The 71,489-nt window shown below is 41.4% G+C and overlaps 2 protein-coding genes and 1 long non-coding RNA gene across 7 annotated transcripts; 1 reads left to right on the top strand and 2 right to left on the bottom strand.

The window, feature by feature from the left end:
* Window positions 1-1,243: 1,243 nt before the first annotated feature.
* On the bottom strand, window positions 1,244-24,090 carry MCM10 (minichromosome maintenance 10 replication initiation factor). 2 transcript variants are annotated; one of them, XM_045533553.1, is made up of 20 exons: window positions 24,056-24,090; window positions 22,225-22,311; window positions 20,846-21,172; window positions 19,917-20,021; window positions 19,633-19,773; window positions 17,743-17,914; window positions 17,130-17,295; window positions 15,355-15,522; window positions 13,988-14,104; window positions 11,504-11,703; window positions 10,353-10,453; window positions 9,424-9,534; window positions 9,213-9,330; window positions 7,366-7,594; window positions 5,445-5,589; window positions 4,676-4,794; window positions 2,859-2,972; window positions 2,241-2,386; window positions 1,523-1,565; window positions 1,244-1,429 (listed from the first exon to the last, which is right to left on the bottom strand). In XM_045533553.1, the coding sequence occupies exons 2-20, from the start codon at window positions 22,229-22,231 to the stop codon at window positions 1,346-1,348; spliced, it is 2,613 nt and encodes an 870-aa protein (XP_045389509.1). In that variant the 5' UTR covers window positions 22,232-22,311; window positions 24,056-24,090; the 3' UTR covers window positions 1,244-1,345. The 2 variants fall into 2 exon arrangements, with proteins under 2 accessions (XP_045389509.1, XP_045389518.1); XM_045533562.1 differs by having other exon boundaries at window positions 19,633-19,770.
* A 9,277-nt stretch (window positions 24,091-33,367) lies between these two features.
* On the bottom strand, window positions 33,368-66,389 carry OPTN (optineurin). 3 transcript variants are annotated; one of them, XM_045533510.1, is made up of 14 exons: window positions 66,173-66,389; window positions 59,562-59,738; window positions 58,687-58,889; window positions 54,042-54,224; window positions 51,899-51,972; window positions 49,630-49,764; window positions 45,177-45,279; window positions 43,876-43,991; window positions 42,108-42,257; window positions 41,650-41,743; window positions 40,630-40,788; window positions 36,428-36,555; window positions 35,114-35,196; window positions 33,368-33,551 (listed from the first exon to the last, which is right to left on the bottom strand). In XM_045533510.1, exons 2-14 carry the CDS (start codon window positions 59,725-59,727, stop codon window positions 33,424-33,426), a joined length of 1,722 nt encoding a protein of 573 aa, XP_045389466.1. In that variant the 5' UTR covers window positions 59,728-59,738; window positions 66,173-66,389; the 3' UTR covers window positions 33,368-33,423. The 3 variants fall into 3 exon arrangements, with proteins under 3 accessions (XP_045389466.1, XP_045389474.1, XP_045389484.1); XM_045533518.1 differs by having other exon boundaries at window positions 35,114-35,193; window positions 66,173-66,356; XM_045533528.1 differs by lacking the exon at window positions 33,368-33,551 and having other exon boundaries at window positions 35,150-35,236; window positions 66,173-66,356.
* Window positions 55,047-61,727, top strand: LOC123625221. 2 transcript variants are annotated; one of them, XR_006730431.1, is made up of 4 exons: window positions 55,047-55,232; window positions 58,509-58,649; window positions 59,464-59,905; window positions 60,275-61,727. It is a non-coding gene; the product is annotated as an uncharacterized LOC123625221 (long non-coding RNA). The 2 variants fall into 2 exon arrangements; XR_006730429.1 differs by having other exon boundaries at window positions 59,464-61,727.
* Window positions 66,390-71,489: the final 5,100 nt, after the last annotated feature.

The following is a 71,489-nucleotide window of genomic DNA, read 5'->3' as shown; positions in this document are numbered from 1 at the left end:
CTGAGGCGGGTGGATCGTTTGAGCTCAAGAGTTCAAGACCAGCCTGACAAAGAGCGAGACCCCGTCTCTACTAAATATAGAAAGAAATTATACGGATAGCTAAAAATATATATAGAAAAATTAGCCGGGCATGGTGGCACATGCCTGTAGTCCCAGCTACTCGGGAGGCTGAGGCAGGAGGATTGCTTGAGCCCAGGAGTTTGAGGTTGCTGTGAGCTAGGCTGACACCACGGCACTCTAGCCTGGGCAACAGAGTAAGACTGTCTCAAAAAAAAAAAAAAAAAAAGTAAATGTTACTAGACAATATTTCACGTGTTGTAAACATCAAACTTAACTCCTATCATCATCAGAAACCCAATGCGCGCAACCTCTCCGTCGACTTTGCTATACGTCAGTCAACCTGAAGCTTCTAATGTTTCCAGTTCCTTCTCCGGAACATTCCACACCACTTATCAGAAGCTTCTTATTTGCTATTCTGGATGATTCTCATTTAAAACACTCCAGTTTTCCTTTTGTTGTTTGGAGAAGGAAACTATATTTTATTTTAACAAAACTCAAAAGAATGGTGATTTTCTCTAAAAAGCCATTTCCTCTAAACAGAAAAAGGCACGGCAAACAGAAAAATCTGCTGTGAAGATTATAACATTCAGATCAACTGGGTTCAGGGCAAAGTGGTTCGGCGACTTGATCACTCTCAAAGAGCAAAACAGAGGTGACAGTAGAACAGAAAGAAGGAACCTGGCTTAAAATATCAGTTCATCAAAACTACACTAAGGGCAATGATCATGATTATTTAGATGGAAAAAAGTTACATTATTTGTAGAATATGAGTACGGAAAAACACGTTTCAAGATCATTTAGTCCAATCTTCTTCATCCAGATAAGGAAACTGAAGCCCAGAAATTAGGCCACTTACCTGGGGTGAGAGTTAAGCCAAATGAATGTTGTTGCCTGTGTTTTTGTCCATATAAACATTGCTGTCCATATAAACATTAGAATTTCATTGAGATCAAGGAGTGTGCACTCTATAACCAAGAGATACAGACACACACCTCTTGGTTTACCTTCCAGTTTCTGGGCAAAAAATTTGTGTGAATGCAGTAATGTAGTCATTGGAGTGAGAACAGGAAGGACAGCAATATTTTGGTTTTCCACATTCCATAAATGTCCATGTTAAATGTGATGTCAAACCCATACAACGGAGCAAAGTAGACACAGGTTATGGGCTTCACAAGCATTTGTTTTTGATGGTGTTGGTCAGGAACATGGGTGATGCAGAGCCAGTCCCTGTCTCTTCCAGAGCCACAGGAGAAGAGAAGATCGTGGGAAATGTCTGATGTTAGGGTTATTTAAGGCTATTCAGAAATTTGGCATGTTCTTCTCCTCTTGGTAACAAAGTTTCTCCTCCTATCTTTGGACCAGTCTTTTCCTGCAAAGATGAAAATATTTTGGTAAGAAATGGTTCCGCATTATTTGCATGGGTCACTAAAATGAGTCACAGATTAGGATGCACATGACATACCTTTAGCATCCCGTCCCGCTCCCATTTGTAGAGGCCACAGTTACTGAAATAGAAAAGAGGGATTTGTTCAGGGGAGAGGTGCAGGCCCACACACATGAAGACGATGGCGATCACTGCAGTCAGGGGGACAGTGATTTGTGTGGCATTTCCATTGTATTAGGTATTATAAGTAATCTGGACGATGATTTAGAGCATCTAAGAGGATACACGTAGGTTATGTGCAAACACTACACTATTTTATGTTAATATCAGGGACTTAAGCTCCATGGATTTTGGCATCCTGAGGTAGAGGGGGGTGGTCCTGGAGCCAATTCCTTGTGAATACTGAGGGACAACTGTCCTCACATGTTAAAGACATTTTAAATGAACAAATGACTCCTTGGAGTGGAGGAAAAAATACTACATCCTAGCCCCCAACAAACACACATGCTCACAATACCACTCTACTCCTACTTCATTTATTTATTCAACAAATATTTTTTTGGGCGTCCTATGGGGCAGGCACTATATTAAGTGTTGGAGACACTTAAAGTGAAGAGGGCAGGGTCCTTTCCTTCCAGGGATTTTGGTTAAACATTCAAGTCTCAGGGATGCCTGGGAGCTATAAGAAGGCACAAGGATGATCACCCAGCATTCCAGGCAAACAGAATCATGCAGGAACTGGAAAAAGAGCTAAAGAAGCCTACATGGGACAAAGAGCCCTAAGCAATTCTTGAACCTGCAGTGCTTGTTGGGGAGTCTGTCCAGGGAGATGCTTCTGTTCCCGCAGGGACATTTGAAGAACCGTTTCAGGCCGTCGTGCCAGTGTAAATTGTGCTGCTCACTGACACAGGTCTCCAAAGGCTTCAGATGGGTGTAGGCGCACTGCAAAAACCAACACGAAACCAGCACGGCAGGTCAGGAGTGTTTAGAGACAAACTGATCAGCTCCCCTCAGGGCAATCTGCTACATGGCTCTCTTGTCACCACCCAGGTCACTGCTAGGAGACCAGACCACCTTTTCTTCTAGCTGCAGTGACCCTGACACTGCGATCCCCTGACATTCCCTCACACTGATACCACTATTCTCATGGTCGCCCCAATTTCTGGTCAGGCACGAAGTACATAATAACCATATGTGACATGGAGATAATAGTTAGGACAGAAGAAAATTATTAGCTCGGCGGCTGGGTCAGGCAGAAAGCCAGGTCCTTGGCCACCCTACAGCGTTTGCTTTCTAGCCCGATCAACTGACAGGTCACCAGATACGGCCCCACCCCCCACAGGTTCTTGACGTGCTGCTGAGACCCCCCAGTACCCAGCAGGGCCCCCGGGCTCGAGCCCCCGCCTTCACCCACCGTCTTGCACGTCACGACCCGACACTTCACTTCTCTGATGTTTCTCATCTTTTCTTCCATTTGCTCTTTTTTCACCAGTGGCTCAAAATAGCGTTCCTGCAGCTCAGCCTCGGCCTGGAACGACAAAGCATACGGGAGACCTGGTACCGAATCCCACATATACCCAGGCAGCTCAGTAAGAATAATTCAACGATTATTCAAATGACTCCATCCGATAATAACCAAAACAGAGCAGAAGAGCCAGGCTCAACGCTCGAGGACACTGGATGGTATCCCGAGGAGCGGCAAACCCAGAGATGATGTTAAGTGGAAACAAGCCCTAAATATGCCAGAAAAGGGGGCGCAAAGGCGTTTGGTGATTTTTAAAACACTAAATATAAATGAACACTACTAACATTATTAACAGCATCCTTGTGTCCTGTGCATGCGTGAGGCAGTTGTTTCCACTGCTCCAGCACAGACTCCACGTACAGAGTACCCAAGGCCTCCCCAGGAGCACCCGGCAGAACTTCCTGGAAGTGTGGAATAACAGGGAGTGGGCGCTGCGCTGGGGTTAGCGTGGCCACACAAGGCAAGAGGGCCCAGGGCCTGGGTGCCACAAGAGGCGAGGAGCTCCCAGGCTTCAGGGTCAGCTCTGGCCTCTCTGAGTTTCAAGTCCAGTGAAAAGATAAGATCTACAACTGTCTTGTTAGTTATTTGATATTCAAAACAAGAGCAGACCATTTGGAGTCATGGTATCAAATGGAGACATTTTGGACATTTGTGGGAACACTTTTTGTGTTATCTCAATGATTGCCACCTCCACTGTCGGCGGGGACCAGGGATGCTACAATTCTGCAATGCACGGGACAGTCCCCCACATAACAAAGGGTTTTCTCTTGTCCCGCATGGCTTCTGTGTGTTCTGTGGGACATCCGTGTGGACAAGAAACCTGATTATAACCCTAGGACCTAACTGCTTTCTACAAAACCCTGTAATACCTGTGCATGTTTTTAACATACATTGAATATCCCAAGCGTATACCGTAATATTGTATATTGAGGGAAAATTGTGCTTTGGTTTCTCAGGATCATTCACTGTTTTGTAAATAAACCAAATTATCTAATTCCAGCTCCTTGGGAGGCTGAGAAACAGCTATTTAAGGTACCAAGAAAACATACCTATATGAGACTTCATTTCTAGCTGTCTCATTTACGCTTACAAATCCAAGCCTCTACTTCATTATTTCTTCTAAGGTAGTTGTGCCTGATCATTTCCATAATGAAATACATATTTTATCATAAATATTTTCCTTTTTTCTTCTTTATATCAGTTAGGAATGTTATATTGATATTTTTGAAATTACTAGTATTGGTAATTTATGTTACCCATGATTTTATTTCAAGATAATAAGGAAGCAATACAAAATACTCGTTATTAACAAGGGCCTTGGAAGTGATGGGTTAACCACTAATTTGGAGCATTCAAAATGCCAATATAAAAGACTGGAATGGAAAAAAGTCCCTTTCCATATTGCAAGGCAGAAAATAGCAACAGTGTTGAACCATTTAAACATAATTTCACAGCCACAACTACGTGCAAACATTTTCATAATATTGAAATCTATTTAAGTCATATTTAGTCAAATGATATGCGTCAGTGCAAGGACAAGGGCACAGCTAAAATGTGTTAGAAATTTTCCTGCTCTTCAAAGCAAATTCCAACTGACATGTAGCTACTGCTTGGTTTATGTAAAAGGAACAGATTCTTGGTCCTACAACCAGCACACCTTGGCTTTGATGGCCACTGACATAGTCCTTGCCCTTTTGGGCTCTTACCTCTTTTAGGACACTTGTGTGCTTGGATTTTGCTTTTAGAATTTTCTGAAATTCCTCAGATTCCAGGTAGGCAAGCTGCTCTCTCCTTTTTTTCCTGGCAGGCTCCAGTTCATCCTCAGCTGGGGCGGAAAGAATGAGCTTTAGTTGCTATAGAGAAATTTCAGAAAGCATTGTGCCTTGTCGACTGGCCTCCTTCCTATCTCTCTCTTTCTCTCTCTCTCTCTCTCTGCCCACAACGCCCTTCAAACTTGACCCACCCCAGCTGGTTCCAGCAGGAAAAAGCTCTCAAGAGGTGGGCCGAGAGCAGAGCTTAGAATATGGGGTGGTGACAGATGTGACCACCAAATTAGAATCTCTTCTTCACCTTCAAATAGGGAGCTGATTATGATAACAGATAAGCAAAAATCCTATTGACAAACTTGAGCTCCAAATGACACTGCCAACTTCGGAGTTTTGAAAATAAAAACAGGGCAATTTAAAACAAAGGAATTCTATTTCTTTCAGAGTAAATCTTTATGCTAATATATACACACAACGATTCAATGAGTACCCTTTTCCTAAGCGTTCCAATTGAGCATGATTTCATTGCAATTTAATGTGTTTATGAAAACACAATGACAAGCAGTTCCAGCTGCAGAATTCTATTTAGGTATTGTGCATAGAGGGAGACGGAAGTGATGACTTGGTATCAGGGGTGCTGGTTACGGTTTAGAACATTCCCCTTATAAACTGTTTCTCTTTCCCACTACTAACTCTGAAACCGTAGTACCTTGGGGAGAAAACGTGGTGTTGTTTTCAACACGCAACTTCACTTGGAGGACGTCCTGGGAGTCCTTTTGCTTCTTTTTAATACTGTTCGGGTTTGTTTTTGTAAGAATCTGGCCTTTTGCCCTTAATTTGGTGATAGCAGCTAACTAGAAAAAAAGAGAAGACCGGGAGGTAAAGATCTAGAAGATTAGATAGGCACTTATAACCCTGGGCCCACTTCTGGTTATTAACCAGTGAATTCTGGCTGTACTCTAGGAGAAACTGGCAGAATTTTATTAGCATGCAAGACAGGTCTATAAGCTGATGAATACAGTTGTGGTTTATTTAAATATAACTAGTTTTACATCAGCAAGGCTGCAGGCTTCCAGATCCATAAAGAGACCACATCACCATTCTGGAAGTTTTAGAATCAGACAGAATTAGGACAGGATTCCATCCAGTTCCGCCACTGATAAGCTTGTCATCTGAGACAAATTACTTAATTTTTCAGCCTCGGTTTCTACATTTATAAAATGGGGATGGTGATAGCATTGACCTACCTTCTAAGGTCATGGTTGTGTGGCCGGAATGAGATACTGTACGTAAAACATGTGCCTGTACACAGTAAACAGCATGACGTGCACATATCACAGAGTAATATTAATAAATATGTGCAATGGTTATTATTATTGGTATTACTATCCTTATTAATATTACTGTAGGTAAGGCTTCTGCTAATAGCTAGCCTTGGCCCTTAATCTGGTTATAGCTGCTAACTAGAGGAAAGAGAGAGAGGCTGTCAGGGGACTCAGGAGTAGACAGGTAGGGTTCGGGGTATCCCCCACCCCTACTTCAGAGCAACTTAGCTTTCATCTGTTAATGGACTGTGCGTCTGTGTAAGATTTCTTTTTTTTGAGACAGAGTCTCACTCTGTTGCCCAGGCTAGAGTGAGTGCCGTGTCATCAGCCTAGCTCACAGCAACCTCAAACTCCTGGGCTTAAGCGATCCTCCTGCCTCAGCCTCCCGGGTAGCTGGAACTACAGGCATGCACCACCATACTCAGCTAATTTTTTTACACATATTTTAGTTGGCCAGATAATTTCTTTCTATTTTTTAGTAGAGACGGGGTCTCGCTCTTGCTCAGGCTGGTGTCCAACTCCTGACCTCGAGCGATCCTCCTGCCTCGGCCTCCCAGAGTGCTAGGGTTACAGGTGTGAGCCACCACGCCCGGCCCAAGATTTCTTTTAAAGAAGGATTCTTAGGCTGGGCTCGGTGGCTCACGCCTGTAATCCTAGCCCTCTGGGAGGCCGAGGCGGGTGGATCGCTCCAGGTCACAAGTTCGAGACCAGCCTGAGCGAGACCCCGTCTCTACTAAAAATAGAAATAAAAATTATCTGGACAACTAAAAATATATACAGAAAAAGTTAGCCGAGCATGGTGGCGCATGCCTGTAGTCCCAGCTACTAGGGAGGCTGAGGCAGTAGGATCACTTGAGGCCAGGAGTCTGAGGTTGCTGTGAGCTAGGCTGACGCCACGGCACTCACTCTAGCGCGGGCAACAAAGTGAGCACTCTGTCTCAAAAAAAAAAATAAAATAAAATAAAGAAGGATTCTTTGAACCACTGTTTTACAGTCTCACCTCAACAATTCCAAGAATTGTTTTCCTCATGCCAGCATCTCCTGCTGTAAACGTTACCTTCCGCTAGGCTATCTCCCACAGCCTGGCAGTCTAGAGATAAGGGCTCTAACTTTGTTGCCTTAAATTAATGGTATTATGTTGCTGCCGCTATCATTTAAAATTACTTTCACTCTGATTATCATGATCAATAAATAGCTACTAAGTGTCTGTCTTTCCTGGCTGTAAGTAAGTACATAGAGTTTGAAACTCAAGCCCTGTCTTACAGAATGTAAATTCAAGTGTACAAGAGAAGAGATGCCAGTTACCTTTTTGGCTTCTGCCAAAGCACTCAATTTTGGTCTTGGTGGTGGTGACTCATCGAAAAAGAGAACATCATCTCCTTCTGAGATGCCTCGCCCAAGCTTGGGCGTCCATGTGGCTGGGCTTCCTTCCAGCCTGGGGAACTCGGCCCCCGTCTGGGGAGATTGAGCAGGGGGATGCTGAGATGAGGATGGCACAGCCGGGCTCTTAACGTCACTGGAGCTTTGGAGAAATCTTTAAAGAAGATGCAGTGACAAAATATGCAAACAGAACTTTACAAAGACGAAAACTCCAGAACTCAAGGTGGCGTGGGAGGCTGTAGGCAGGCCACCAGCTGGGCACTGGTTGTTAGTAAAATAATTTCCCCTCCTCGGTGCATAATCTAAGTTAGCAAACAATAGAACAATACTAGCTTCACTAACTCTTTTGTTACTTGGTTTTTCACTGAATAAGCCATAACTGTCCTACTGCTTTAGAATGATTGCTGTTTTTATCCATCGGCTGTCCAGTGGGTATTACCTACACAGCACAGACCTGAATTGAGCTGGGGACCATATTCTCAGCCCTACGGTTAGCTCCAGGGCCTTTAGGAACTTATTGCATCTCTCTGCATTTTAGTTTAGGCTCCTGGGAAGAGGTAACACCTACGAGACATTTGGAAGTCCTTAACAGAAAAGCACTGCGACTTGCACAGTGATTACTTTACATATAGTTTTAAGAGCTATTTTAAAACAACAAGTCTCAGAAATCATCTAAGCCAAACCTCTCATTTGACAGATGAAGAAATTTCGGCCCATGTGCACGCTACTGACAAGTGCCACACTGGAGACTAGTGCCAGACGCTCCAGGGCTGTATGTTTTCCGCCACCACACAACCACTCCTGCCAGCTCTTGGCTGAGTTTGGAAACTACCCATCAAACCCTGCCCAAAGATATGTTTTCTTTGGCCAGCAGAGTTCTGACAATTTTCAGATTGTAATGCTTCAAACTGACAGGTGCTTCCTGCACGGCCCCAAACTCCATATATAACATATTTCTATGTTCATATATATATACTTATGTCACCTGTAGGCCCATGATGAGTACCGCTACAGATATCCCATCAGCTCCTCAAGCTAACATGCCCGAGACCAAACCCACTCTCCTATTTCCCCAAAGACTCTCCTCCTGACGTATCATTGACTTTGGTTTTCATGGAACCATCTGCCTTTCAGCAGCCCAGATTGGGGACAGCAAGTAGTTAAACAATGCAAGAGTCCCGGCGTGAGCCGGAAACTCGGCTCTCCCACGGACTAGCTCTCCGAGCTCCCGTTACATTATTGGGAAAACCAGGATAATAACACTGCCCAGAGTTCCTGTGAGGATGGAGCAAGATGCTGTGTTTATGGAGTGTACAGCACAGTGCGTGTTCAGAGCCTGTGAACAGTAGCTCTTTTCATTATTGGGATGATGGGAGTTTAGGAATCTTCGATTTGTCCACCTTCTACCTGCATTTTGCCGTTAAAATGACTCTCCATTTTTAGTACCTTATTCTTAGCATTCACCTGAACAGCTACAACAATCTACCCACCAGCAGGTGAGCAGGTGCTTGGCCCTATTACAAAAACCCTACACACTTCACTCCTAAGGTGACATAATGACTCTAACCTGTAGTACCCATTGGTCTCAGGAGTCCCTAGTGTAAGTCAGAAGTATATACCCTTAAATGCTATTTAGGTTATGAGAGTGTTACTTTAAGCGATCAGAATTAAAATGTAGCCAACCACAATCTGTGGTGACATGGACAGAGGGCGATGTGAAGGTGCCTGAGATGAATGATGTCATCGGGGAATATGGAATCCGCCAGTCTTACCGTCTCTGGGCGTCTTCCGATTTCCTTTTCCTCATCTCCAACATATGCTGCTTCTGCTGCTTCAAGAGGGCTGACGCCGAGATAGACTGGATAGCAGGTTTCGGGCTTCCCCTGATCCCTAAAACACAAGCCCAGAGACTGAGGAGTGCTGGGGGAATTGGGGGCAGAGGGGACCGGGCACACACGTGGCAGCTGCACAAGCCAACCGTACCTGAAGCCGTGGCTTTGGCTAAATGTTGTTTCAAGTTTCTGGCTCCACATGTTGGCAGCTCCATCAGTTCCCTGAACTCCTCAGAGCAAGACAAGCTCTTCTGGGCTATTCCTGTGACATGTAGACATCAGCTTTAGAGGGTTCCAAATTCAGCTTGAGGTCCTCTGACATATCACTTTTGAAATTCTGCCCTCATAATTCAGTCATTTGCAAATGAAGTAGATGCAATACCCAGAGAAAAAAGAATCCTTAACCTCTAGCAACAGACTATCAGGGCTGTGAGAGTATCCTAAGTGTATCTTACTTCTAGTAATGATCAGAATACTAAGCACGTAAATCTGTGGGGTCATTTTGTACCCTATTTCTGGGATATGCACGAGTGATAAGGGTCCCTGCTGGGCCCTGACCACTGTGTATGACCATAAGCACAGGGTGGAGGCTGCATCCTCTGGCCAATTTTTTTGTTTTTTGGGTTTCCCCCCCCACTAATTTTTATTTTTCTTATTTCTTAAGAGATGGGGTCTTGCTGTGTTCCCCAGGCTGGACTTGAATTCCTGGGCTCAAGAGATCCTCCTGCCTCTGCCTCCCAAGTAGCTGGGACTACAGGCACCCCCCACCACGCCCGGCTTACTAAGACCTGTTTTCACAAAAGATAACCGATAGGCTTGACCAGGAACCTAATAGTACTGATTCCAATGCTGGACATTAAGAGTTGGACCCAGATACATCATGGAATTTTAAAAAGAATCCCAAGCTAAGACGCAGCTGAGATTAACATGCTGTTTTCTTCCAAATGTCCTGCCACCCAGGCTTGATTCCTTTAGCTCAGCTACTCACTACCCGGAGGCGAAGAGGGGATATTTATTACCTATGGTATGCACGCACATTTGAACTGGAGAAAGAAATTGACTATGGAGAAACAAAGTTACCCAGTTTTTGTTTTGTTTCCTGAATGACCAAGTCTGCACCCTTGATAACCAGGTTGGTCAGTGTGGTTTGAATCTTCTTCTTAGGAGCAGCAGCCGCTGCACTGAAATGATAAGAGCCCCCCGCCCCCCCCAACAAATGAAAATCACTGAATCCCAATGCTCTGAAGAGGTAAAGAAGACACAGAAATACTCATTTATTACAAACTGTCAAAGCTTCTCAAAACACCACCTAAGTAATTCTTTTTTTTTTTGGAGACAGGGTCTCACCCTGTTGGCCAGGCTACACTGCTGTGGCATTATCATAGCTCACAGCAACCTCCAAATCCTGGGCTCAAGCGATCCTCCTGCCTCAGCCTCCAGAGTAGCTGGGACTACAGGTGCACACCACCATACCCAGCTAATTTTTTTCTCTTTTTTGTAGAGATGGGGTCTTGCTATGTTGCCCAGGCTGGTCTCAAACTCTTGGCCTCAAGTGATCCTCCTATGTGGGGCTCACAAAGTGCTGGGATTATAGGTATGAGCCACTGGGCCTGGCTTGTATACATTCTTTTTAAAAAATAATGTATATGTATTGTTTTTAGCAGTTCGAAAAATTCAGAAATCCTTTTAAATCTTAAAAATGTGTTTGATGCTACAAAATAAATAGGAAGTGTGAGTCCTCTTACCCCTTCCTGTTGGATTGGGAACTAAATCTGTTTTGTTCTTGGACCCCCTATAGCCACCTCATGCCTAGTCCCCACCTGCCATGTCCTCAGATGTGCTTTCTATAATACGATGACAAGCTGTCGATCACCTGTAACAGGGACCTATGGAGAGTCTGAGACCCCCCAGAAGGGGGGCCAGGAGTGTCTGCTCTGCCCCATCCCACTCCCTGCGTGAAGTTTCACTGCAGTCGTTCAGTGACTATTCACGTTAGGAGTCAAAGAGGACCCGTCACAACAGGACTCACTCAATCTCTCTCCCTTCCGTATTATTTCCTCTTGACCTGGGAATAAATGAGGTCCTAATCTATGTTGTTACAGGCAGCGAGTTATTTAAGATAAAACCTCTGTAAGTATCCCATGCCAGTTACAGAAAAGTACAACCGCTGGGTTTAGTCTTATAAGATAAGCAACACCCTTGTCCCCAAAGCAGCCCCGAGAATGTCTTACATCGAGGCTGCATACGATGAAGAAGAAACTCCTCCGTAGTAAAAACCGTCCTGACACAGCCGTTCTTTTAAGCTGACGCCTTTGCGGGCGAACTTCTTTGGAATTCGTCCTCCGGAGAAGGTGGACTGCAGGTCGGCTCGCCTGGCGCTGAGCTTCCTGTACTGGGCCTGGACGTGATACTGACAGTACTCGCAGTCGCGCTGCAGGGAGGAAGAGCAGCTGCGTCAGGATTAGGGACAGGCCCGGGACTGAGGCGAACAGACACAGTTCCTTTCTCCCTGCTTCCCACAGGACTACTCTGCATGCAGAATCCTCCCTGCTGACTTCCAAGTGGAAGAGCTCTGCAGCACTGAGGGGCAGAGAAAGACAAGGTGACATAAGTCACTCCTTTGCCTTCTCTTTACAATGGAAATAAAATCAGCTTCTAAGACGAACCTTGGAAACATATTAAGTGAAAGAAGTCAGACACAAAAGGTCATGTGCTGTATGGCTTCTTTTATGTGACATACCGAGCACAGGCAAATCCACAGGGACAGAAATAGATTAGAAGTCACCAGGAGACAGAGGCAGCAGGAGATGGGAGCCATTACTTACTGGGTGCAGGTGTCTCTACAGGGTGATGAAAAGCTTTGAAACTAGAGCACGGGTGGTCACCACTAATTGTACACTTTAAAAATGGTTAATTGTATGTTATGTGAATTGTCCCTCAAAAAATAATTTAAAAATAAAACAAAATCAGCTTCTAGTGAGGTTTTTCTGGCTACTTCTGTGGTTGATCCTTGGGCAAGTGCTGGCCTTTCAGTGGAAGAAGCAAAGAGAGATGAGTTAGTAGCGTCCTCCTGGCTGAACCTTCGCTATGGGGACAATGGATTTTGAATGATCTAGCTCTTATTTGGAGGTCTGTCAGGCACTTTACTTGGAGACCTCATTTTCCAACTGTCCCGTCCGCTAGTTTATCAATTAGGATGGAATGAAGGAAATAAAAAGAGATGACACCAAAACCTGTCACTTAATCCTTCCTAAGAAGCGCCTCTTCACATCCACTACACTGGCTGTAATCAAAAAGGAACACAAGTAGTGGTGAGGACATGGAGAGACTAGAACCCTCACATATTGCTGGCAGGGATGTAAAATGGTGCAGCTACTTTGGACACCAGTTTGGCAGTTCCTCCAAAGTCTAAGCACAGTTATCATGTGACTTGTAATTCCACCCCCAGGTATATGTTTAAGGGAACTGAAACATACACCCACGTGAAAACTTGTCTGTGGCTGGGCACAGTGGCTTGTCCCTATAATCCCAGCACTTTGGAGGCTGAGGTAGGAGGACCGCTTGAGGCCAGGAATTCAAGCCCAGCCTGCGCAACAGAGTGAGACCCTATCTCTACAAAAAAATTAAAAAATTAGCCAGGTATGGTCACACACGCCTGTAGTCTCAGCTGTTCAGAAGGCCGAGGTCGGGGGATCTCTTGAGCACAGGACTTCAAGGTTGCAGTGAGCTATGATGATGCCACTGCCCTCTAGCCTGGGCAACAGAGCAAGACCCTTTCTCAAAAAAAAAAAAAAAAAACAAAAAAAAAAAACCTAAAAAACAAAAAAACCCCAAAAAACAAACTGGTTTGTGAATGCTACGGCAGCATTATTTGTAATAGCCAAATGTGGAAGCAACCCAAATTTCTATCAACTGATGAATGAATAAACAAAATGTGGTATATTCATACAATGGAATAGTATTTAACCATAAAAAGGAATATAACGTTGATAAATGCTACAACATGGATGAATCTTGAGAACATTATGCTAAGTGAAAGAAACCGGTCATAAAAGGTCACAGATTGTGATTCCATTATATGAAATGTCTAGAACAGGCAAATCCATAGAGACAGAAGGTAGATTCATGCATATCCGGGGCAGGGGAGGGGAGACTGGGGTGTGATTACTAATGAGTACGGGTTTCTTTTTGGGGTAATGAAAGGGCTCTGAAATTACACAGTGGTAATGGGTCCACAACTCTGTGAATGTACTAAAAATTACTGAATTGTACACTTAAAAAGGGTAAATTGTACGGTATGTGAATTATATCTCAATGAAACCACTATTTGTTTTTTTTTTTAAAAAAAAGCCCTAAGAAAAGGTTTAGTGGAGTTAAAAATATAGACTAAAATGAGATTTTCAGTGTATTTCATCATGAGTGTTTGATCTCTGGAACTACAAAGAATTGAGAACACACTAAAATTCTGTCTTTCTTATCCCTCCTGGGCAGCAATAACAGATCACTTTCCTAAGAGGTTAGATCTCCCTGCCCTTTCCTTGCCTGAACTATTAAAACCGGCAATTATTACCCACACATTCAATTTTCTCATTTGGACTCTTCCTGTTAAGTAGGAAACTCGGTTCCAAATTGGTCATTGCAGCTAAAGGACCTACAGTTTATTCCTAATAGTTTTTTTCTTTAGCAGAAACCATCCTAACAAGGTTGAAACCAACCAAATTAACAATCTGTGTACACGGTTCTCCATTCTTCTTCTTAGCTTTGCAGGTTCCCAGGTCAAAAGCTTCACCCATAATTAAGACCTTCTGGGGATGATCAATAGATAAGCACACCTGGAAAAAACAGGAAGGGTAGGAGTTAAAGGCAGACAAAGTTATGGCCTTTTATTTGCAAGAATGGATAAAAGAATGGCTCGTGCTGATTTATGAAGGCTTTCTGGTTCTAATGGAATTGGAAGCCAGTGCTGCTAGTTTTAGAAGTGGGGGTGCAGAAGACACATTCAATTCTCTGCCCAGCACCCACTTCATCTTCACTATCAGAATCCTGATTTTGTCTGTGCTGGCCAAGTGCTCAGCCTCAGGCCATGACCCTGCTGCTCCTTATCTTCCCAGCATTCCTTAGAGCTAGCAATGGTTATGTGACTGGTCTAGCCAATGACAGTTAATTAGATATAAGTAGGAGTCCATAGGGAAGCTTTTGCTTTCCTGATAAAATAATTGAATTACAATCGAGTAAAGCTTCTTGCTGGGTCAGCGTAGTGAAACTGCCTGTTGCTATTCACGTCGTGTCTAGATGGGCAATTTACTAGAGAAGCGGTGGGTAGTAGCAAAACTCTAATGTTGTTTGAGATGATGAAAATTCACTTTGATTTTAAATTGCAGCTATGGTTAATAATTATGGAGCAAAATTCCCTCCACTATAAAACACTGCTGTCTTGATGCTACCATAAAAATTTATGTAAGGAATCTGAGGAAACTGCAGCATAATAGTTCAAAAAACTGTAGGAACCTTGGAACTAATTTGAAAAGATAGAATAAAAGTAGTTGTTACAAACACTTCGGAGCAGGTTGAAATTCTGACTATTGTGGTGACGAATGAATAAACAATGGAGACTCAATAATATGAAAGTGTGACTCATTTTCTGGAGGTGGACTAATACAGATGTGTTTTTTTTTTTTTTTTTCCTGAGACAGTCTCACTTTGTTGCCCAGGCTAGAGTGAGTGCCGTGGCGTCAGCCTAGCTCACAGCAACCTCAAACTCCTGGGCTCAAACAATCCTCCTGCCTCAGCCTCCCGAGTAGCTGGAACTACAGGCATGCGCCACCATGCCTGGTTATTTTTTTTTTTTCTATATATATTTTTTTAGTTGACCAGATAATTTCTTTCTATTTTTAGTAGAGACGAGGTCTCGCTCTTGCTCAGGCTGGTGTCGAACTCCTGACCTCGAGCAATCCACCCGCCTCGGCCTCCCAGAGTGCTAGGATTACAGGCGTGAGCCACCGCGCCTGGCCTAATACAGATGTCTTTGATAAGACTCAGTTACCGTAAAAACAATCAATCAGACACAGAAACAGACTGTTACCTCCTCTGAGCCATCCTTGGGTTTCATGGGGTTAGCGTTGAGCAACCCGATGACGGTGCCTTGTTCTGTCTTCCAGAGATCTTTGTGAACTTCTCCAAACAAGAACAAGGATACATGCTGGGTCAGGTCACGAAGATCATTTAGTCGCCAGATGCTGAATGTTTTCCCCTGGAACAAATATTTATTCTTATTTTTAACAATTTTTGAACCATGAGTTACACTGTCTCCACCATTGTTCAAGTGTTTTACTGTGTAAAAATATACAAATATAATCTACCCTGCATATACAATCATCAGAATGTCTGATAATTATAAACTAGTCTTTTCTCTAGGTTGTAGTATTATATTAATATTACCCTTTTCACTTTAGAGATAAAGGTGAAAAAAGGCAGGCCAGTAGCAAGCTTGTTAGTAGAGTCTCTAGTCTCAGGTCTAAATGGGCAGTGGGGTGGCACTACCTTTCCAAGTGACACTGAGACACACACACACCCTATTAAAAGGACAAGAGGAAGCTATGACACCACCATTTAATAACTTACTGATATGAACAGATACTGGGTAAATAATTTAGTAAATAAATCTATTATTTATCACTAATTAATATTATTAATATTAACAGAGGTTTTCGCTCTATGATACTAAATCTTCATTCAGCTTAGAAGAAAAACAAAAGCATCACTTGAAGAAAAGCGGTTGAGGTTAACTGTAACATTTCAGAGATGTTTTAAATACATGAAGAAATATAACTCAAAATGCTGGCTGCTTAAAAGATGAAAAATCTCCATTTTTACGGATTTTTTTAAAAAAAGGAATAATTTGAATAATATTGACTCAAGCTACTGGCCAGGGGTATCCCAGAATGGGTTATAGGTTATGGTGAGCTACTGCCTGGCCTCTGAGTGTTGTAACTATTCTTCCACGGATTTGTACGAGGGCTTTTGTGGAAGAGTATGGATAAAAGCTCACCCCTATTATTTTAATATCATAAGAGCCACTTGTAAAGCAATTAAGACTGTAATCAAATGAAAATCAGATTAGTCCACATTTACTTCGACAGTAATAGAGCTAGAGCAGGACCCAGCAAACTAAAACTCAGCCCCTGGTGCCAGAGCTCATGAAAAAGATTATTCATGGTATTTTAGAGTGGGAAAAATTTTCAATATAATCAAAGCCAGTTTCTTCATTTTATAGATGAGGAAATGGAGAACCTTAAAAGAAAGATTAAGGGTCATCCTAATGCCACATAACTATAGGTAAAGGGAGAACAAGATTTAGAATCCAGGTTTTCTGACTCGCCAGGCCACTATACTCCAGTCAACTGTGATTTCAAAACTCGCTAGATTTTTGGTAATAGCCATGGAATTCGATGTACCGTACCACCCTGGTACAGGACAGCAAGTGCAGCTCTTTTGCAGTTGATGTCTTGCATCTCTAGGGATCTCAAAAGGAGATCAGACACTCCAATTATCTGCTCCGATTATCTGCTCTTCTGCTCCACAGGAGGGATTGCAGTATCACAGGGACCACCACACGTGCCAACAAAAACAGTGACAGCACAAAGCCCAAGAAACTTGCACAACTAGGCCTTCTTTAAGTAGGGAGCTCTTTACGTAATCCCCTTAGATAACGACTCAATGATGGTGTGGCAACTCTGGAACTTACGAGTAATTACTTCAAAATGAAATACCAGCAGGCTCCAGGTAACAAATTAAGGATATTGAGACCCCGTTGTTAGTTTGCAATAAAGCAGCTGAGAAACCAATCAAATGGCTTACACTGTTCATACTCTGTGGAGTCACTTTCTTCAATATAACCCCAAATGTCACCCAGTCGATTTCTTCTAGCTTCTCATGTGCCATCTTTTCCTTGATCTGAGACAGTCGGATCAGTTTTCGGCCAGTCATTTTCTTGTTCATTTCTGTAGAGGATACTCGAGGCCGCCTGGGTTAAGAAACCGGCCATTAGTAGATTATTATTCTAATAAGAAATTATCTGGCACCTTACCAAGTGGTAAGGAGAGGTGTTATGTGCAGAAACTGCAACAGTGCCTGTTGTCAGGGGGCTCGGTTATATAGTACAGCCAAGGCACACATTTTTACAGCAGATAAATAAAAATAAGAAAAAATTTTAAAGCTAGGTTTGTTATTCCTTGCATATAGATTTGGGGCTTATATAGCACACAAGAAAGATCATACATTCTTTAAGCTCTTATAAATTATAAGTTATAATATTATTAATCTTTCTGGACATTATTATAAGACCATTAACTGATATTAATAAATGAGACATTTAAATTTCATCAATTCTGCAAGGATTTCACATTTTCTGAGAGGAGGAAGAGCCATCTAGTGGCACATGTGACCCGAGAGGGCTGTCCTAGCCACTGACCTGAGCCGCAGGCCAGAGAAGGCTTCCACAGAGACCGTCTGAGCCGTCTCTCCAGAACTCCCCGGGGTTCCTGCACTCTTATCTCGAGTCACTCCACTAGGTTTGTTCCCAGGAATAGTTTGCAGTGGTTGGGAGGGGGCACTTGTCATCCTTGAAGATGAGCTTTTGAGGTCTAGAAAATTAACATAAGAATTAACTGAAAAGAAAGCTGCACTGGTAACCACAAAATTTGTTTGTACAGAATTGTTCCTTTTTTCAAGTGACATATGCAATAACCAAATCTTGAGAGTATAAAAAGGAAGACCACAAGACCATTTCTGTCCTACTCTCAAAATCTCGGCAGTACGGTCCAACAGAACTTTCTTTGATGATGGAAATGTTTTGTATTGGTGCTGTTGGATATAGTGGCGGTTACCAGCCACGTGGCCACTGTTCACTTAAATGTGACCAGTACTTTTGAGGAAATAAATTTCTAACTAAATTTAATCTAACTTAAATTTAAATAGCCACATGGGGCTAGTGGCTTCTGTGTTAGGCAGTGCAGCGCTAAGCAATGACATTTACTGAGTATTCACCAAATATTAATATGAAGTACTGGGGTAGGTTCCAGAAAAGAGTAAAAGTCCTCCTTCAGGAGTGAATAGTTAGTAGAGATTTGTGCACAGATAAAATTCTATATAAGAAAATCCAAAGCCTGTGCCCTTTCTATTCTTTTTTTCTTTCTTGTTTCATTTCATTTCATCCCATTCATTTTATTTATGGGGCGGGGGAGAGTTAGGGGTCCAGGGTATTTTACTGCCAATTGCTTGCATTAAATATCCCTGGATGTGGTTACTTTTCTTATTTTGGAAGTGCTCGCTCCTGGAGGTCAGCAGGCTTGGGTATTTTCCTTACTAAAATATCACTCTCTCTTACAAAAGATTGTGCTATTTACCCTCAAAGGGACCTTGGATCATTGCTCTCAAACTGGGGGCCTGGGCAATGTTAGAACTTCAGAACCTAGAAGCTATGCCCATCCAACCCTCTCAGAACCAAACTTTGGACACTGTCTGATGAAACACTCTCGTAATGCCAAAGGTCTTATGGGTTGGATGCTATTCATAAACAGACACACTGAACGCATGAAATGTTGTCAAGTTAAAATGAACACACAGGTTGCAGCTGTTCTCTAATATTATGGCATAAACCAAAGCTATTCAAAAGGGCCTTTTTGAACACAAGCTGCCAGTAAAATGCTGCTTCCTCTAAGCTATGTTATCTCAGGATTGTTTTGCCTTATGTCTGACAAAGAATAATCACCCTGGGTGCACTGGGGCAATATAACAAAACCAATACACAGGGCTTATCAATCTTTTTCATTTCTGTTTTGTGCATATATATGTGTACGCTGACATAGGATTTTCTTTGAGTACCATTCTATATACTGGCAAAGAAGTCTTTTCTAAAAAATGGACTGTTTGGTTTAATACAGCCTGGATTCAAATAAAATCTGACCACTTCACAAGGAAATACATGCTTTAACCTTACAAGCTTAAAGATCAAATCTCTCGATTTCCAGCATAAGAACTCAATCCAGTGGTTATACTTATTATAGTCCCAGTAAAACTATAAGACTATAGAATTTAAAAATTCAACTTGTTCAGGATTTAGTAAATACTTACTCTGGACCTAAGGATTTTCTAAGCACTTTGAGATGTAGCAGAAGAGCACAAAATATACCACTCCCAAGAAGCTTACTTTTCTCAATGGGGAAATAAGACAGACCCAAAGACAGACAGACAGACACATGCACACACACACTAAAAGACAAACACATGTGCACGATAGTGCCAGAATGTATTGTAAACAGAGGCAGGGCGGTGAGAACCAACGAGACCCCACGCACCACACCTGTAGCTGAAGCTTTTGGCATCCGAGCCACCCGCTTGATTCTTGGTTGAACAGGGACATCAAGCTCTGCAGAAAAGCATGTTGATTCCTGAATTCTTTGAACTTTCTTCTCCTTAAGGGGAGGCCGTGGAGACTTATCTACTTTATTAAAAGTAAAAGAAATTAGTAGAACCAATTTAGAAAGGAACTCAAAGACTGTCTTGCTAGAAGTTGGGTGCAGAAGTAGTGTTATAATTTCTTAATCACAGAAATGCATGCTATTGCCAGAATGACAGTCTTCTTACCATGGGAGTTACACGGAAGGGCTGGACTTGCAGCCTGTTTAATTGTTGCTACTTTGAGCTGTTCTTGCAAGGACTTCATTTGCTCTTGCAACTTCCTTAATTCATCTGGAAAACAAAAATACATTGATTTAGAAACCAGGAAGAAGAAAATGTTATACATGACCAAAATACTGGCAATATTTTTGTTTTCCACTCCTCACCCCAAAACCTTCAGATCCATAATATAATCACATACCTAAACTTCATGATTAACTTTTACACTTCAAAGAGGTCCCCTAGAGAGACAAACTTTTATTTCCAGTGATCAAACCCCTAACCCTCAAAGTTATTTATAAATTTGTACCACGAGACAGATATTATAGACGCATAGCCACAGTTAACTACTACGTTTTTAGGAGTCAAGAAATAATGATACTTATTTCATAAACTGAGTATCAAAACTAATATAATAAATGATGGCTCCTAAACTAGAAGAAACAGCCAATTGCTGCATTTTATTATAACTTAAAAAAATATATATATATATGAGAAGATGCCAGGAATAAAAAAAGGACACACCACATGCCTCAAAGATTCTGTTCAGGACTGGTCTCCTGCTCAAATAGAGTATGTCACAGTTTTGTAGCCTTGTCCCTGGCTCCACATGTACACAAACCCCAAAGTACTATTATTCTGTAAGAAGCATGAAAAGTGTTGGGGCCATCCTGCAGAGAATCAGTGACAGCCAGCTGACACTGATACAGTCTGTGGCCTGTGCTGAAATGCTGGCCTTAAATGTTTCATCTACCAACTCACACAATTTTCTTTCCTTTTTTTGAAGCCATTTATCCCCACCCTTGCAACAGCAGCTATTGTGATGCAAACCGTCAGAGTGGTGGTCTCCATCTAGTTTATCATGAAGAGATTAGAGAAGAGATTATTTAGGGTACCTTGCAACTCCTGATTCGTTTTCTCTTTTTGGGGGGCAGGAGCAAGTGGCAATGCAGGGGTTTCTTCATCTGTTAAGTCTCCGGTATCTCCAAAGAGAGTGGCCAGATTTTCCTTCTGGTCATCCTGGTCCTCAGTCTTCCCCACTTTTCCGTCATCAGCCTCTTCTGTGTAGGATTCGCCATCGCCATCAGCATCAAAGAGCTCATCAAAGGCGTCAGGTTCTGCATCTTCCTGGCTCAAGGAATTAATCTCTTCTGAGTTAGAATCCAAGGCGGATTCGTTCTCCTCCAGCAGTGTGGTCAGCAGAGACAGATCATCTTCCTCCCCTGGGGGGAAAAAGAGAAAAGATAGCTGATTCCAAAAATTCAACATTTAAAATATAATATAATTTTCTTACTAGACTTTGTGATTTCTTAGAGAACACACACATCTGTTCACCTCTTATTTTCATGTCTATCTCGTAGAGAAAAGTTACAGTTTGTATTACATACACTGCCCTATAGGCAATGTGGTGATTCTAGGAAACAGGAAACTGTCATTATACCACAGGGCAATGAGTTTCACATAAGCGGTCCCCCCTTACCTGTGGTTTTGCTTTATGAGGTTTCAGTTACCCACTATCCTCAGTTTCAAGCATCCACTGGGGGTCTTGGAATGTATCCCCCAGGAATAAGGGGGGACTACTGTCCCTTCACAGTGTGATGAATTTCAACTTTTTAAAGGGCAAAATGTAATAAGCTTGGATTAAAAAAAAATCTAGTTTCAGACAACGAGCTCAATTATGCAACTAGAAAAATAATGCATTTTATTTGTCAGGGTCTCTTCACAACCAGCACAATCATTTTTGTGCTGCTTCATTCTAAGGTTTGCTAATATTTCTTTACTAGTTAAATATTTTGCACACACTACTTAGAAAGGACTATAAGAATTTAAGTCGGAGCTAGACTAAAACCATTTCAACAGATTTCAATAACAAATGTGAACTCCAATGTCAGACTGCCTGGGTTCAAATCCCTGCTATGCCAGCTTGACCAGTGACAAATCACTCAACATCCCTGCTGTTTTCTTATCTACAAAATACAGTTGCCTCAGGACTGAATCAGTTAACATTCATGAGCATATTATTAACTTAGAGCAGTGCTTGGAACATTGTAAACCTGCCAGCTATTATGAGACACAATCACTGTTGCCAGCAGAAATCTCACCTGATTAAAACAAATGACAGTTAGTTGAAGTAGCATCTCTTTTGAACCACTGGGACAATACCTCAGGGTAGGGGAGCATTTTCATGGTTTTTCAAACAAAATAAATAACAAGTCCATGGACAAAAGGGTGGCTTTCCTTGAAACAGAGAATTGAGAAACCTTCCAGGCCTTACCATCCATGCTGTCCAGAGGACACTTGTGACAGGAAACTTCGAAGGAGGCTCCAGTGCCCTGGAGATAAGTAATGTCGAAAATCTTGGCTGTGTGAAATCAACATTAGAAGAGTCATCCTCAATTCTTCTCTTTCTCTCACAATACATATCCAACAAACCCAGAATCCACCAATCCTATGGGCTCTAACCTCAGAATTCATCCAGAATCTGACCATTTCTTACCCTCCTGCCCCATCACCAACACCATCTCCCTCCTAGTATATAAGCAGTCCTCTTTTACTTGTCTTCAAACTACAGTTGCAGAAACTCAGTTGAGGTGCATAGTAGTTTGTATGATACTAAATTACTTGGATGAGATGAATTGTGAGTAAGAATTATTGAGGTTTGTCTAAATATTAGGGCTGTTATTCTACTTTATTTATTGCAACATACCTGACGTCTACATTATGCATAGTAGCTTAGTGTGTGATTCTACTTAAGTGCAGCCTTAGACACATCAGGATTTTTTTTTTTTGACACAGTCTCGCTCTGTCACCTGGGCTAGAGTGCAGTAGTGTCATCATAGCTCACTGCAACCTCTAACTCCTAGGCTCAAACAATTCTCCTGCCTCAGCCTTCTGAATAGCTGGGACTACAAATTTGCACCACTACACTCAGCTAATTTTTCTGTTTTTTTTTTTTTTGTGTAGAGATGGGGTCTCATTCTTGCTCAGGTTGGTCTTAAACTCGTGGCTTCAAACAATCCTCCTGCCTTGGCCTTCCAGAGTGCTAGGATTACAGCCATAAGCCACTGTGCCAGGACAGGATTTTGATTTAATAGTATCAGCAAAGCTCAGAGACATAGTTAACATAGCTAATTAAGATAAAGTTGTATCATTCTGTGCACTTTCCTTTTTTGCATTTAAAATGATCTTTAAAACTGCAAGTAAAAAAAGGCAAATTTTTCTAGGCTATTATTTAACTTGCATGTGCTCTATAATATATGTGACTTTGGCAAGTTCAGCGTCAAGGTATTCATTATGGTGCTTCCTTATTAATTCAACAAACATTGCTGTGGACCCCATCGTGTGCTACATTGTGTCATCCACAGGGAAATCTGCTGGACTGTAAGCTTCTGGAAGGTTAGGGGCAAACTGTCTCATTCGTTTCTCTAAGCAGCCCCATTTCCCCCCCAGAACAAATGTATGCACTCTTCCCCGCCCTCAAATCCAGGGCTATTCAACAAGTACTATGGGTTCTATCTCCAAAATATTCCTTGAATTTCCCGCTTCTCTCCAACTTCACCACCAAAACCCTGGTCCAAGCCACCATCAACCTTTGGCCTGCATGACTGTTTGCTTCCTGTGTTGGTCTCTTTGTCCCTCTGCAATCTCTTGTCCATACAACAGTCACAGTAATCTTTCCTTTCCTTAGTAGTCTTTTAGGAGCATAAATCAGATCATGGAATTACCTTAAGTGAAATTCTTTAATGATTTTCCATCGCCCTTAGAACAAAATCTACAAAGCTTGGGAGGCAATGGATTCTTTTTCTCTCTCCCTCCTGCTTCTACTTCATCTTTTCTACGGCATGCGTTTGGCAAGCATTTTTAAAGGTTTACTTTTAAAAAGAAAAAAACTGGCTCCTTATGGGGACGATCGGGCAATTCCCAGCCCCCCGCCCCGGCCGCCCGCGCTGTCCGGAGCTTGCCCCCGCGGCCGCCGGGCTCCAGATCGCGCCCTCCCGAGCCCCCGGGGCTCGGCGCCTCTCGCAGACCCTCCCCCAAACACGCGAGGCGGTCCCCTGCCCCGTTGCCCGAGGGCCACCAGCGCGCCTGGAACCCGCGATTCTCACCCGGCGCCGGCACCTCTTCCCGGTCTACAATCAAACCCGCCAAAATTCCAACTGGACTCCGCCCCCGGCCCTGACGTCAGACGCACGCGGCTGTGGGGCCGTACTGATTGGCTGCGTCCGAACTCTCGATATAGGGAGAGAGCGAAACACGGCCCGGCAGCAGAGCAATCTGATTGGTTTACGTCATCGGGCGCCCTCTTCGGTAGGGGCAAGGGAACTTCCGGTCGGTGACGCCTCGGGCTCCCTGAGGTAAAGTAGGGTGTTTGGCCCCTCCCAGCGCGCGCGAAGTTTAAGTCTTCCCTTGCAATATTTTTCCCTGTGTTCTGAACTCAATTCCTGACACTTTTCCGGGGCTGTCTGAGCCTCATTTTCTGCCTCTGTGAGGTGAAGGGGACGACGAATTCAGAGAAGTCCGGACATTTACCCTAACCCGCCGTGCACATCGCACACGCCGCCGCGGCCCTCACCCCTTTCCTGTGGCTCTTAAATCGGACGCTGTGGTCTCAAAAGATTGACCGAGGTATGTTGGGAAGTATTGTGCTACTTTGTAATGCCAGCTTTGATGGCATCTTATCAGTTTCCTAAGTAAATTTGAGATAGGTGAAAAGGAGCATTTTTGTTTTCAACTAAGGAGTCTTTAGCAAGTTGTCTACCTAATCTGAGCCTCCCCTGAACCATACGGAGTGGTCGTATATAGATGTCTGGACAAGCTGGTTGATTATTCATTCCGCTTGGCTTTGCCAGGCTTGTGTGCAGTTGAGATGTCTGGACTCGAAAACAGATCCGGTACACTTTCACTGCGTCTGACCTTGGGGATCTAACTTGTCTTTGCGCCTCACCATCTGTGCAACGAGGGAAAGGCCAGATGACATTCTTTGACACAGAAACCGCCGTTTTCAGCGTCATTGGTGGTCCGTAGATTTCGAGAATTATAACTGGTGTCAGAGCTGAAAGTAACCTCCCAGGAGACCACATCATTCACAGAATATTTTTTTCAGTAAAATTCAGACCTCTTCATCTATTTACATTTTTAAAATAGTGTTTGTATATGACACTAAGAACAACGGTTTTTAAGTGCAGAATGATATTTAGCTTGTACGTAATTTCAAAGAATTCAAAGAAGAAGAGTTTTTGATGGGCCAAATGACCTTTTAAGTTTTTCCCCTCCTCGCAGACAGTATTCCGGCACTGCAGTCCGCTACTAATAGGGTATTTCATATGAGACTTTATTTCTATCTGCTGTGTCTACCTTCATTTTCAAAACAATTAAAATCAGCTTTAGGACGACTGGAAAATAAACAGTCCTGATGCCAACCATCTACATTGATTTTTTTTTTCTGTGTCCTAATGGAATATTAATGCTCCATTTATGAGCTCAGTCCCCTTATTTGAGCCTATTATATTGACCCAGGAATGGGAACAATACTACTTTTATTTTTAATTTTTTTAGAGATAGGGTCTCACTCTGTTACCCAGGCTGGAGTGCAGTGGCACTATCATAGCTCACTGCAGCCTCAAACTCCTGGGCTCAAGTGATTCTCCCACCCCAGCCTCCCAACTAGCTGGGACTACAGATGTCTGCCACAATGCCCAGATAATTTTTAATTTTTTTGTAGAGACTGGGTCTCTCTACGTTGCCCAGGTTGGTCTCAAACTTCTGGGTTCAAGCGATCCTCCCACCTTGGCTTCCCAAAGTGCTGGGATTACAGCCATGAGCCACTGTGCCCAGCCCAGTACCACTTTTGAGAATTGCTAGTGTTGACAGATTCACAGTAATGGAGGCACTCTAGTAATCAAATTGAAGAAATGTGCTTAAATGCATTACTGCATTTAGTTATAAAAAGATTCAACACAGATTTACTCTTAGCCATTGTGCAGGAATTCCTTGACCAATTTTAGTATTCCAAAGTTCTTTTCTTCACCTTGACTTTCCAGGTCCTTTTTGCATCTAATTCCATGCAAGGAGTAAGAAATAGTACCAGTGTAAGCCCTCAAACTTTTGAGTGAAGGCTTAAGGAATTCTTATTGGAATTAGCATAGCAGTGATTTTGAGAAAAAGGTGGAGGTGATTTTGAGAAAGAATGAGGAGAGCAGGTTCAAAACCCATTAAATGGGGGATATTAGGGAGAGAGAAGGAAGGGGCAGGGGAGACAGGTTTATCATGATTGTTAGGTTTCTGATTTATGCAACTGGATGGTTTTTGAGACAATGCACTGAAGTAGGGAACAGAAAAAGAACAGAACAGGTTTAGTGTTCTATTTCAGAATGAGCTGTATGAGGCATATTGATTAAGAAAGCCCAGTAGCCATCTTGATCCCCAGATCTGGAGTTCTAAGGAGAGGTCTGTGCTCCCCTGAGAATACAAATGGAGGTCCACAAAGAATAGCTCTGAGAGTCATCAACATATATCTAAAATAAAATCTAAAACAAGAGTCTATATTGCAGTGGTTCTTAACCTTTTAGGGGAGGAATTTGATCACAAACCCCTTTAAGAATATAATGAAAGGCCAGGTGTGGTGGCTCACACCTGTAATCCTAGCATTCTGGGAGGCAGGAGGATTGCTTGAGGCCAAGAGTTTGAGACCAGCCTGAGCAAAAGCAAGACCCTGTCTCTACAAAAAATAGAAAAATTAGCCGGGCATGGTGGTACATGCCTGTAGTCCCAGCTACTCAGTAGACTGAGGCAGGAGGATCACTTGAGCCCCGGAGTTTGAGGTTGCAGTGAGCTGTGATGACACTACTGCACTCTGGTCCAGGGGACACAGTGAAACCCTGTCTCAAAAAAAGAAAATGATTTTTTTTTCCTCCCAGAAAAATGCACACTCATACACTCAAGATTTTGTATACCCTTTCAGGGGATTCACTTGTTTTCCTGAAGCCCATCTACAGACACCCCTGCAAATTAAGAATTTCTGGTGCAGCAGGTCAGAAGCCCGGGGAACACAAACACTTGGGGGGAAGCAGTGGAGGCCAAGAAGAGGGCCAGAGATGGGGTGAGCAAGAGCAGCCAGTGGTTAGGGAAGCAGCGCTGCCCTGAGCCTGAAGCAAGAGGGCTCCCTGGTCTGGGCCTGCCCTTGTAACTGTGCTTCTTCTCCCGCCAGGGTGCAAGTCCCAGGGCCAAGGGGACACACCCATCCGCATCCTGGGCAAGCCCTGGTAGCCAAAACTTTAGGTCCTAAGCCTTCTTGAAGGGCCTGTGTGGCCTCTTCCTCTGCTGTCCTTCCAAGGGGCGGCCGTTTGGTGGTGGCTGGGGGGTTGGGTGGGTTAACGGAGCTTGGATGGCAGGCTGGGCTGTTCCCACACTCCAGAAAGAGGCCAGCGAATGTAGCACAGAACTGAGCCCACATAGGAAGAGCACTGGGGTTTGCAGGGCTGGGGCTCACTGCTCCATAGGCTGCCATGTTGCACGATGAAACTCCAAGGAGATTGTTATTTTATCTTTAAACTTTAAAATTTTACACATAGAGTATGTGGGCCTCTGTTTGTATTCTTGTTTTGGGTTTTTCCAGGGTAATGGATGGGCCTGCAGGAAAGTGAGGGCACAGAAAGCCAAGGAAGGAGAGTTTTAGGAAGTAAGTGGCAAATGTCAAAGCTCTAGCAAAGCAGTGCCTTGCCAAGTCTGATCTCTGAACCAGTAGCATCAGCATCTGGCCGGGAACTTGTTAGAAACCACATGCTGGGCCTCGTGCCAGACCTACTGAATCAGTGACTGTGGGGGTGGGACCCAGCATTCTGTGTTCAGCCTTTGTAATTATTTCATCTCTCTATAGCAGTGGCTCTAAAACTTTAGAGTGCTTCAGAATCACCAGGAGGGCTTTTTAAAACGTGTCACAAAACAAGAAAGGGAAACAGGCAGGAGAGAGGGAAAGCTTAGTTGGCCTCAAGCCTCCTTCCCCCAAAGGCCACCGGCATGTTGCTAAGCACCTCCTGCTGACATGGGGAAGTTCCTCATCCCCATATCCAGTGACCCAGTCTCACAGGCTGCATCTCTAATCCCCTGAACCCATACTCTCCTCCACATCTTCACTAATGGGACCCTCTTTAATAAACTCTTTTGACACGGGGGTCTCACTATATTCTTCAGGCTGGTCTCGAACTCCTGGCCTCAAGTGATCCTCCTGCTTCAGCTTCCGGAGTAGCTGGGACCACAGGTGTGAGCCACCGAACCTGGCTTGGACCCTCTTTAGGCTCTTCCCATCTCAACCTTTTTTTTTTTTTTTTTTTTTTTTTTACCTCTAACTGGTATATTTCCAATCCCACCCACCTCCAATCCATTTTTCTTATTGTTTCCATTTACGACAACATCTTGGCATGGCTTTTCCCTTATTAAAACCTGTTCATAGCTTCTCATTCCCTATAAATTCCCAACTTCTCATAATTCAAAATCTTTAGTTACAGGCCCTATCTACTCCTGCCTACTTTTCCACTAACCTCAACTCTCATCTTTCCCTACTGAATCAGTTGTTCTTTCAGCCATACTGAACTATTCCCTTTTCCTCAAATATTCTAGGTTCTGGCATGTCTCAAAGCCTTTGTGCCTGCAGATCTCTCTGCTTGAAATGCCTTTGACCATGCGGTCAACTCCAATGATCTGGTCAACTCCTAGTCACCCAGCTAAGCTCAGTCCAGGAGCCCCCTCCTTTGTGAAGCTCTTCTGGGCGCCCTGGGTTAAGCATCCCTACTTGGTGCTTCCTAGAGCTCTAGACTGGTCTCGCACATGGAGCTTTCCACAGTGCACCCTTATCCTGTCTGTCCTCTGCCTCTTCCTACTGTAACATGAGCATCCAGAGAGAAGGGAACTGAGTCTTACTCATCCTCCCACCTCTTCCTCTGTCTTTTCTCTTGCTGCCTGGCCTGCACGTGATAAATGTTTATGGAAAGAAAAAACTGAATAGTGTATTTGCTCCTTAACAAGCCACTTAGCATTTTTGGGCTTAGTTTTTCTCCTGTAAGGTGCTGATAAAAGCAATACCCGGATTAGAGGATTTTGGGGAGGATCAAATGAGAATTTCTAGTACATTTTCACACATCTGTTACCAGCCACAGTCATTTATTGCCTTATGTGTAGAGGTGTTAGACAAAGACATGTCGATATTCCAGGAATTTGTAGTCTAATTTGAGAGCTATGACATAAGCATAAAAGATAAATAACATCAGGCGACTAGCAATTTTGCTGAGAGAAGAGAACATACAGAAAAGAGGCAGGGACATTAAAGGAAGTAGGTAGAAATTAATCGTGTAGAGGATGATGAATACAAGGTCAAGAGTTTTATTTTGTAAGCAATAAAAAGATCATGTTTGAGCAGGCGGGGGAGGAAGGTGGAGAGTTAGAGGGAAGGTGTGGCTGAGCGCTCTGGCTGGAGTTCAAACTGCATGCTTCTAACTTCCACAAACAGCACTCTCTGTGCAAGCTTGGGTAACCTACTTAACCTCTCAGTGCCTCAACTTACTCATCTGCCAAACAGAGGTAGTAATTATAAAGTTATTTCATAGGACATTGTGAGGATTAAATGAGAAAAACTTGAAAATGTACATAGTGTGCCTGGCATATGTAAGCATTAAACATGTATTAATTTATATTCTCACTGCTCTATGAGGAAGATTGTTCAGGAAGATCAAGCTAACAAAGATGGGTGCTCGGGAACTGAATACACGAGACTGGAGGCAGAGAAGCTTGTCAAAAGGTCGTGACAGTCTCAGACTAGCAGAGTTGAGGGAAGGGACAAATGGGCAACAATGATGAAGGAAAACCTATGTGCTCTGGTAACTGACTAGAGGACAGGGATCTCAGGAAAGGAGAGGATGACGGTCAGGTTGTCAACACCTGGGAATCTGGTATTGCCAGATTCTCAGGAATATCTCATAGGAATATTCTCATAGGAATAGGACCCGAAGTTTGAAAGAAGGGCCTGCTTTGGAGCGGGTAGGGATGATTAATGCAGTCAGAGGCGGTGGTGTGCAGATTTCAGCACGTTCCTTTAGACTTGGGATTGAAGCCAGGGGGATGTATCAAGGCTTCAGATGTAGGTTTGGGGTGTCTGTTCAGTGAATGTAGTTGAGTTCTGTAAGTAGAGATTACAGAAGCAGAATGTCTTTGAGTGTGTTTACCTGGTTAATGCATTAAACCAATGTTTATTAAAACAATGTTAATTAAAAACATCCAACCAATGCTTCCATCTTTAGGCCCAGCAGGAAGCAATGCTATTCCAAGTCAGACCTATTGGGAGTAACAGCCCATGTTGTTTCAGAACCCACCTGCCACCACCTCCTTGCAGCCATCTGTTTACGTCTGACTTCACATCTTCCATGGCATGTGGTGCAGAACTCTCTAGAGGCTTAGCCCAAACTTGAATTTGTCCAACTGCCCGGACAAAGACCCTGTACTGAGAAAAATGTTATCCTTACGCAGGGGCAGCCCTCTACTTAGAGATCAGTGGAGCTCCTGAGAAAGAGGAAAACTCAACCTCTTTTATTTTCGTAACAAAATATTATCTTTGTTGCCCAAACAGATATCCGTTGCTCTTCAACCAGTCCAGAGGTTACTTTAAACAACAGGGTAGGTCCCTTCCATCAAGTGACCTCAACAGATGTTTTGCAAAGGGAAGCCAATAAAGAGTGTAGGCTTGGGGTTTTAATTAATTCATAACAATGTTTTATACTTTTCTTCCTGGGTTTTTCTGGATTAATAACTACAATATATATTTTATATGTGTGAAATAACTTTTCCCCCCTGATTATAGCTCCATATATTTAAAGGACAAAATTGCTACATAAATCTATCAGCTCATGGAGAATTCCTAAATCAGTACATTTTGTATTATGTGTCACATGTTTGCAGTTACTTAGCTAAAAAAAAAATATTACTCAACAATGATTAATATTTTCATAGGAAGAGTACAGTTGTCATTTCAATAATTTTTTAAAATGATGAACTGTGTAAGTCAAAGGATGCCAAAGAAGATGCTAAGATTATACTTTTTTATCTGCCTTTCATTGCAAAGCAGTTTTATTACCTTTTGTTGTTCTATTTAAACATATGAATATTAATCCATATACTTGATTCCTGTTACACTTAAAAGCTACAACTAGGTGACATATCTGCCTTCTCCCACTGAATTAATGATGGCATAATAAAATTGATATTTCATTAAAAATCATCCAAGTTAGCCATTACATTATGGATCAAATGGAAATGTTAATCTTTACAACAGTGTTGATTTTCTGATGCAAACAATGAATTTTAGTTGTGCTCATATTAAGTAATCTTATAGTTCAAAGTTTTTTTTCCCTTTAAAAAACAATAAACTATTTTTTAGACCAGCTTTAGGATTACAGAAAAATTGAGTGGAAAGAACAGAAAGTTCCAATATAACTCCTTTCAAACACAGTTTCCCCTACTGTTAAGATCTTATATTAGTGTGGGACATTTGCTACAATTGATAAGTTGATAATATTGATACATTATTATTAACTATAGTCCATAGTTCATTAGGTTGCACTCTGTGTTGTGCAGTTCTATGGGTTTTGACAAATGCATTCATCATTATAGTACCACACAGAACAATTTCATTGCCCTAAAAATCTCCTGTGCTGCATTTCTTCATCCCTTCCTGTCCCTATCACCAGTCCTTGGCAACCACTATTGTCCCCAGAGTTTTGCTTTTCCCAGAGTGTCATATAGTTGGAATTATATAGCATATAGCCTTTGCAGAATGGCTTCTTTCATGTAGCAATATGCATTTATGTTTCTTCCATAGTTTTTCTTCCTTTCTTTCTTTCTTTTTTGAGACACGGTCTCACTCTGTTGCCCAGTGCAGTGGCATTATCATAGCTTACTGCAACCTCAAACTCCTGGGCTCAAGTGAGCCTCCCACCTCAGCCTCCCAACTAACTGGAACTATAGGCATGTACCACCATGCCCAGCTAATTTTTTTATTTTTTGTAGAGCCAGGGTCTTGGTATGTAGCTCAGGCTGGTCTCAAACTCCTGGCCTCAAGCAGTTCTCCTGCCTTGGCCTCCCAAAGTGCTGGGATTACAGGCATGAGCCACCATGCCCAGCCCCTCCGTGTTTTTTTCGTGTCCTGCTAGCTCATTTCTTTTTATTGGTGAATAATATTCCATTGTATAGATGCACTACAGTTTATCTATTCACCTATTGAAGGACATCTTGGTTGCTTCCAAGTTTTGGCAATCACAAATAAAGCCATTGTATATATTCATGTTCTAGTGAGGAATTTCTCTATGAGAGATTCTTATGAAAAATCCAAACAAATGAGAATCTCAAATGTTTTAGTGCCTAGGTGCATAGAGACATTGTATACCTCTATGGCTGGCCCAGTATTAACTAGTCTTGGTAAATTATAGGTTTATAGAATATAGAAAATCCCTATCTATTCACCTCCTTAGTAAGAACAACTTCGAACTCAAATGACATGTATTGCTCTCCAGTAAAGGGATTTGCTTATATTCATAGAATTAATGAAATAAGACTAAGTATTAAGCTGAGTGAGCTTAATACAGAAAATGCATATTATGAAATTAATCATAGAGGAACAATGTTAAAGATTCATAAGCAAAATTTTATTTTGCAATAACTATTTTTTGTGATTATGAAGATATAACCTGATCCAGGAAGGAAATGAATAAACAGTTGTTCTTTTTAGAAATTAATAAACTATCTGCTGTACAAGCCCATACACCTATAGTACAATGAAAGAATGAAGATAACTTCTTTACATTGTGAATGGTTATGAGAAATTCTAATGTTATCTACCTCATATATGCCAATATTTTCTCACCTGTCTGGAATTAATTGAAAGCTCACAGTACTCATATGAAAAGAGTCATAGCTTTGGTATAATTACTGTGGCTACAATAAAACTACAACATACGCACAAACGTATAATCCCACACACATCCATTCTAAATGGATGAAGTAATAATATAATTTATTTTAAAAAGTACCCTTCAAAGACATTGTTCTTGATTAAATCTGTACCACTTCATTTTCCCTGCTTCCTTAAAAGGTTCTTAAAATTTATCCATGAAGTTTCCTCCATCTAATTACATGAACTGTGTCACATGATGTCACATGCTGGTTAAAGGCATGAGAGGTGCAGTTGCTCGCATAAACCAAACATAAAAAATACTGAGGTTATTATCAGAAGAGTGGTAGTTAAGGATTATATCTTGCACATTTATGGGATTCCACAGAAAGTGTTCTACTTAGAACAGATATATTTTCTTTCTCCTAAAACCAGCATAATGAGGCAAAATATTTGAGTGAAAACAAATGACACCAAAGTACAACTCTTGGAGGAAAAAATCTGACATTTACCAACAGTTTTGGGGAGATGAAACATTAACACTTAAATGATGCAGTCCATCACGTGAATCTGTAACGTGTCTATGTCAGGCAGTACTTCTCCACATTTGGGGCAAGAATGAATTGGAATATTCTGTTGTTGCTGTTGTTGCCAGGTTCTGTCCTCAGCTCCTGGGACAAACATGAAATAAAATGTCATTCTGTTAGTTTCCTTTTGTAAGTAGTTTTGCTTGTTTGATTTTTAAGAATGGATGATTAATTTTAACATCAGTTAAACTGTGTCATCAATACCCAGTGGGACATGAACACAGGTGTCTGGTCTTTAACTGAAGTCATCACTATTCACACAGAGAAAATCTCCCAAAATAGTATCCCTGTTTCCCTATTATTGTGGGATTTAAACTCTATTCCAGGTTCTAGGTATGTGAAAATATTAATACATGATTTCAGTTCTAGGTACAGGGTAATACACGTTCTAGTAAAAACTAGAATACTGAGCCAGGCATGGTGGCTCACACCTGTAATCCTAGCACTTTTGGAGGTTGAGGTGGGAGGATTGCCTAAGGCCAGGAGTTCAAGACCAGCCTGGGCATAGCAAGACCCTGTCTCTACAAAAAATAGAAAAATTAGCCAGGTATGGTGGCACATCTATAGTTCCAGCTACTTGGGAGGCTGAGGTAGGAGGATCACTTGGGTCCAGGAGTTTGAGGTTGCAGTGAGACATGATGATGCCACTGCACTCTACCCAAGGCAACAGAGTGAGACCCTGTCTCAAAACACACACACACACACACACACACACACACACACACACAAAACCCTCTAGAATACTGGAGAGAAGCAAAGAGATGAATGAGGATATAAGCAAAAGAGAGAGAGAATGCAGAGAAGGAAATCAGCAGAGCCTGGGAGAGGTCTCCTAGAACAGGATGTACCTGCTCAGAAGCACAGACAATAACCTCATTTATTCAGTAGATGCTGAGACCTCCAGGATGTGCAAGAGATTCTGCTGTGTGCTGGGCAACAGATGTGGCACGGAAGCCACGGGAGAGAGGCTCAAATGAGATAATATCTATGTTGTGAGATCAGCACAGAGACTGACAGAGTAAACTGTCAATAAATGATAATATTATCATGTACATAAGACCAGGTAGTGGGTGCAGATACACGCTCTAGGGGCTTATCAGTTAATAAAGTACTTAAATACCTATTTAGAACACAAACACTTATAAAATAGCAGATAAGTACTAAAACAAAGGAATAAAATACTTTGGAAGTTCAAGAGGGAGATGATGCATGGAGATAGAATTTGAAATGGGTTTTAAAGACGGGGCAAGGGTTCACTGGGAAGAGACTGGAGGAAGATGGGAACATGCATGAGAAGCGCATCTAGGTGGAGGACAGTGCATAAACAAACATAAACGTACGTAAGCATAGGCTTTGGACCAGTGCGGGGGGGTGGTTCAGTTTGGCTCATATCTGTAGGAGGGCAGAGTGAGACAAGGCTTAACAGTTTGCCATGCCAGCCTTAAGTGACAAGGGGAAGAGTCTTGTCTGGATTTAGTGAGTCATGGATGGAGACTGGAGCACTGTGGGAATGAGACTAGCGGGTGTTATATTTTGGGTAGCTCGATTTAGAATCTATTGTATAAAATGTAGTGGAATTTTTCTTCAAGTGTCTTTTTTATAGGACATTGTCATTCCCTGAAAACCCAGAATCACACAGGACTCACCTCTTGGAACAAGGTATGCCTGCTGGTCGGGGTCACTTGTTCTCGCCCCATGACGGCTCTGCATTTCCATCAAGGACTGCCTACTGGGATTAAAAGCAACACTATATGTGATGTTCTACAACCCTGAAACATGACAACATTAAGCACATAGTCAACAGAAGTAGGAGAAAAATAGAGTCAAACTACAATGCCAAAACCAAGGTTCATAAAAACCAGAACTTGAAACTAATTTGAGTTTTAAACGCTAGTGGCATTAGGAGACTATGTTGTACAAGTAAATAATTAAGATTAAAACCAAATCAGTTAGGAAATAACCAAACTTTGATTGATAGGGAATGGATTAGAAAAAAGTGGCATATTTCCAAATCAAGACATTATACGGCAATTAAGTAAAGTGAATTAAATCTGCATTTATCAGCATTGACAGAGTTCAAAATCACAATGTTATATAAAGCAAGTTGTAGAACAATACCTATAGTGATTATGTTGTAACTTAAACACAGAGAGATCAATATTATCTTGTTTTAAGATATTATGTAGGGGTGTGTGTATGTATGTAAAACTGTAAAATAGATGGGGAGACTCCCCACCAAACTCCTGGTGACACAGGTAAGGGAAGGGAGGAATTTAATGAAGGATGGGGAACAAAGGAGAATTCAACTTTATCTACAACTTCCTTTTTTCCTTTAATTAAAAAAATACTTGAAGCAAATAAATGTTAGCAACTTATTTTTTCCTCTGTATTTTACTATGTTTCAAAGCTTTCCCAAAATAAATTTTTAAAAGTTGGAAGCAATTTTTTGCAGTATTTTCTTTTAAAGCATAATTAGAGAATTTAAAGTGTTACGAATATTTCATTCATGACAATGGCAAGATAGGTCATTGGGACACATAATGTTAGGTTTTCACAGCTTCTCTAAAAGCAAGGAACTTGATCAGCTTCCACAAGTTTCTGTCAAGCTTTGCTGTGAGCCAAACAAGCACTGGGAACACGATCAAGTGAAGTGTACATGGAGCAATTCTTATAGCTCAAATTAGGAAATGTGTTGGACAGGTCACATCTGCTACAGCCCATGCTGACATGGGCTTTAAGCCAGGGGTCCCCAACCTGTGGTGAGCTGTATAATTATTTCATTATATATTGCAATGTAATAATAATAGAAATAAAGTGCACAATAAATGTAATGTGCCTGAATCATCTCAAAACCATCCCCTCACCCCAGACCGTGGAAAAATTGTCTTTCATGAAAACGGTCCCTGGTACCAAAAAGGTTGGGGACCATTGCTCTAAGTCTTCCTCTCTCTTTATCTTACCTGCTATCTTCAAAAACATCATTCTCTTTCAGCAAAATTGCCAGCTGCAATGCCAGTTGCTCTTTTTCTTCATGAATCTTCTCTCTTGCTGCTCTTTCAGCATGAAAATCAGAACAGTAAACCTCCATCTGTTAGAGTAAAAAAGGCACAGAAGTTACTGCCTTGGCGAATGTGGATTCTCTGTGGCTCTCTAGCTGTTCATGAGGTAAAGAGCTAGTGCTACATCCTCTGATAGGCCTTGTAAATCACAGATACATATTCCTGCTAGAAACCAGTATAATGACCACAACTTTCCAACTACAGTCCACTAGTAGATACAAAAGTTGTATGTGCATGAGTGCTGTAAACAATTCAAACCCTGCCATAGAGCTAATTACAAGGTATTGCATGTTTCAAGATAGCTAGAAAAGAGGATCTTGAAAGTTAATGCCACAAAGAAATGATAAAGATTTGAGGTGATGGATATACTAACTACCTTGATTTGATCATTATGCACTGTACCCATGTACTGAAACATCACACTGTACCCTATAAACATGTACAATTAAATGTCAGTTATAAACAAAATTTAAAAAATCAAAGAATTCAAAAAATTATCAAGTAAAAACAAAACACTTAACAGTAAATTGAGTGAATTGAACATTATTCTAATACCAGTTTTTAACTTTCTATGTTGAAAATTAGTTTTTTTCTTTTCAAATCACTGATTCTAGGATACAAATTATTATTTATTACTTTTAAAAGTAAAAGTAGTAAAAATCTAAATAGTCTATCAAAACTGTAGTTACCAAAGAAGTATGTAATAAAGAGATCATTTTAAGGAATTTCTTATCAATTGTGAATGATTCAGTATTTTATGATATTGATGGATCATTGGCTTTTTGAGTAAGACTTAAATTTGAGTTAGAGTCTCAGTTTGTCACTTACTAGCTTTGAGCCAGTAAGAACCAGGCCGTTGTTTTGTTCATTCCTATATCCCCAGCAGTGAGAACAGCGTCTGACAAAGTATAAGTACTCAGAAAGAGTTGCTGAATGAATGAACAAGGGTATCCATCAAGACAAAACAAATGTTTGTGTCCAGAATGTGGCAAAAATACATGACTACAGGAGAGTAGGAGACCCTAATAACATGAGTTATTCAAGTAAAAGAAATGCTATAAAGAACTCAGACAGTACAGGTTAAAATTCTATTCCTCTAGAAATAAAACTAAAGCCATAAGTACCAGTCAACCACTTTCATTTCACTGGAGTCAGACAGCGGTAAGAATGAGTATGTATATAGGGAATAACACAATGATGACATTATTATATTAAAAATAATGTTTACATCAGATGGCCAAAGATTTAAAAGAAATTTTTTATATCCTATGATACAAGGATGTGAGGACATAGTGACGCTCATCTTTTGGTGACAGTATAATTTTGGTTATGCATTTTTAGAAGACAAGTTGGTAATATTTATTTAACTTAAAAACAGGCATACCCTATGACCTAACCATTGCCATTTCTGCATCTTAATACAGATGCCACAACTGCACAAAAACATACTTACAAGAATGTTCACTTCAGCATTCTTGGCAATAGCCAAAATACTGGAACAACCTAAATGTCTACTAATCAAGGACTGGCTAAATCAATCATGATAACATACATTTTGGAATGCTAAGCAACAACTAAAAATAAATTTTACAATAACATATAAGTTAAAAACCAAAACAACATGTGGCTGAGTAATAACATGAAGAGATGTCCAAGATATATCATGAGTGAAAAAGTTGTAGTACAACAGGTATAGTAAGGTCCCATTTTTAATGAAGCAAACAAACAAAATAAAAACAAAAGAAATCTATCATGTACTTACCAAAATGGAATTTAGGGGAATTGGATTTTTTACTTTCTACTTTATACATCTGTGTATTGTCTAAAATTTTTATTTTATAATGAGTAGCATTGTTTTTAAATAATTTAAAATAAATTTAAAATATTTTAGTACCTAATTATCCTAAAGCTTCTTCTGAGATCTCTAGTTACTTAAAAAAAAAGATTTCCCCCCATTTTGTTGTGATATTACATCTCAGGAAGGATGTATTCTCACTCATAAATTTTCCTCTAAGTACTCCACTCACCAGTACCAAGAGTGGGCCAGCCAAAATAGTCACAGCAAGCCTCTTACACAAATTCTTCCGGAGAACAGTGAACAAAGAAATGTGCTTTAAATTATTTTTATGAGACCAGTATAATCCTGATATCAAAACCTGACAGCGGCATTAGCAAAAGTAAAACTCTAAGCCAATTTTACTCAAGGATCTAGATAGAAAAATCCTAAGCAAAATATGAGCAAACCAAATCCAGCAATATATACAGAGGATAATTTAAGAGATCCAAGGATTAATATTTTTTAAAAAAACCAATGTAATTCACCACATTAACAAATTAAAGTAAAAAAGCATATAATTATAGCATTATACGAAGAAAAAACATTTCCCAAATAAAATCCAAAATCTACTCAAAACAATAATTTTTGGCAAACAAGGAAAAGAAGGGGATTTCCTTCATCTAATAAGTGATATCTACAAAAAGCTTATAGGAATCATCACATAGTTAATGGAGAAATATTGAAAGCATTGCCTCTGAGACTGGGAGCAAGGTAAGGCTGCCTGCTATCTCTGCTGCACGATGTTGTAGTGAGGGGCGTCTAAACCAGTGGACTAAGACAAGAAAAAGAAATAAAAGACTAGAAAGGGAAAAATAAAACTGTCATTATTCAAATAATATTATTATTAATGTACAAAGTCTAAAAGATTATTCAGAAATATTATTGGAATTAAAATGTGAGTTGAGAACGTTTGCTGCACACAAAATCGATATACAAAAATCAACTGTATTTCTATATAATAGCAACCTTTGGAAAATAAAGTTTTAAAAATATGCCATTTATAATAGTATCATAAAAATATAAAGTATCTAGCAATACATCTAATAAAAGATGAGCAAAATCTCTACTAAGAAGATTAAAAACATTGTTGAGAACAATCAAGAAGATATACCATGTTCACAGATTGAAGGAATCAATGATGTAGAGATGTTAATTCTTTCCAAATTGATCCATATATATTTAATATAATTGCAATCAAAATCCGGTTTTTTTTTTTGTGGAAGATACCAAGCACATTCTAAAATTTATAAGAAAAGGAAAAGAAAACCAAAGTCCTCTTAAGAATATCAATGAGGTAGAAGACCTGCTCTATCAGGTATCAAAATTTTTGATGCTTTAGACAGTATGGTATCAGAGCAAAGATACACAAGTCGATGGAACAGTATAGAGTCCAGATACAGACCCATGCATACCTGGCCACAATTTATGAGGAAGAGGGCAGCAGAGCACTTAAGAAAAAATGGCTTTTTAATAAATGATACAAAGTCAACTGGATATTCATACAGGAAGAAATATGAATCTTTACTCTTATCTCACTCTATATACAAAAGCCAATTTCAGATGGTTTGTACATCTTAATATAGAAGTTTTGTAAAACAACAAAATTTTTAGAAGGCATCATAGGAGAATATCTTCATGACCTTGGGGTGAAGATAACAATGGGCAAAGACTTGATCAGGCCCTTCACAAAACAGAATACCAATAAACACTTGAAAAAGTACTCAGCCCCATTAGTCATCAATGAAGTCTAAATTAAATGAGATACCACTACATACCTGCCAGAGTGGTTAAAAGGGAAATGAATGATAATACAAATGTTGGTAAAATGTGGAATAATGGAAACTCTCAGTCGACAGGAGTGAAACTTGGTCCAACTACTTTGGAAAACTGTCATTACCTGTTAAATGTCAATAACATGCATAGCCTATGAACCAGTAATTCCACTTCTCGGTGTGTACCCAACAGAAACGAGTGCACATGCAAACAAAGGGACATGCACAGGACTGTCACTGCAACATTAACCCTAGTGCCACAAACTGGAAATAACCCAACTACCTATCAACTGTAGAGCAGATAAATAAAATTCACTGAGCTATGCACTTAAATGTTTGGTGCACTTTCCGTGTTTTCAATTTAAAAGTTTTAAAAAAAATTCATTGGTGAACAAAAAAAAACCAAAACATATATTTTAAATACCATCACTTTCCCACTGGAGAATGTGGTCAGGGCTGGCTTCGCTTAGCTCAGGCTTCGGAACGTGTCTCACCTGAGCCCGGAGGACGCTCATGGTTTCCAGGTCTTCCTCCTGCCTGGCGATGGTCTGCTTCATCTCGTCCATCTGAAGCTGCTTCGAGGCCAGGGCCTTCTCTGCCAGTTCCAGTTTTTCATGTAGTTCCCGCAGCACTGCCTTATCCACTTTTTCTGACTGAAAAAGAAACGTTTATTCTAGAAATGGTTTTGAAATAATTCAGCCTATTTTAGTAAAGTATTAGATAAAGGTTTATTTATTTTTGTTAAATTATTGGCTTTAAACTAGTCTGTTAATTAGCAATGCTAACATATCAGAAAGTTGTATTGATTTAACTTATGGCTTGCAAATAATAATTTCCTAATGGAAAACAATTATTTTTAAAAAAGATAACACAAAAATCAGGGAAATAATAACAAACCCCGACTTGAAGAGGCTGTGACTCACTGATACTGTTGTTTTTCTGCAAGTTACTTTTACTTTGTGAAGTCAATGGAAAAGAAGAAATATGTTTAAATTTAAAATCTATTAGGTCCAAGAGAGGAAAACCATTCTATTAAAAAATAAATGGAAAACAAAGAATATATTTATAAGAATAACAATTCAAAGCTGTCATCTATGGTGAGAATCTACAGTGAGAATCTGTAGATAATCACACCATGCTGGGCATTATTGCTCATTTAAATTGCATGTGGAGGAGTTGGGAGTCCCAAAATTCCATGCAGTAGATGGCCCCTCCAGTCCATAGGAGCCCATGCTCTTAGCTTTCTTACAAACTTACCCTTAAAAATATTAAAAAATACTAAAAGTTTACTCCCTGACTGTAGGATATTAGCGCCATCTTCATACACCACAAAGGACATTATACATATGTGCAATATCAGAAGTTATAAATGCTTAGACACTAGAAATAATAATAAACTGGAAAACCTTTGAAACCAGACTTAGTTAAGGAATAATGCAACTATTTTATATACAAAATGTTCAAGTTTCCATTCACTTCTAGGCTGTAGACATAATTTTTTTTTCTGTGATTACCTCTTTCCTTGTTAGTTCCTCAATTGTTTTCAGTGCCTTATTATGATCTTGAAGAAGCTTGCTGTGTGTCACCTGTAGAATGGCTAATTTGGACCTATTAAAAAAGATATTGAAAACTGGAATCTTGGGGGAAAATATAGAAACTTATAGTTTTACCTGCCAGCCTTCTTCTGAACACTCAAGTAGCAAAATCTCCTCACCTCTCCTGACTAGCATTTCTTATTCTCAAAGAAAATAATCTTTTCTGAAGAATCAAGACAGAATGCAAATATAATTTGCATAATTTTGTTATAATAAAACTTTTAGATTCTATGCCCTCAGAAAAGTCTCCTAGTACTCCCTCAAATAAGTAAAGAAACAATTTTATGAATTTATTCTCAAATCCTAATTCCAATCTGTATAATAAAAAGCTAGCCCATCTCCTTTGGCAAGTTGCCCTTCCATCATGGCACACTCACTTTTCATCTTCTGTTTTAGCTTGCTCCATTTTGATTTCTGATCGCATGCTTTCCACTTGTAGCTCTAGCTTTTTGTTAGTGTAAACAAGCTCTTGCTTTTCATTCAGCTCTGACGGGGTTGCAGAATTTTTCCTTTCAAGGGTCTGACACCTAAGAAAGATCAAGAGTTCATGTGGATAAATAATGCTCCTTCATGTCTTGTCTCGGTGGCTTTTAAACAAATCCCAAGACTATGTAAAATACAAAGAATTTTAGGGTTGTAAGATTTGTGAATGCAAAATAAAATATTTCATTCTCTTTACTTCTTTACTAGACATGGCCATATTTCTGAAACATTATGCCTAAACATAAAAAAGTGCAGATCTAAGATCATACAAGGTGCTGTCCTATTTGAATAATTGTTTCAAGTAGTCATACAAATACATTTTTGTTACTTATACACAGATCAAACTAGTAATTGGCTAAAGGTGCTTCTCATATAGTGAACCATCTTTTATATTTAAAAAAGTTATGAGTTCTTTCAATCACAAAGACTTCAGCTTTGTGATAAAGATTCAATAAGGGAAAAAGGAAGTCCTCCTAAGTACTCCGGAAGATCAGAAAGAGAATTTCAATGCAATACTAGCAAATGCAAATAAATGACAGGTGTGCATAAGGCACTAATGCCAAGCCTATTAGACATCTCATTTAATAGGACATATATAATAGAAATTATGACACAATTTACAAATGACAAAACTGAGGCTAAGAGAGATTAAATAACTTGCCCAAGGTAATACCACAAATACGTTGCAGACTCGTATTTCAAATCTAGATCTGTTTGTCCAAAGTCCTTAGCTATAGCTGCTATGCTGTATCAGATTGCTATAATGATGTAGAGCTGTGGTCCCCAACCCCTGGGCCTCAGACCAGTAGTGGTCCATGGGCTGTTAGGAACTGGGCCGCCCAGGAAGAGGTAAGTGGTGGGTGAGTGAGCAAAGCTTCATCTGTATTTACAGCTGCTCCCTCTTGCTTGCATCACTGCCTGAGCTCCGCCTCCTGTCAGATCATCAGCGGCATTAGATTCTGCATTAAAGTGAGTTATATAATTATTTCATTATATATTACAATGTAATAATAATAGAAACAAAGTCTGTGAAAAAATTGTCTTCCATGAAACCAGTCCCTGGTGCCAAAAAGGTTGGGGACTGCTGCTGTAGAGTGTTGGCAATCATAACCTCAGGAAAATATACACCTGTATACTGTGCTAAAAACAGGTTTGCCAACCAATCCAGCAGAACAACATCAACTTAGTTTTGGGTAACTTCTTACATCAACAGAAAAAAAGCAAACACAGAATTCTCAATCTATATGTTAGCCTTAATAACTGATTAAAAATGATTGAAATAATTGAAACTGATTTTTTTCTAAATAAACCTCACTCAAGTTCATTATGCTCTTTTTAGCTTTCTGTATGTATGTTCATATCAATATTGTCAGTTTACATCAGTCACTGGAAATCTAGCCCACAGCTTTGTACAGATCTCACATAGGCTCGTACACTTAACACCCTGCCCCTAAATGGCTGAACCAAAGCCCCCATCTCCAACCCTCCGTATTGCAAGTATTTCACACTCACACAGGAACCTGGACATTAGTGTTTTCTGGATTCACACTTTAATTAGGTCTCTATTTTTCTGTTAGTAACAAGACTATGTTTTTACGTAACATATTAATACTTTGTAAAAACGTTTATTTTTCACAGGAGGATAAAATTGATCATTCTTACTTTTCTTGAAGTCTCTTCTTCATTAGCTCAGCTTCACTGAGTTTTGTATGAGCTTCCTGAAGCTCCTTAAACAGGGATGTCACCTGAAGGTTCAGTATTTCCACTGCACTTCCAACCTGCCATAAAGGCAATCCCAAACATAAGACATTAAACAAACCTCTTTGTGAGAAAACAGTCTGAACCTTTACCATCCATTTAAGACTTACTGGTAAATTGATTCAACTCTGAGAATTAATACCCCAAATATCTTGTATGAAAAGAAATGTTTTGGATACAACTGTTTCCCAATAAAGCATGAACTAATCAATTTGGATGCACTCTTGATAATGACTTTATCACTATTGAAATTAACCCTGCTCACGGTTTAGGAGATCATAGATCACAGAGGTGTCAAAGCACAATCCTATTTATCCAGCTAGCAATTCACCCCCATATTCCTTTGCCAATTTATATTTCTAGTTTACTCAACTATTTTTGTTGGACAGCTTCTTCCCTGACAGTTCTATGATTTTTGTAAATGAGCTTTACGACGCCTTGGAAGTCTTTCCTACCACTGGTTGTCAAATTACTTTTAGTCAGCAGGGTACTGTTACTCACTGGTGGTCTCTTCATCTCAGTGTTCTAAATGTTCTATGTTTTCTCAATAGTAGGGGACTCTGTCCCCTCTGTGGCATACAGTAGGCATTCAATATATATATATTTTGGAATAAATGAATTAAAGTATTTTATGTAAATGCCTTTCACGTGGGCTACTGTGGCCATCATAACTTCATGGCTTCATTAACTTCCCCTAAGCTCAAGACTCTCAGCAAGCTCAAAGGTACATCTCTAAGTTACCAGACAACACTGAATATACAAATTATATATATTTTATATATGTGTATATGTGAGAGAATCTTTTTCATTCAAACTACTTTACTCAAACCAGTAGTGGGATTGAACCAAGATCTTTCAATTCTACCTCAAGTATCTGAGTCATATCCTCAAATGACCTCATTTTAAAGTGGACAAAATTCCTTTTTCTTTTAGCAGGCTTGTTCAGTTAAGGACTTAGGAGGAGAAATCCATCAAGAAGAGATATAGGAGTGGTTTCATAGACTACTGATAGGAATACAACTCACTCCAATTGATGCTGAGTGAAATCCAAACCAGGACAAAGAAATAATAAAATATAATATATAAACATCAATATTATTTCTATACGTCTAAAGAAAATAACACATCACAAGACTCGAATCCAGCTGCTGGACCACTCTTAGGTATGCGGGGGTGTGACGTGGTCTTGGAATCTTAGTACTCACAGTTTCTGGGCCTTTCTCCTCTTCGTTTTCTTCTTCTATACTCCTTTCTGTCTGGGTTTCAATCTCAGAACGATCATTTGCTTTCTTTTCAAAGTCTGAAACTCTGAAAAATTACAAAATGTAGAAAAGTTACTTTTTCTTTGGCTTCCAGGGGAATAGCAATTGTAGAAGCCCTAAAAAAAAAAACATTGTTCAAAATTTGGATAAAAGATCAGGGGTTTTCAAAATCTCTTCATATTCATTATATTAGCACTGGTTTTGTTTTGCATCCTAAACCTGCCTAGAATTGATTTCAGAGATGAATACACGCAGAAGTAAAAGACAGGTGTAACTAACTTGAACACTGCCTGTTTTCATGTAACTGTACTATTCAGAAATATTTTTAACATGGTTTCAGTGTGTGTATCCATGTAGATGCGTGTGTGTTCCATCAGGGTGTTGTGTCCCACTTATAAGAATTCAGCAGAGAGAGAAAGACTGTTTTTTTAGGACTCATCTATGTTTATAAGTCCTTGAACAAACAAACAAACAAATGTGGCATCATTCTTACACCAAATCCTAACCACAGGCAAGCCATCCCAGTACAAATGACACAGAGACTGTGGCTAAAGACAGTAGGTTGAATATATGTATACAGTTTTCCTCCCACCCCAAAACCCTACTAAAATGACTTTCAAAAAGCCACATGCCTACAGAACAAAGAGAAGGGAAGGGAAATAATAGCAGGAAAATGTGGGAAGCACAGGTATGAGTGGGGACTGGCAGAGAGGCCCAAGAAGGATCCTAAGTCAACAGTAAGGAGGCCAGAAATGACCTGACTCACACTGTGGAAATCCAGGAAGCTCAGGAATTGGTGACAACAGGTACCTATGGAAGTGGTGATAAGGTGGGGCCTGTTTAAGAAGAACTAGAAGGTGGTAAAATAAAGGCACTCTGGACCCAGATGTGAAGCAGAGTTGAGGGCCTGGGTTTTCTGCTTTAAAAGAGAGGAATTTAATTACAGACTATTGAGACCTTCAGCCTTCTTTTCCTGATCTCAAGAAACCTGACATCTAGAAAAAAGTCAGAAGGCTGGAAGTCTTCTCTGGAGGATCTGACCAGGACCAGGGAAAAGAGGAAAAGTTTCAGACATGGGCCTTCCCCAGCAAACCCTCCCAGCTGGATCTCCCTACACCTTGCTAGGTGTATAGCTCTTCAGATTAGAGCTAATGAGCTAGGCCTGCCTTTGACATGGAAGTCTCGTGCCCCAGCCAGCTTTCTTTCAGTATTTAACAAGTCAGTAATTAGTTGCTAGGACCAATGTTGTTCCCTGCATGGGTATCAGGATGATGATTTCCTGCTACCTAAAACAGGACTGAAATCAAGAAACAAAATCACTGGTACATGAACAACCTGTCTTGATGTATACACTATATAGGATATGATAAAAACACATTGCAAGACTTAACATGTCTTTTTCTCAAGTCAATCTTCAACCATTTTCATTAATCACAGGAAATAGGGGTATAGGTGTTCTAAATTTTATTATGAATAATTGGAGTGATTCATAGGAAAAGGGAACAATTTACCCCAAAGCCCAGTCTAAATGATTTTGCTTGTGATAGCATTATGCCACAGCTGTTATCAATATAGAAAGGTCTACCAGCTATTTAAAATGGTGTATGTATATAAAAGAGGTGGCACCATGTCTCAACTCATTCTATGAGGCTAGTATTACCAGGCTACAAAACTAGACAGATATCATAAGAAAAGAAAACTATATACTAATATCCCTTATGAATATAGATGCAAAAATCCTCAACAAAATGATAGCAAACCAGATCTAGCAACGTATAAAAATGATTATATACCATGACCAAGTGGGATTTATCCCAGAAATGCAAGGTTGGTTTAACATCTGGAAATCCATTAATGTGACATATCATAGTAATAAAGGGGGAAAAAAAATCCCAAAACCCATAGGTTATCTCCATAGACACAGAAAAAGCATTTGAAAAAATCTAAAATCCTCTCATAATAAAAGTGGTAAATTAAGAATACAAGAGAGCCTCTCAGTCTGATAAAGGCATCTATGTAAAACCTACAGCTAACATCATACTTAATGGTGAAAGACTGAAAGCTTTCCCCCTAAGATTAAAAACAAGACAAGGATACCTGCTCTCTACACTTCTATTTAACACTGAATTGGAGTTCTAGCCAAGGCAACCTTTTTAAATAGCTGGTAGACCTTTTTATATTGGTACAGCTGTAGCATAATGCTATCACAAGCAAAGTAAGTAAAATAAAGAAAAACAAGTAAAAGGCATTAAGATTGGAAAGGAAGAAGCAAAACTATATGTGCAGATGATGCAATCCTCTATATAGAAAATGCTAAGAAATCCACTAAAAAATTATTAGCACTTAATAAATGACTTCAGCAAGGTTGCAAGATTCAAGATCAATATAAAAATCAGCAATTGTATTTCTATATATTAACAATAATCCAAAAATAAGATTCAACAATTCCATTTATGATAGCATCAAAAAGACTAGAATACTTAGAAACTCAACATAAAAAGTGCAAGACTTGTGCACTGAAAACTACAAAACATCACTGAAAGAAATTAAATAAAAAGATATCTCATGTTCATGGACCAGGGTGTTGTTATGATGGCAGTACTCCCCAAGTTGATCTCCAGATTCAATACAATCTCTAACAAGATCCCAGCTGGCTTTTATTCAGAAATTAATAAGCTGATTATAAAATTCATATGAAACAGCAAGGAACCCAGAATAGCCAAAACAGTCTTTAAAAAGAAGAACAAAGTTGGAAGGCTCACACTTCCTGATTTTGAAACTGACTACAAAGCCATAGTAATCAAGATGGTGTGGTACTGGCCTAAGTTCCACATAGATCAATGGAATAGAATTGAGAGTCTGATGAAATTGTGTATCATACCATACACAAAAATGAACTAAAAATGGACCACAGACTTAAATGTAAAAGCTAAAATTATAAAATTCTTAAGAGAAAACATAGGAGTGAATCTTTGTAACCTAGGGTTAGGCAGTGGTTTCTTAGATATGCTACCAAAAGCATAGGTGACAAAAGAAAAAAGAAATAAATTGTATTATATCGAAATAAAAGGCCAGGCACAGTGGCTCATGTGTGTAATCCCAGCACTTTGGGAGGCTGAGGTGGGAGCATCATTTGAGGCCAGGAGTTCAAGACCAGCCTGAGCAACATAAGGAGACCCTGTCTCTACAAAAATAAAAAAATTAGCTAGGCATGATGGTTCACAACTACAGTCCTAGCTACTAGAGAGGCTGAGCCAGGAGGATCGCTTGATCCTGGGAGTTGGAGGTGGCAGTAGCTATGATCACTCCCCTGCACTCCAGTCTGGGCAATAGAGTGAGACCCTGTCTCAAAAACAAACAAAAAAAAATTGTGCTGCAAATGATACCATCAAGAAAGTGAAAAGACAATCCACAGAATGGGAGAAAATAGTTGCAGATCATCAATTTAATAAGGGACTTATATCTAGAATATGAAATGAACTCTTATAATTCAATAATAATAAGACAACCCAATTTTTTAAAATGGGCCAAGGATTTAAATAGACATTTCTCCAAAGAAGATATACAAACAGTTAACACGAAAAGATGCTCAACGTCATCAGTCACTAGGGAAATACAAATCAAAACTACAATGAGATACCAATTCATATCCACTAGGATGGCTAAAATCCAAAGGACAGACAATAACAAACAAGTGTTGGTAGGGATGTGGAGAAAGTGCCATACACAAGCACTGCTGGTGGGAATGCAGACTGGTGCAGCTGCTTTGGAAATGGTTTGGTAGTTCCTCAAAACAGTAAACATAAAGTTACCATGTGACCCAGCAACTCTACCCTTAGGTATAACCCCAGAGAAGTAAAACAATGTGTCCAAACAAAAACTTGCACAAAATTTGCACAGCAGCATTATTCCTAATAGGTAAAAAGTGGCAAGGACCCAAATGTTTACCAACTGATGAATGGATAAACAATGCTATATATCCAGACAATGGAATATTATTTGGCAATAGAAAGGAATGAAGTAGTGATACAAGCACACTGTAGATGAACCTCAAAAACATTATGCTAAGTGAAGAAGCCTGCCACAGAAGAACACATATTATATAACACCATTTATATGAAATATGCAGAATGGGCAAATTGATAGAGACAGAAAGTACATTACCGGGAGGAGGGGGTGGTGAGGGTTACAGATGTTGGGTTTCTAATTTGGGGGAACGATGTTCTAAAATTATATAGCAGTAATCATGGTTGTACAACCCTGTGAATATTCTAAAGACCACTGAAATGTACACTTCAAATGGGTGAATTATAGGAGAACTTAATCATATTTCAGTCAAGCTGTTTTTAAAAAAAAACCCCAAAGAATGCACAGTTCAAGTTAATCTATTTTGTACCTTTCTTGGGCTTCTTTGAGTGCAATTTGAAGTCTCTCCACCTTCTGGTTTCCTTCCCTTAGGCAAAGCAGGAGCTGGCTCACAGTTAACTCCTCAAATTCCAAATAGTTCTTGGCACCTTCTGTAGATCTGCTCCTACATTAAGACAACGCCATGTTCATAAAGATCAAAAGGTTTTCATCAGAAAATAAAGATATCAAAGCCTAAAAACAGAGTATCCCAATATAACTAAAACCAATTTAAACAACATTCTTCAATTAATTCTCATCCACTGGCCAAGCACAGCTGGTCCTGGGACCCCCAGTGCCAAGGTCCCTTGCGCTTTATAGGGAAAGTGTGGGGACTCGCAGTGAGGCCCCAGAAAGGCTGGCTTTACACTGCTCATACTCATTTCCTTCAAATGGTCCCTGTACACCAGCAGCCCCCAACCTTTTTGGTACCAGGGACCAGTTTCATGGAAGACAATTTTTCCACAGACTTGGGGGTAGGGGAAGTAGAGCTCAGGTGGTGATGTGAGTGATGGGGATTGGCTTTAAATACAGATGAAGCTTTGCTCGCTCACCTCCTGTGTGGCCCGTTCCTAACAGGCCATGGACTGGTGCCGGCCCACAGACCAGGGGTTGGGGACCCCAGCTGTACACAACACCACAGCACAGTACCCACAGGAACAGTTCGCCAGAGGCAGCCCTGGTTGGTGGCGCCAGGCTTTCCAGAGGTCTCGTCTCAGAGAGGACTGCACATGTGTACAGGCACATGTGTCCCTACCACTGGCCTTTCTCAACTTCACAGAAACCATCACAGTCTCAAGTCAAGAGAAGAAAACCTTTCTCATTTCTGCTTTCAAGTAATTAGAGCAGAGAAATGCAGGCACTGTTGTTATGTCAAAAATTTTTCTTGATATCAAAATCTGATTAAGTCAAGAGACATTTCAGTGACAAACAAAACCGTGACCACCACTACAGTGACGACACATTAAGGATGGCTATGACGATGGCATCAGCAGCTACTCTTCCAGTAACCTACTCAAGTTCTTGTATCTAATAAATAGCCAGGGTTAGATCCCAGTTACCAGGACTCCAGAGCTTGAACTCCAAACCTAGAAATCAATCCAGAATCCTTACAATACTCACAAACAGGGTACAGACCTGTTATTAATATTATTTAAAAAGTATTAAATTTTTTTTTAAGTGTGGCTTCAAAGAGGAAGTGGTCTTTGCATGTGTATGTGAATGAGGAGGAAGTGGCTTGAAGACGGCTTTCTCCCTTCCCATTACTTCCAGGAAAGTCTTTTAATACTAAAAAAAGCAATTTGGAAAAAATTTGAGATTCTTAACTAAGAAAGGGAATAACTTTCACTTATGCCAACTGCCTGGTTTGATGAAAGAATCCTATCTAACACTTATTTTCTCCCTTATACAAGGGCTTAAGAACATAATTGAAGCAATTGTTTTTCACATTTTATAAGTCATTCTCCGTATACATCCATCATGTTATAGAGAAAAGGTTTTAAAAGTCTGTGAGGCAAGAGATCCTGAGAGAACTTTCCAGATAACTGTCTCTTAAATGGACTAATATGGTAGTAACCGGCTTACCGAGGATGAGCTAGCAGCCTCCCTGGGGTGAGCACTGCCTGCAAGACTTGAGAGGTTCAGGCGCCCAGTTCTGGTACCACCTACCCCCACAGAGGTCCTCCCACTATCTCCGATGTCTGTTTCCTAACATCCACCTGGGACAGGTAAACTTGAGACCCCATAGATAATATACCTGGGCACTTTCAAGCACCACCCACAGAGACTGAGAGTACTACCAGTCATGTTACAAAAGATGATCCAGTACTGGCCACCCTGGCTTGTAACTGGGAAGGAAGAGGGGAGAAAACACAGAAACATCTCACTTATGGGAGCTGGGCAGCCTGGTGCAGGGGAAGCTGCCCTGGGGAATAAATGAATAAACACAAGTCTGGATGAAGAACAAATAGCTGATTTGATTGAGAACCAGTCTGTTTTTCCTTCTCATCTGCTGGAGGTGAGACACCTCTATGACAGAGTGGTCACTGTGATTTAGCCAGATAGGCACCAAACACTGTTTTTCATCTCTGCCAGTTTTGGCTGGAACATTAAATAGCATTCAAACCGAATATTCTTGAAAGGTCCTGGTATAAATTAATAAGTTATTTTTTCAGCCCATTACGTTTGACCCCCAGGATGAGCTCAAAGTGACAAGACTGCCTAGTCTGCCTGCCTGCCAGTCTCCGTCTTCCTTCACATACGTGTCAATGGCGTGTGTTCTCGTGGACCCAGGACTATTCTTGGTTTCTTTTACTGACCCCTCTGCTTCTCCTTCCTGTAAAAGCAGAAATGAAAGGGATTTAACACAGTATGTCTGCAAGACAAGTTCTTTGTTTAAAAAAAATAGACCAAAGATTAAGAATTTTAATGATATGCAACCCAAGGAACCTACCATACATTTAAATGTGAAATGTTTAAATTGGGTTACACAAATGGGATGGGAATGTACTCTTCCCTCGCCCCGCACACCCCGTCAGGATTATAAATATCTAGGCTAAGGCGTGAAGGTCAGACTCCTCTCCCTGAACACTTTCAACCTGACTCCATAAACGTGAAAGCTTATCTCCTTCCTCTCCCTGGCAGTTCCTTCTTTCTCAAGGTTAAGGCTGTGCAGAGCTAGTGACAACTCCATATACCTTTCTTGTACAGTCCTTTAAAATGTAAGATGCTAGAACTTGCTGAGGCAAAGTTGAAAAAGAGGCAGTTTTCTATGGAAAAGACTCAAAAGCACCGTCTTTGCCAAGGCAGCTCCCATTAGAAATCTGTATGCACCACAGGCCCTTTAGGGAACAAGACTAAGGCTAAGACTTACGGGATTGAAAGGCATTTATATTCCAATAAGCTCATGGGAAAAATCTTCAAAGATGCACAGAGATGGTTCTAGATATTATTTTTCTGCTTGGGGCCAATGGAGGTTCTAGATATTTTTTGATACACTCTTCCTAAATCTTGGGCAATATTTTCCAGTTCACAGAAGCAAAATGAGCAAAAGATGTTTACACTAAAAATAACTGTCACTCATCTATGAGGGAGAATCTAATGTTAACCAGGCACCCTGAAAGAAGCGGCCTCATTTGGAAACTTCCGATACGCTGTTTGGGTTTCCTGAATTTTATCAGTTATTTGCAGGCTAAAGTTCTTCGACCAGACTTCTGTTTCAAAGTTATCTTCAGCCACTTGCAAAAAGGGTACTCTGGCAAAATATGTGTTTCAGTTGATATTTTAACTCTCTTGATTTCAGCCACTATGAATACATCTGAAATGTACGAGGGAGTATGGATGGCATTTTCTAATTCTATTAATCTTTAGTGCAGCATATGAATCCAAAAGTAAAGAAAGGCACACATTAATATTTCAGATATATCCAGTAGTTTAGCTGTCTTGCAAGTTGCTCCTTACTCCTCCTGACTTATCTACAAAGTACATTTTTCTCTTTCAGGGACACTATTAATGTCTTTTCCTGTATCAATCACATGGGTACTTTGACTAAGCCAAAATGGCAGTCTGTATCACAAAGGACTTTATCCTGGTGTTTTTTTCTCCTCCTCTCCCCAATCTTTCTTAGCAGCATTGACAGAGAGGCCCCTGCATGGTGTGTCTACCTGCTTTGCTCTTTAACAGGACTGTCCCTACACCCCAATACAGGTGTGACGGTTGTAACAGGTGCTACTAACAGGTGCTGCACAAGTGCTTAGGGATCAGCACACGCCCCCTCACTCAGCTCCCTTCATTTTGGGCCACACAGACATCTGAGTTTGATGATATTGGCTTCAAACTTGGCTCTCAGAGGTTCCTGAGCTGTTGCTGTTAGAAGGGAAAAGCAAAGACACCCTCTCAACCTACAACAGAGCAGCCCAGCTCTCTTTTCTCCTCTTCTTATTTGTAATATGCCATGGTTCCTCATAAGGCTGTTTGAAAAGAGGGTTCTACTATTAAAAAGGGTTTAAAAGCCATTTGTTTACTGCTTTTGGTCGCAATTCTGCTCACCTAAGTGAACTGATAAACGGAGCTTTGAGTCTGAAAATGACAGAAAGTTCATGGTTGTATGTGTTTTGTTTTTTTTTTTTTAGGTCACAAAAATGTCCTATTTACCAGGACATATTAGAAAGAAAAAGAAAAAGACTACGCCTTTTGCCACAAAAGGTAATTAATATTTTTCCATTTTCTCCACAACAACCCTTATGAGCATTATGTTATACTTAAAAAATGAAAGCCAGTTTATCTTTACTACACTGAAATTGCCTCATTATTTGATTTCCCTGTGTTGAGTAGAAAAAGTGGTATTTGTTTCATCTGCCCAGGTGAGGCTTTGTAGTTTGCTTAAAACAAAAACAGAAACCTTACAGCCATCCTAATTTCAACAAAGGAGTCTTCTGCGGGGCCGCTGGTGTTCAGCTTGAGCTGCAGTTCTGACACGATACCCAGCAGGTCTGCCTTCTCGGCCTGAAGGCGTGCCACCTGTGTCTTCAGCTGCTCCATCTCCGCCTCTGCTTCTGCCTTGGGAAGCCTGGAGTCATCAGTGGGGTCCTGGAAAAGACAGGGAGGAAAGCAAATTAACAAGTCAAACCAAGGACCCAGCCACCTCCACCCATGGACAAGATCAACATCTTTGTCCCCTATGCCTTAAAGTGGAAAATTCTAGCTCTTACTTGACTATTTTGATGTAGCATTTAAATTGGAAATTTTAACATTATTTTATTATATTCAAATATTAGGAATTTTAAAATAATTTAAAATAAAATAAGAAAGAAAGGCTTCCTCAGCACACTAGACTAATCTGACATTATGAAAATAACCAAGCTGGCTTTGGCAATGGTAGACTCATAAACCGTAGTTCAAAATTCCAGAAAGTAAGGGCAAAGAGCTGCCATCACCCAACCTCTTGCCTGTTTTGCTCCCCACAAGTGCCCACCCAGGCCCACTCTCCTCTTACTTGTCATATCTACTTAGAAGCCAAAGCATCAAGGACATTAATTGGTCCAGTAATGGCAAAACACAAAGAAAGGTCCAAAAGGCTCCCAGTGTGGAGGTTGGCAGCTAAAATACTCTACAGTGGCGTCTTAAGTTTGCTAAAAGTACATCTGGTGAGAAATTAAAAAATTTAAAATTCAGAAGCTGGTACCCAAGATTAAAACAAAAATAAATTTTAGCCTATATAAACATTAGTAATAAGCATTAATATTTCACTAATGTCAAGAACATGTTGTGTTCACCCTGTTACATTCACTGCATATGACAAAGTCATAAGAGAATGACCCTGCTTTGATGCAGTGTTTTTACTTGTTTTTTTCTTTTCTTTTTCTTTTTGGTAGAGACGGGGGTCTCAGTCTTGCTCAGGCTGGTCTCGAACTCCTGACCTCAAGCAATCCTCTTGCCTTGGCCTCCCAGAGTTCTAGGATTACAGGCACGAGCCAGCACACCCAGCCAGGTGTTTTTACGTGGAAGGAGGGAGAACAGAGATGGACCACGCTCTGCTAATCACTAAGTGTGTCACCTGGAGTAGATTCCTTTAAGTCCTGGCCTCAGTTTTCTTGGGTAAGGAAAAAAGATGTGGCACCACAAGGTCTCTATGGTTTCTTCCAGTTGTCACCTTCTAAGCCTCTCGTTTCCTCCTCAGGAAACCTTTATTGCTCTTATGTGCATGGCATTGTGCTTTGGTTCCCTTCCCAAACCAGAAATATATACACTTGGGATTATCACAAAACTACAACACATTAGAAAGTTGAAATACGCACCCCCTCATCTTAATAGTGTAGTGGAAAATAACAAATACCTTAAGATCAGCATTTTTTTGTTGTTGTTGTTAGAGACAGGGTCCTGCTCTGTCACCTAGGATGCAGTACAGTGGTGCAATTGTACCTCACTGCAACCTCAAACTCCTGGGCTCACGAGATCCTCCTGCCTCAGCCTCCCAAGTAACTGGGATTATAGGCACATGCTACCACCTGGCTAATTTTTTTTTTTTTTTTTTTGATTTTTGGTGGAGAAGGCATCTCATTTGCCCAGACTGGTCTCAAACTCTTGGGCTCAAGCTATCCTCGCACCTTGGCCTCCCAAAGTGCTGGGATTATAGGCTGGGGCTACCACACTCAGCCAAGACCAGCTTTTAAAAAAAAAATCTTAATTACTTTTAGGAACTTATAGCATGATTAAATATCATCTAGAGATGCTACAAACAAGCAGTTTAAATGAGTGATCTCAAACTCATCAACATGTTCTGAGTTTTTTCCCTTCCCTGACCTCTTTGCCATTTCCTAAGGAATAGAAAACAGGCCCAAAGGCTTGTAGTAGAACCAAAACAGTACCAGAAAGACATGAAGATGGACCATAAACCAACTGGGTCATGAAATATTAAAAAATGAAGGTACAGGCATTAACTTGCAACATGACATGTCCCTTACACCATCAGGATTGTGCTCTTCCTCCTCGTGGAGTGGAGCAGACCCCTTGCTGGGAAATTTGCTACCACCTAACTTAGAGAAAAGCAGCTCATTGTGAAACCGAAGTTAGGTCTGCAAGGGAAGGTTAAAAGTCTGCACAATCTCTCTTAGTAATGACTCAAGCAAGATAAACAAATTTAAAGGAAGAAAAACAATAAAAGGGCAGGTACTGCTTAGCCTAGAACCAGGAAATAAACAGGTAGAGGCAAGACTACGCTTTACTAGGAATCTGCACGTTTACTCTCCTGACCTGTCTAAATACATTTTATGGAATGAGTTTTTAAAAACCACCTTGGCATGAGGGTAGGCAACAGAGTTTTAACTAAGCATCTGAGGAGCAGTGATATAAGGCTATGACATTAGAATCTCAGATTATTAGGTTAATTTTCCTCTTCACACTTATGAGGATCTCTTAATTATCCTTGGGAAATCATGAATCCACTTATCTGGCCATAAATGCATTGCACGATGACTCTAAATTTCCCTTCCCTTTATTGCTTTACTTTCCATTCCTTTCCTGGACTATTCCCATGGTTCCCTAGATCTCTACTCTAACTCCATTATTTTTTACTGTCTTTCATCACTTTTGGGCACTTACCATTCACCTTTGTGCAGCACAACTTCTCTGTCTTTTCATTTATTTGCATAATCTCTCTATCCCATGGTCCTGAAAACATGCCCCGGTTAATATTCCATCTTAGACTCCCAGAAGGAAAGTGTAGCTAATGACCTTTGCCTAGCAGTCTGTACAATCGGAAGTCAGAAAGTGCACTCTAGGGATCATTCTAGTGAGTCACCCAGTGAAATTGGCCAGAACCACGAACAGCAGCCTCACCCTGAGGCTCAGGGGCAGACTGCAAAGGAGATCCCGACTCCCTTCCCTGGCGAGGCACAGGACACATGCGAGGCCCTAGTGGCTTGGTGGCTTTCCCCGTGACACCCCTGTGGAAAACAGCAGCAAGGGTGGGATGGCATGAGTGGGAAAGTCTGAGGCCCAAGAACTATACTAAGTCAGGGAGAAGAGGGCTAAATGAAACATCTCTCCACGGGCCCACGAAACAAAAATTAAAGAAGAGGCAGGGAGGCAACAGGGTGGGCCTGGGGAGTGCAGCGGGGTGGCTGCAAGCCGATGGCCGAGGGTTTGAAAGAGCCACGAGCATCTCCTCCCAGGCCCCCACCTCCTTTCCGAGAAGCTGGTTTTCACTGATCATCTGCTTGAAAGCAGCTGTCCAGAGTCCAGCTTCTGATCTCATCTTATTCCAATTCTGGAGCCTTCTGGGAAAACCTACAGGCAGACTGTCTCAGACAGACAGACTGCTTGTAGAAGCTCCGTTCTTGACTTCAATGTGACAGGCCCAGCAGGCTTGAAGCCACTGTCAGCCCACATCCCCAAAGCTATGTAGGACATTTTCTGCCAGAGAGTAGAAAATTATTCATATATCTCAGGTGATCATTTCTTCAGAGAATTCTAGCTTGAAAATATTTAGATAATGAGAGATTTCCCTCCAAAGAAGCGACTTAATGCTCTTTGAACTGAAAGACAAGTTGAAGGATAAGATAAATCTCACCAGCAATAAAATACTTCCAATACAAGTATAAATTTATTCAAGCAGAATGTTTTTATTGTCTCTTGAGAAAGATCATTGACATGAACTATAATATTTTTCTAAACAACTTTTTATCCTTTTGATCGTTCTATATCATCCCCCTGTTTCCCATTATTTTCTTTCCATTTTATTTATTTATTTCCATTCTTTACCCATCCAAGAAATCAGAGATCAGCAAAGTTCAAGGTAAAGTCTCAAGAAAAATCACTGATACCTGGAATAAATCCTCCCTCAACCAACCCAGTGCTCCATCCTTCAAAGGGTTGTTAAGTGCCAGGTTGGGAAGAAAACAGGCAGCAGATGTCCACCTAAACAAACAATACCCAGTGGGCCTTGCAGTATCCGTGGGGACTTCAAATGTATTCTGGTTGATTTTTTTTCACTAACATTTTTGATATCCACTCTTGAGTATGAGCACATTTTCTAGGTTCTTTGGGTAAAGAAAAATGTGTTTATTTCCCTCTTCATCTGTGGCAACCCTATGACCCCCTACCACATGACATTTGCAAAACCAATTTTTAAAAGGAAAATGTAAAGTGAATAATCTCTATTTTAGACTGAGAGAAAGGACAAGGTCAGTAAGTAAAAATTCTGAGTAACAGATTTTTAAAATGTGATTTTATATCAAAGACAAAAACTAAAGACAATTGGATGGTTCCATCTGCACCATCTATAATGAATATAAAACGCTGATTTATAACCTCAACATTCTTTTGACTACAATCAATATGGTCAAAGATTTACAAATTTCTTTCCCCCAACAGAGATGATACATGACCCTTAAAAGTGCAACCAATCTTTTCAGCAAAAACACTTCTTCTGAGACCATGTAAAATACCAGTCCATCCTGAGCCATGAAAGATTTGGATCTAGGCATCTAGACAACAAAGATTCTACTGCAAATGGTAAGAAAATAAAATCACAATTGATTAGTCTGCTCACCTCAAATGACCTTTCTGATTTCCCTTTTAGTTTTCCAAGCTCTTCCTTCAATTTCTCATTTTCATGACTCAAGGCCATAAGACGTTCTTTGGCTTCTTTGCTCTGTGTCTCAAAAAACTGGCGTTCTTCCTTCTGTTTCTCTGTCCAGGCTGACAGCTCCTCAAATCGCCCTTTCATAGCTTGATTATTTAGCTTCATGGCTTCTGCACAAGGTTCAGAGTGAGGAGTGAGAGAATCACACGCCAGGAGAGTGGACTTAATTTCATGAACCAAGCCTCCCTCTGGGCCACTTCACCACATGGCCCTGAATCTAAAGTTGCCACACTTGGCCTGGGCCCAGGGTTCAGCAGGAAAAAGACTGTAATAATGAGAGTGGTTTTTGCTTCCAGAAAGGACTAGTGGATCTAAAGTCATTTCTAGTCCTTAAAAATCCCAAGACAATAAAATTGATTTGGGTGCTGCCACTATAGCACAAATACCTATTAGTAACTAGGGAACTGAGAATGTTCTTATCACTCCTACATTTGAACAGTGGTCCTGCCAAAAGCCATGGCTTGAGATATCAGAATGCTTTCTCTTAATAAGGTGATGTTTAGGACTAACTCTGTAATCATAGTGGACTTTCTTTCCTTTTCCTTTTAAATGGGCTAAATGTCATTATGCGATTTCCTGAGATATATAGAATACTTTTTATTCTTACCTGTATTCAAAAATAAGGTAAATAGAAACAGTTTTAGCCTTACTAAAAGCTAAAACCTGTGCTCTTTCTCTCCCCAGGGAAACAGGGAAGGGCGCTCACCTACAAGCCTTACTACAACGGGATCGCGTTTCGTGAAGGCCCAGGTGGATGAGCACACAGGCCAGCTGCTGCTCACCTTTCAGCTGATGGTTCTCGGTCAGGAGTTCTTTCATCTGCCGCAGCAGCTCCTCTGGGGTGAATGTGTCCAGGTTTGGGTGAGCCAGACTGGGGGGTCCATTTCCTGTGGTTTCGTTGGGGCTGTCCCCTTTTTCAGTCAGGCAGCTGAGAGGTTGGTGGGACATGGCAGAAGTTCCTATGGAAAAGTCACTAACTGAAAATAGAGCTGTCCCCCTCGCTACAAGGGCTTCCCTCGAGTCCCACAAATCCATTAGGAATTGCTCATATTTACTCCAAAAATTGCCTTTCTCTCCAATTACAGTTTGAACATTTTTGATTCTTCACTTTAAACAAACCAAAAAGGTATATTCCATCTTCTGGGGAACTATGTGTGTGTGTTTGTGTATGTGTGTGCATGGGTGTATAAAGGAGTACAAAGAAGCTGGGAAATAGGGGAGAAAGAGGGGTGTACGATGTCATGATCAGGATAATATTTGTAGACAAGGGCAAAGTATCATTAAAGAAATTTCCCATGCAAGTCTTTAAGTTCAAAATCCTTATTTTGAATGAATTGCATGGTATGTGAATTACATGACAATAAAGCTGCCAAAATACTCCATATTTTATTTCCTGTATTTCTGGTTAAGAGGAAAGGGAGGATTAGCATTCTCTGAATGCCTAATATATGCTGAATCACACCAGACATGTCACTGTCTCTTTTCTTCACTACAGCTCAGCTAGGCAGCTACTTCACAGGGGAGGAAGTTGAGTTTGCAGAGGTGTGCAGCTCATCCAAGCCACGGTGGATGAAGCACATCAGCAATCAAGGAAGATTCCAAAACCCAACCTGTGATACAACGAAGATACTACTGAATACTCAGGCTTTAATATTATAGTTTTCAATGCATACTAATAAGACTAAGACATCTTTAGTTATTACGTATTCTGAAAACATTTTTACGCATACTATTTTATTTTGTATATGGCCCAATGTGGACATATAAATAAAAGATGGATGAGTGAATGCCAACTCCACTTCTGTGTTACCTACCACCTGAGCAAACACAGATCCTTCCCACGACTGGCTACATGCTACAGGTAAAAATGTTCATCTTCACACTTCATGAGAATGATGGTTTTCCCTCAAGAAGTGATGTGGATAGACTATAAAGCAATACATAGTAAAGGCAACTCCTCCTCTAACACTGTATACCTGTGCACACACACCTCTGTTCTACAAAGCTAAAAAATGGCTGACGTCCAGAGAGATGCCTGAGAAGCATATTACTTCCAAGATGCTTACCTTTAGAAGACAATTTTAAACCCATCTATCCAACAAATAGGTAAATAAGCAATGATGCACGCTATTCAACTGTGATCAAGCAGAAAGCCACTGACACCACAAAAGCCCTGGGATGAGATGAAGAAGGAACTCGGAGGTGAGCATCCCGTTTCTAATGGAAACAAAGCACTGCTCCAGTTAGACCAGTCAGCATCTCAAGATTATGGAGCCCATGGGATCCCACTGAGTCACAGAGTCCATCACACATGAAATCAGTTGCTGGGAGACAGAGCAAGAGAACTGCCCCCTTTCTGATATACAACTATATAATAACATCTATGTGTGCACTTAGCATCCATCTATTAAAATGAAACCAAACACAGGGAATATGGGGTTGCTTCCCTGCAACGACAGGAGGCAGTAAGTACCTCAGGCTCCCTGGAGGTGCCCTGAGAGACGTCCTGTAGGTCTCAGGAACTTGTAGGTAACCAGAGACAGCACTACCGACCATACCCTGCAGCAGGACAGCCTGCATGACTTCTTCCTAAAGCAGCTCGCATCAAGAAGTGCATTCTCATGAAATCCCGTAATGAGGATGATGGCAATTTTATAAAGTGAAAAGCAATGATAAAACACATTATTCAATTTGAACCTTTTATATCTGTTTCACATACCTGAATTAATTTAGAAAAAAAGTACAATGCTGAAGTGTTCTTCACTTAGCATTAGGTGATTAGAACAGAATGCTTTTTTTTCCCCCCAAAAAATGATATGGCTAAACTGTCAGTTCCTAACTTTCCATAAAATTCATTTTTCCACAGAATCATCTTGGTGCTAATATTTCATAAAAATGGAGTTTTACAGAGTAATGGTGTTCCTACCTATTTTATAGAGGAATACTAAAGTTCTAGGTAATAGATTTAAAAGATAATATCTTTGTAATATGAATCATTTGATTGTCAACATTAAATTTCCTCTGATACTCAGTGATGACACTATACTTTGCAAAGACCATGGAAACATTTAACAGATTGTATTTTTTTAAAAGTATCTAAGCAACCATCTAGAGAAGTTTGGTTTCATCTTATTATATGCACAAATTTCTCCTCCATGGCTCTTCCAAGAGGAGAGAAGATGGGAGAGGAGGGAGAAAAGAGAGAGACATGCCCCCTTGAAAATTGTCCAGATTTCTTTCTTCCTTCCTTTATACCTCTACCAAGCCCACAGATACAACCATAATAAAGTCAAAACTGGTTCTAGTAGTTACATCAGTGCTTCTAACTTTGTCAGGCTGCCCAGATTTTATGAAGACACCAGGAAAAAAGCTGGGTTGTGCTAAGGAAGACAGGAGAAAAACACCTGGCCACACTAGCCAGATGTGTGGCCTTTGGAAGACACCTGACTTCTTGTGATTATTTATTGACTCGTGTAGCAAATGATCTTGAAGGTTGCTTTCGGCTCAGAAGCCCTGTGAAAAGTATTCTTAAGTTTCTAGTAAATAAGATCACAGTCTAAACCATACCTTTCACCACACACACTCCCAGTACCCTCAGGGGCACCCTAGCTGCTCTGATGAATACATGCACCTGTCTTAGTCAGAGCAAACTCTTTGATAGCCAGTGTTGTTAGGACAAATTATTTTGTAATTCAAATGTCATAGTAAATAAGAAGTTAGCATATATGGCAAACAAAAGCATGTAAGTACTTACAACCGAAATTTTACTAAAAGTAATTTAATTGATTTTGGATGACTCGAAAGGCACTTGATGATTTTTAGAATGTTCTCGGGCATCATTATGAGTTACTGCACAGTGCACATGTGAAATACATACTGGTAGAATGCCAGTTAGAGAAAGCATTATTCTCTAAGTTTTTAACATTACCTTGAGTTATTTTCAACTGTGCAAAGACAAAGACACATTATATATCCTTGCATACGTCTTTGAAGGTTAAAGAAACTGATACTAAGCCATTTATTCTAAGGTTCTATCTAATAACAGAATTTCTCAAAAATCAACTGACCTAGATCTGAAATGTGTCATTTCTAAGCAAAGGTGATGTTTACTGATGGAATGATGAATTAATTAAGCACAAGATTTGTCAAGATTTCACCAATCAGGAAGACTAAGGACTACCTGGCAAGAGAAAGGTCAAAAGCAATTCTCCTAGATTTTATTCCCATATCTGCTATCTGAATTCCTGACAGTACATATTATTTTTTAATTCCAGAGATCAAGTAATTAATAGCAATGACTTGACCTTGTAGATGTGGGCGTAAATCTCATTCCTGAGTTGGCCTTAGAGATGATCCAGTCCAACTTCTTATTCAGTGCAAGAATGTCTTGTCTGGTTTCCACAGTACATGGTCATACAGAGCTCCTGAATACTTCAGTGACTGAAAATATCAGGGATGACTTGGCAAGCACCATTCAATCCATTACAGGATGGCTCTGATTGCCGGAAAGTTGTTATGTCAAACAAAACCTGCCTTACACTGACTTCCACCCGCTGGACACTGGACACAGAGTAAGCCTAGCCCCTTACCCTGGTGTACCTGAGTCTTCAGATTTACTAATGAAGTATTCACAGGTTCAACCCCACACCTGGACAAATTAGTTTTAAACAGTGAAAACTTGTTTCTTGATGAGAAACAATAGTTGGCTATTTGCAAATTCTGGTGGGTTCACAAGGGAGCTGAGTAAGGTTCCAAGATTGCATCCACTGAACCCATCACCACCCTGGGAAAAGAGCTTAGAGTAAGCATCCTACTAAGGGGTAAAAGCAGACTGTATTTTACTAATATGTGGAAAATGGGAATAGCTTTAACTAGTTGCCTAAGGCAGGAACCTGGGAGTTATGCTCAATTCTTCCCATTCCCTCTTCTCCCAAGTCTAATGGTCACCAAGTGCCATCACTTCCACCTCCAAAATGTGTCTAAACCCCACTGCCTCCTCCATGCTCACAGGCTTAGTGCAGGCCCTTCTCATCTTGTCTGGACCACAGCAATGTTGGCCTTCAAAAATGACAGGTTTTTGCCTATTTTGCCTACTGCTGTATCCTCAGCACTGAGAACGTTACTTGACACACAGAAGGAAGGGTTCAGCAAATATTTGCTGACTACATTAGAAAAGCCTCTTAAATGGTCAACTTTCACCTCTTTCCACTTCAGTCCCATGGCCTTGTGGTTTCTTTCATAATATGAGGTCATCCCCCTGAGTTCATCCTTCCCACACAAGGCAGAGTTTCAGCTTCTTAGCAACACAAACACAGCCTTTCAGGCTCTGGGCCCAACTTACCCACCCGAGTCACCTCCTGTCACCAAACCACTTGTAACCAAGGCATGTTAAAGAGCTCACAGTTCCCTGCATTCTTTGGCCCCTGTGCCCTTGCTTCTCTTCTGTCCTCTGCCCGAAATGTCTGGCTCCCTTTTGCCCTGGCAAACTGTCCCTGGACAGATCAACATCCAGTTTGAATATGACGTCCTGTGTCAAATGAACTGTTCCTTCTTCCAAGCACCCAGGAGCACTTTGCATTTCTACCTCCTCGGCCCTTTCCAAAATTATTGTAATCATCTCAGGCCAGTCTATTTTCTCTTCATTTTATTCTTTCTAGAGACTGGCATATGGTAGGCTCTCAGTAAATGTTTGTTAAAATGAAATGAAAATATAGCATACTGAGGTATTTTCAAGTCTAATACCTGTAAAGTGCTTTCTACTGTGTAGGTGACAAATCCAGCATGCCAATATTGTTACGAGTTTTTCTACAGTCCTATGGCATTCATTTCCAGATTCTTGAAATCGACTTTTTCAACTTATTCTAAAAAGTAGAACTGCTTTTTTATTTCACTGCAAAGGCATCTGGATATCATTTCATGACACATATTCTAATAATCCTCATACACATGTCAATGAAGACTTAAAATAATTTTTTCTTTCTGAATGAAATAGACTTTAATTTTTAAAAAGTTTAACTTCTTCCTTTTCTTTTGGATTTTGAGTTTACTATTCCATAAATTCCAAAGAACATATGAAATATGCCAAGTCTCTATAAAATTCAGGAAAGCAGGGCTTTGGGGATGAGAAGTTGTATCTCATTAGAATACCTATGTGCCCCTACTTAAGTGAGGGGGTTCAGTTGGAAGGTAATACAGTGTTCAATTGCTTGCAAGAAATAAAGTTTGGTTTGGGGGGTTGGTTATATTCTGTAGAGTAGCATAATATGCAACCTAAAGGTCAGTTATAAACAAAGAAGCTGCTACTTTTATAGTGTTGTACACAATACATAAAGAATTCCTAAAATTGGCCCAGTAGAAAAAAAGACCAATCACCCACAGACTCAAATCAATCATTGTCCTCTCTCTACAGGTCACATTTAAACTTCATTTGTCTTGCCCTTTCCAGGGCAATCGTGGCCTTGGCCTCTGCTCCCGGACCTCTCCAGACCAATACAGACTGGGCCTGTCCGAGGAGGCAGCCTGGGCTAACTGCCCTCTCCCTAGGTCAAGCACTGCTGCCCTGCTAACCAGGTCCAAAGGCTCTTGATGTCCTCACACCGCCTTACTTTTCCATGGCTTTCCTTTCCATGTCATCCTTGGTATGCATTTCTGTACCGACAGTTTTCCTGGTGGTGGAGGCGAGGCCAGAAGCTGGGTTTCGTTTTCTTTGAGGGATGTTTACTGCCTCTAGCTTGCACATTTCCAGTGGTGAAAAAAACTCCTTTGGGGTTCTCAGCCTCATCAAATAGTCTCTCTCTCTTTCTCTCTCTACATACATACATATATATATATACACACACACACACATAGTATGTGCACACTATACATACACTCTGTCCTAGAAACAACGGTTTATATAAATTCCTTTCAGCTGTTCAGTAATCCCACTACCTTAGAGAGGGGACACTATTCTTTACTGTTCCTGGGCCACTCCATTAAGCCAAAGTAGCGTTCTCACGTCTTCCAGAGATGTATCTTTAACCACTTCCTCCTTACAATGAGGAATTGGCTGCACAATCATTCCCAATCTGCTGGAGGACGTCACCCTCAAACCACCTCGGTGACCTGCAGAGGAAGTCACCTGCGGCCAGCCAGGCCGGCGTCTTGGGGGCGGGGGGTCTTTGTATTGGCCGCCCCCGTTGCCCCTTCGCAAGTCAGGATCCGCGGGCCTGGAAATCCTCCCACGGCGGCCGTCCCATGGGAGGGACGCCCCACCCCTGGCCACCCTCACCCCGACAGGCTCCGGGCCGCAGGAAAGGGGGCGGCGGGGACCGATTTCGGGCAGGAGAGGGGCCCGCCAGGGAGGGAGTCACCCCCCTCGCCGAGCCCCTGCCCGCCGCCTGCCCCGGCTCACCTGCCGCCCGCGATCGGTCTCCCTCGGGGTCACTGCTGCCCCGGCATCGTGCCGCTGGGGGAGGGCTCCGGACTGGGATGCGAACGCCGACCAGGGGACCGGCCGGGGGCGGCGGCGGGGGCAGCTGGGCTGGGGGAGTCTCTGGCTGATCCACGGCCTCCCGACCCCGCCCAGCGCCGCTCAGCTGACCGCGCGCTGGCTCCCCGCCCAGGCCGGGGACTTTCCCGGGCCCCGCCCCCCGAGGCCCCACCCCTCCTCGCTCCGGCGACATCCCCGAGGCCCCGCCCCTCCTCGGTGCTGTGCCCGCCCCCGAGGCCCCGCCCCTCCTCGCTCCTGCGCCCGCCCCGAGGCCCCGCCCCCGCGGCTCGCAAGAGGTCAAGGCTGGGACCCGCGTGAGAGGGGAGTACGTCGGAATGTCAATCTTGACATAGGCCAAAAAACCAAAGCGGCCTGTAGGATGCTTCAGCCCAGAGAAAGGCTCTGGGTGACATCGGGATGCTTCAGGTGCCCCAGGCGGCGGGACGAACGACTGACCGGGAAAGTGTCCGGGAGCGGCCTTTGCCGCCGTGGCGGGGATTTCTTTGCTGGGCTGGAGGAGAGAAGGTGCCCCCGGGCCAGACAGGAAGGTGGCCACGTAAAACAGGACGAGGAGACGGGGAGAACCGCCTGGTTTGCATCTAAGCGCCGGGAGATGCCCCGTAGGACACAGACAGCGTCTAATGTCGAGGTCGAGGTCGAGGTCAAGGTCAAGGCTTGTCCCCGGCCGCAGGACTCTCGAGCTGGACGAGTACACAGAAATTAGGGCGGGCCCAGGTGCACTGGGAGAGGTCCGAGACCAAGAAGGATGTGGTATCGGGGACGGACCTGACCTACGAAGGAAGGGCCTGGCGCCGCTCACATCGGTGGCATTAGCTAAACGGCACGTGGTTGCGCATCCACGTTGCTCACAGGTTGGAAAGAAAGGAGGAAAAAAAAAAAAATCCTTAATCTGAAACGGGAACAGGCGGATGCGCCCTCTCCTGGTACCCCTGAGAGATTCAGCTTCGCTGTCTAGACCGCCTGCTGCCCGACCGGCTTTGCCTGCGGGACCCCCGTCACCACCCCCAGGTCACGCTGAAGAGCAGGCAGGGCAGGCTAGCCAGTCAGTAACTGCCCCCAGACCCAATGCCCGAGCCCTAACGCTGGCGTGTGTAGGAGGAGGGGATGGGAGGAGAGGCTGCCTTATGTGGAGTGAGCCTGGGGGTGGGGGTGAGGGGAGCCCCAAATGGAGAATTTTTTAAAAATCAGTGCAGGGCAGTACTGGGTGTCCTTCATGAAGAGAGCTTGGGAAAATAGAGAGAGAGAAATGGAATAAAATTCTAGTTTTTGTTTGACTACTGGGATAATTAAGACAGCAGAGACGTTGTCACAGCTGTCCCCTGGGAACTGTGGAGGAAGATCCCTCTGGGGCCTGTTAGGGGTGCCTACGGTACCTGTCACGCCCCTGGGATCCTTCCATTATTTTAAAACACATGAAGGTAAATTAAAATGAGCAACAGCGAAGCTCTGAGCCCGGGAAGGAGATCACACACAAGGCTGCCCGTGGCTTTGGAGTGGGAAGGTTGGGGGTGAGTTTCTGATAGAGAAAAAGGTCAAGGTAGTTTTCTCCCAATTCCTTGCTCTCATCAGGGTGGGTCCAGGAAGCATTGAGCACCCTACCGGTTCCTAGCTAGGACCTTGGACAAATTACTTCATGTTGCCATGCCTCATTCTTTTTATCTGTAAAATGGAAAATATAGTATAGGTCCCAAATCCAGTAAGTTCCAAGGACCAGAAGTCTTTTCTTAATTCATTTGGTGGCAAAACCTGACTTGACTGATGTAAAACTGTTGCAATTTTTCTTTAGACCCCTTGATGCGATTATTTACTTGCTTAGTTGAGGGAAAATTAATGAGTTGATGTGAGAGCTGCTTCAGACACTGTCAGGGTGTTAGGTTATTTAATAGATAAATCCCGTGCCTTGTGTTACCTTTCTAAAATCCAAAAAATTCTGAACTCTGAAACAAAGTTTGCCACAAAGGTTTGAGATAAGGGATTTGGACCTACTAGCTCCTACTGGCTAAGGATGTTGTGAGGATTGGCGGGAGAATATGTGTAAAACACATAGAAAAATGCCTGGTACGTGGTGTTAGTTGTGGTTATTATTGCTAGTGTTAGCGCCAGCTCTGTTTCTTAGCCTAAATGGTCCAGTTTGGTGCCTCTGTGCTCCTTCACAATTCTGAGAATGGACGGAATCTCAATGCAGCAGCCCAAACCCTGGAAATTATGCATGCTTTCATCTGTCTCACTGATACGCTTTGTGGTAGGTACATGCAAAGCAGTGTGGTAGGGTATTTAATGAGATATTGATGTGTGTTTCAAGCTTCTTGTGCTCCTCTCTACCCCAGGCCCCTCTGTTTTGGGTTAGTAGTTAGTCCCTTTGTGTTTCCTACTTCAAGAAGTGTTTGCAGGATTTTAGGCAACAGCTCTTAGAAGAACAACCTTTCTTCCTGTCCTCTGAGAAAGCCCCGTCTCAGTAAATACATTATCTACTCCAGATGTTCTGGAGGGACAGGGGCCAGAGCCAGCGGGGGGTAGGGGGTTTTGCAGCAGTTGGAGGGAGGAGGGACTCCCCCAGATTGGGAGGGGGTGGGCTGGTGGTCTCGTGAGCACCAAGAGCTCAAGCGTTAGTTGCTGTAGCACCAACATAGGTGACAAGCTGTTGGAGTGACGCAGCTGTGGGATGCATCTATTGGACCTTGGGAACCTTCTGCTGCCCAGGCCTCTCATTGGCAATTGGGCAGCCTGCTCCCTACAAGAAGCCCTATGTTGGGTCATGAGGGTATCAGCAGCAAGGGGGATGGGCTGAAGAATAAATGGCTCTTACTCCAATTGGGACACCTCCTGGATTTTGCATAACCCTGGGGAATGAGACCCTTTGCTCTCAAGGCCCCAGTAATGCCTGAGAAAGGATTTCCTTATGCCTCTGCAGGGCTGTTTTTTGTTTCTCTTCTTCCTCCCTCTTTTTAAAAATTGATATGTAATAGGAGCTGAATTTAAAGAAAGTAAAGATATGTAACATTTTCATATACATCTGAGCTAGTAGACTTGATACCCTAGATGCAAAAAACTGCATTTACTATGATTCCATATATATTATGTTAACTGTCCAGAAATGGGAAATAGAAAAAGACAGGTAGCAGACCAGTGGTTACCTGGGACTGGCGGTAGCTGAGACTGCAGGCAAGGTCAGATGACTTTTTGGGGAGAATGGAAACATTCTAAAACTGGATTGTAATGATGGTTTCACAACTCTGTAAATGAAATTAAAAGTCATTGAATTGTACACTTACAGTGGGGTGAATTTTATGGCATGTAGATTATACCTCAATAGAGCTGCACGAACAACAACAAAAAAAACCAAAGAGACTGAAATAAATATTATAGTAATTATGTCCAATAAATAGGCCAGGTGCTCACGCCTTTAATCCCAGCACTCTGGGAGGCCAAGGTGGGAGGACCACTTGAGGCCAGGAGTTTGAGACTAGCTTGAGCAACATAGCAAGACCCCATCTCTACAAAAAATAAAATAAAATAAAAATTAGCCGGGCATGGTGGTATGCACCTGTAGTCCCAGTTACTCGGGTGGCTGAGGCAGGAGGATCCTTGAGCCGAGGTATTTGAGGCTGCGGTGAGCTATGATTGTGCCCTGCACTCCAGCCTGGGTAACAGAGCAAGACCTTGTCTCAAACAAATAATGATAATTATCATTATTGTTATTATGTCCAATAATGGGTGTGTCCTTTCTCCTGTTGGGCCACTGGTGTGCTGGCTGTATCAGTCATCTCCCCTGTGGTTGACCTGGGTCTGGGCTTTGTGTCAGCTTCAGTTAGATTCAGTTTATCACTGGCTCCAAAATGGTCTGGAGGTACATTTGTCAGAAAGTTAAACAGAGGATTACCATGTGACCCAGCAAAGCCACTCCTAGGTATACACTGCAAAGGACTGAATATAGGGACTCAAACAGGTGCACGTATGTGCCTCTAAAAGGTTGCTTTCCTTCCCTGAAATACAACATGGCAGCCTCTCCCCGTGCGAGGAGTGAGGTGTATAGTTGGGGTTTCCATCAGAACAAGGGTCTGGGATTAGGGTCCAACCTGTGGCCTCAGCCAAGTATCCAAATCCCAGGGACAGCAGCCTTATGAAGAGTCGGATCAAAATGTGTATGGTATGATCGTCTCCTCCTTCCTTTCCTTTCTTCCATGTTTCTAGATCTTGAAACAGTAAACTCATTGGGAAGGAGCCGGGTGTTTATCTCCTAGGCGATCATTTGGCCCTCAGTACCTATTAGATAAGAATACCCTAGTAAGAATACTTATTAATTACTTCCTACTCCTTTCCTGTTGTGTGTACGCAGATGCCGTCTAGTCCCTGCCACATTTTCTATCAAGTCGAAGCACAGCATAACTGAAACGTTAAATCCTTGCTTTCTGGTTTTGCTATAGAACTGTTAAGAGTTCCTGGAGTAAAACTTTTCTGTTGAAGTGTTAATTAGCCAGAGCCGGTGATTTGGGAAAATGATCATTGTATTACACCACAATTCTTCATCACGGTCTGAAAAATATTGTCATCATCTTCTTGGCCTGCCTGGGGAGTGAGAAATAGTGTGGGTGTCTAATTTTATACATAGTTTTAGCCTCTTGCTTTGCATTAAATAATTGATCAGTAGCATGGAAGCACGTGTGATTTGTCTTTTTTCCATCTCACTTATTTTTTCCAAAAGAAGATGTCTCACTTCTCTGAAGAAGTGCATGGTGGAGGGAGGGACACAGGGACCTGGGTGTCAGGTTACCTGGCCTCTACCTGAGAACTCAGGAAGGGACAAAGTCCCCTGGGCCTTGGTCTCCTCATCTGTGAGGAAAGGCAGCAGTTGCAACAGGTGATCTCTTAGCTTCCCTCTAGCTCTAAAAAAATATAGGAATTCATTTTAGTTTATTATATTTGATATCCTATTTTAGTGGATGTCAAATTAACTCAATTTCAGTATAGGCTTCTTCCTCCTGTAGAGGCTAACTTAATGCTTGGCTAGTTAAATTGTCAGAAATGATTTTGCAGTTTGAAGACTCACTAAGTCCCCTGTTTTTGTAAAAGAAACAAGATGTGTTCAAATGTGATTTTCAAATAGGTTACAATAAATCTGCTTAACTGGGTGGCCTGTGACCTTTCATACCCACGAAAATTCAACGTTCCTTTCACCAGGCTATGTTAACCCTCTTCTGCTTTGGGCACAGAGTTCCTA

Source organism: Lemur catta, chromosome 1 (genome assembly GCF_020740605.2).
Source record: "Lemur catta isolate mLemCat1 chromosome 1, mLemCat1.pri, whole genome shotgun sequence".
Lineage (NCBI taxonomy): Eukaryota > Metazoa > Chordata > Mammalia > Primates > Lemuridae > Lemur > Lemur catta.
The sequence above is the reverse complement of the archived record's forward strand: the minus strand, read 5'-3'. Positions and strand labels throughout refer to the sequence as shown.

Excerpts from the sequence above, each read along its gene's own strand:
- MCM10 (XM_045533553.1), bottom strand. Across the intron at positions 17,915-19,632 it reads GCCAAAAGCTTCAGCTACAG|ACCTCAAAAGCTCATCTTCA; the intron begins GTGTGGTGCGTG and ends TTAATTTTCTAG. Across the intron at positions 9,535-10,352 it reads GGAAACAAAACAAAAACTGG|GAATAGCCCAGAAGAGCTTG; the intron begins GTAACTTTGTTT and ends TACATGTCACAG.
- OPTN (XM_045533510.1), bottom strand. The coding sequence starts at position 59,727 with ATGTCCCACCAACCTCTCAGCTGCCTGACTGAAAAAGGGGACAGCCCC. Across the intron at positions 42,258-43,875 it reads AAGAAGAGACTTCAAGAAAA|GTGTCAGACCCTTGAAAGGA; the intron begins GTAAGAATGATC and ends GATCTTTCTTAG. Across the intron at positions 35,197-36,427 it reads GATGTTTTTGAAGATAGCAG|TAGGCAGTCCTTGATGGAAA; the intron begins GTAAGATAAAGA and ends TTTTAATCCCAG.